Here is a 72,089-nt window from a genome sequence, read left to right on the forward strand (position 1 = left end):
GACTGCCGCAAGACAGGCGCCGACTGGCAGGACAACAACGCGATCGGGTCGTCGGAGACCCGTTTCTTTGAAACGGTGGCGTACCCGATGCCACCGCAGAACCGTGGAGGTAGAATGCCGATCCGCGTCCGTGGGGGAGACTCGAGCGGGGAGGACCTCGCTGACCCACCTCGTAGGAGGCGGCAGGGGCTCTCTCAGCCACCGAACCCGCCGGGCTGGGCCGTCTCCAGGCCGCCGTATTCCAGGGCAGGGTCGGAGCGGGGGTGTCCCGGCGCGTGCATCGTGGGAAACCCTTCCCGATGCATCGGGTCGGGACGGCCCTCGGGCCGCTCGGACTTTTCCGAGGCAGGGCCGAGGGCGCGTGCGGACAGCAGCGAGGGGTTTCTGTGAAGGGATTCGTCCCGCAACGGAGCTCCTCGCCGCCTCCAATCGGACGAGACGGGCCGCTGGGACCCCGGTTTACCGGACCCAGCGGGCTCGACCGTCTCCGGGCCGCCCGGACTTATTCCGGGGCAGGGTCGGAGCGGTGGAAGACGGTCCAGCGCGTTCCTCGTGGAAAACCCTCCCCGAGGTCACGGGCTGGACTGGCCCTGGGGCCGCTCGGAAATATTCCGAGGCGGGGCCCGGGGCGGTGCTGGCTGGCCTGGCATTCCGCGACGGCGTCCCTTCCGAAGCGGGTGCTGGGCCGGAGTCCTGTCCCCCCAGGGGATTGTTTTACCCTGGGCGGACGTGCTGGTCGCCACAGCGGTTAGGGTACGGAAGGGGCGTCGCTTCCGTTACCCGACCCGTCCGTGGGGCCCCCCGAGTGGCGCCACCCGTGACGGTGCCCCCGCTGTCGGAGGCGGGGGACCCCTGAAAGCCCATACGGGGCGAGCCCTTGTTGGCTCCTCCGTATGGATGTATAAGGGGCTGGAGACCAGTGCACCGGATGTCACATTCCCGGTGCCCGCGCCATAAGCTGACCCCCCGGGAGTACCCGGGGCACTCTTCCTCAATACTCGTATTGGGGCGGAGTGGGAGATACGCCGGTCGGTGCAGCCGTCACGGGGAGTGGGATGTTTTATAATTATGAACAATTCTTCTCTACAACAACCTAAAGTGCTGACAGTCACCTTTTCCAGGGGTGACGTAGAGGCGAGCGTTCGCTCGCGGGGTGGCCTGGGAGGGATGAAAACTTCTTCATCCATCCCAGATCTCAAGGGTGATATCTCACCCGCCGAAGGGAGAGACCCATCGAAGTACAATCGTGGACCCAGCACCGGTGCCGGAGGGCTGGAATTATTCAGCCCGACCAATGAACAGGGTGCTGGATACAGGAAGCAGGTACCCCCCTCCCGTACAACAAACGGGAGTTCCCACCCCTTGGAAAAAAGGAGCGAGAGATGGCCACCACCGGCACTAAACCGGGCCCGGCCTGCAGCAAGGGCAAGAAGCCCGATAGCTGCAGCGCCGACTCGGTAAACACCGGACCAGGGGCTGAACTGGGACCATCCGGAATGAGGAGGGGTGACGCCTCACTGTCGGCCGACTCTGTGACCCCGCTGCCCTCGGATGAGGACGTCTTTATGGACGTCGAGGCCGAGGGAGCCGGGCCATGGGAGCACAACAGGAAACGTTCGAGGCGGAGGACGGCGAAAAGCACCATTCTGTCTAGGCGGCAGGGACGATGTTAAGGTGGCTCGACCATCGAAGACGGTCGAGCTTAGAATCACGGGTCTGGACGACTCGGTCACCTCAAACGAGCACAATGCCGGCCCCACCTCAAGCCGTGGCCCCCGGGACAGAGTCTACTCTCCCGCAAAGGGAGAGAAGAGTAAGAGAGGAAGAAACAGTGGAAAACTGTGTTGAGATGACGGAGGTGGAGGAGCCTCGGGAACAAGCTAACAATGCCCCGTAGGCTCCTCCAGACCAACCTGAACCACGCCAGGGCTGCACAAGACATGCTTGTGCAGTGCCTGGCGGAGGCAGGTGGCGGGCTGGCCATCGTCGCCGATCCTTATAGGATACCCGAGGGCAACCCCAACTGGGTTGGAGATCTATCGGGGAGGGTGGCGATGGTCAGCCATCATGTGCCGGGCGCTCCGCCGATGATCCCGATATCGGCTGGCGAGGGCTTCGTCATGGTCGAGTACGGACCCATCGATGTTCTGGGTTGTTATATCACCCCACCCCTTTTTTTTTTTATAGTTGGGAAACGCCTTTATGGGTCCCCGGTCCTGTGGGGACAGGAACGCGGGGTATGTGAGACTCGTCGACCTGACTAGCCAACATACTCACTAAAACCCAACTTTTTCCGGCATCTGGGCTTTGGACGGATCGCGAGATCGAACTAAGCATGCACCGCGGTCCGTCCAGCCCAAACGGGTCCCCGCCCGTGAGAGCGGAAACCCCCCTCCGGAGTTAGAGGCCAGAACTCGACCGAAGTCGAGCCCCAGCCGCCCGAACCGGGACGCCGGGAGTGCGTCGGACCCCCTTGGGAGAGGGCCCTAGGTACGCACTCCCGCGTCCCAAGCCCCGAGACGGGTCAGCCGGGCAACTACCCCGCCGCTGATTCCGCCCGAGGCGTACCTCCTCAACGGTGGGGAGGGTAGGACCCTCTGTCCGGTCTAGCCGGTGCTGTGAGGGTCCCCCCTTCCCACCGTTCCTTCTCGGCTCGGCTCAAAAACCCCTCCCCCCGAAGGGGGGGGGAGCAAAATGATGTTATATCCCCCCTAGCTTAACCAGGGGGGAGAACGAGGCAGCCTTAGATGGCATGGAGAGTGACATACTCAGTCGCCCTCCAAGGCCTGTCGTCGTGGGGGGAGACCTCAATGCCCACGCTGTGGCTTGGGGCTCCCCCCGCACAGACGTCAGGGGCCGCCTCGCTATGGAGTTTGCGGCGGGGCTCGGCCTGGTTCTTTTGAACTGGGGCCGGGTCAGTACCTACGTGGGAGCCAGGGGAGAGTCCATTGTCGATGTGACATGGGTCTCCCACGGGGCCCTTAACAGGGTCCAAGGATGGACGGTGGAGACCGGCTCCCTCGGAGAGACGTCGGATCATAGACTTATCTCCATGGAGCTGGTCTCCTCCCCCACGGAGGTGCGAGAGCAACGCCGCCGCACCCGGGACAGGAATCGATGGGTCCTGAAGAAACTCGACCCCGAAGCCCTCGAGGTTAGCCTCCTTGCCTCCACTTGGCCGGAGGGAGGGGCTGACCTCGGAGCCGAGGAGGAGGCGGAGCGCGTTTGCGAGATTATGTCGCGCGCATGCGACGCCTCTATGCCCCGCAGCAGACCAATGGCGCGCCGTGCCGCCTATTGGTGGTCCGCGGAGCTCGCCGAATTGAGGCGGGCTACCGTGGCCGCCAGGCGGGCATACACGCGCGCCAAGCGGCGGGGCGTGGGGGACGCGCTGGATAACGCCGAGGCGGTCCTCAGGGAAGCTAGGAAGGCCCTGAGGACCGCCATCCTGCGGGCAAAGGCCGCGGTCTGGGAGGAGCTACTCTTCGAGCTGGATCGCGACCCATGGGGGAGGCCGTACAAAATAGTGACGAAGAAGCTCCGCCCGTGGGCGCCTCCAGTCTCGGAGACGTTGGACCCCCAGTTCCTCGGAACGGTGGTGAACACGTTGTTCCCAACCATGGGGAAGGGACATATCGGAGAAGACCGGCCCACCTCCAGGATAGTCCGAGGAGCTGGAGGTGTCCGCACATGAAATGGTCGCGGCCTTTGCCCGCATCAATGAAAGGAAGACGAAGGCGCCCGGGTCGGACGGAATCTACGCCAAGGTCTGGGCCCGGGCGTTTTCGATAATCGGGGAGGCACTACGTGTCACGTACACGAAGTGCCTCCGAGAAGGAACTTTCCCCAGGAGGTGGAAGAGGGCCCGGCTTGTCCTCCTCAAAAAGGAGGGCAAGCCAGCGGAGAGTCCCTCCGCATACAGGCCCCTTTGTATGCTGGATGATGCGGGTAAGATCTTTGAGCGAATCATCGCCAACCGCATCATCCAGCATATGTCCTGGTATGGTCCCGAATTGTCCCCCGCACAATACGGTTCCGAGAGGCGAGATCGACTGTCGACGCTGTCAGACAAGTCCGATCCCTCTCGGAATCCATCACGGGGGACGGGGAGGTGGCGTTTGCGACATCCTTGGATATCGCCAACGCCTTCAATAGTATCCCGTGGGGCGAGGTTGTGGCGGCGCTTAGCGAACACTTTTGCCTGCCGTCCTACCTCGTCGCCATCGTTTGGGACTACTTCCAAGACAGGGTGCTGGAGTTCCGGGATAAAACCGGACTCCAGCAGCGGAGGGACATGTCGTGCGGCGTCCCGCAGCGGTCCGTGCTGGGTCCCCTGCTTTGGAACGCCGCATATGACAAAGTACTCCGTGTGGCCCTCCCCCCTGGCTGCCACGTCGTTGGATACGCCGACGACACGTTCGTGGTAGCCAGGGGAGCCTCCTGGGTGATGGCGATTGCCATGGGCAATTGGGCGGTGAACTGCGTCGTTGGCTCCATCAAGAGCCTGGGCTTGAGGGTGGCCCCGGAGAAGACGGAAGCCATCTTTTTCCATAATGGCTCTTCCCGGGTACCGCCCCGGGCCTTCGTCCGGGTGGACAACACCCGGGTCCAAGTGGGGGCAACCCTCAATTACCAGGGGTTGCAATTGGACGGTCGCTGGGCCTTTGTCGAGCACTTCGACAAATTGGCCCAGCGATTGGGCAAAATGACGGGTGCCCTTCTGGGGTTAATGCCCAACCTCCGAGGTGCGGGAGTAGGTGCGAGGCGCGCATACGCCTACGCGGTCATGGTCGGGGCCCTGTACGGAGCTTCAGTCTGGTTCCGCGAGGCTTTGGCCAGCCGCCGCATAATGGACGTGCTGCACGCAGCGCAGTGGTGGCTGGCGCGGCGGATAGTGCGCGCCTATCGCACCGCCCCTAGCGCGGCGACCTTAGTACTGGCGGGGCTCCCCCCGGCGGAATTCACGGCCGACGCCCTGGCATGGTCATACGCCAGGGCGAAGGCCGTCCGCCTGCAGGGGGGAGTGGTTACCCCCAGGGTCGCCGCGCTATTGCGAGAGAGGGCTCGCTGGCGGGCCATGAGTACTTGGCGAGAGAGTCTCGCCAATGACCCGCCGGCGGCAGGATTCCGGATGTTGGAGGCCGTCCTACCCCACTTGGACGAATGGATGGCCCCCCTTGGGGCGGCTTGTCCTACCGGACGACACAGGTGCTCACCAGGCATGGCTGCTTCGGTGAGTATCTGTGCAGAATAAGGAAGGAGCCGACGACGCAGTGCCACCACTGCGATGCCGAAAGGGACTCCGCGCAGCACACGCTGGAACACTGTCCAGCGTGGGAGGAGCTGGGCGGAATCCTAAGAAGAGAAATCGGCGACAATCTCTCCCTGCGGGCCATCATTAGCCAGATGGTCCGCAGGGAGAGCGCCTGGGTTGCGTTCTCCTCCTTCTGCGAGCAAGTAATGCGGCAGAAGAAAGAGGTCGAGACCATCAGAGAGAGGAGGCCGGGGGGACGTATGCCCCCCGGCGAAAACAACGGCGACGGGGGCGGCGGGGACGGGGGCCATGATCCACTTTGACTCCCCCCTCGGCCGTCCCGAAGAAGAAGCAGGCTTGCCCCCCGCCCACCGGGCCGTAACGGCCCGTCAGCCAAAAGGCGGCGGGGGTGTGGGCGATCGGTTGCCGTCGCCCCCTCTCTCCCCACAGTTAGGGAGGAGGAGGAGGGCGACGGCGCTAACACAAAGAGGGGGCGACCCTCCGCCCCTGCGGATGCCGGCCCCGCCTTCGGGACGCGCAGCCGTGGGAGGAGTGGCCCCCTCGCAACAGTGGTGAACCCGGCGAGGCAGACCCGACCTGACGGTCCGGGGGGACGACTCTGCGATGTAACGCGGAGCCGTACCCCCCCTCTGCCTCGCCGGGTAGGGGAGGGGGAAGTTTCTCCCTCTCCGTCCCCAGGGTAGTTAGGAGGACCGCGCCGCCGTCAGCGCGGCGCGCGAAGAGGCCCGGGGCTACGGCGGGGGCCGGATACCCCTGGATCTACCCCCAAAAACCATCAGGGATAGAGGCAGGAGGCTGGTGTCCCCCTCCCCCGACCTGGGGCAGATCAGGCCCACAAGCCCTGCCGGGTGCGCCCACGTTAGGGTGCACCCGGCGTGTCGAATCGGCCTAGGTCGACTGGGTCCGGAGGGCTCCGGAAGTATGCTGCACGCGTTCCCGGAGCCCCCCAGTCACGAACCAGGGCAGGACACCCGGAGAGGTTTTAGTGGGTATGTCCCCGCCGACACGTCGTCGGCGGGGAAGAGCCCCACATAACCACCAGGCTTTCCCCGGGGCCTGGGGTATGCGGCAACGCATTTCCTCTCCGTTATCAAAAAAAAAAAGGGGGCTCTCTCAGCCTCGGGCCGAGCCCATGGAGGTTAATCGGCGCGAGGAGGAGGAGATGACCGGGAATCCCCTGGAGTCGGTCATCGATTTGGATGAGGCGGAGGGTCGGGTCCGGATCCCGGATGTCTCGGGGACGGATCCGACCTTCCGGCTCACGTCAGAAGCAGGCGCGCCCGTGGCCGACCCCGCTTGGACGGGAGTGGACCCTTCAGGCCACCCTCCTCACTGTCCGACGGGGCGGACACAGAAGACCGGCTCCATGGGGTTCCCCTAGAGCAATTTCGGGCCCGCCGACTCCGAGCTAACGTTATACGTAGGAGGAGGAGGGAACGGGGGTGAGCGATGCGAGGCCTCGGTAGCGCATCATGATCCCCCCGACCCTGTTCACGCCGGACCAGCGGCGATATATTGACCGCCATCTGGGTGTATATCTCGGAGTACGACCACCGATCTGGCCGGATTGGCTGATGGGTGGCTCCGGGAGGTCGAGGGCGCGCGGAATAAGGCGTCCACGGGTTGCCCACTCTCAGGCAACCTGTCTGGGCGCATTAAATTGAACACCCATCTCGCCCGGGAGGCGCTCATGACGCTGGCGTACCGCGCCATGGGCCGTCTCGGGCGAGAGAATGGGCAGGAGGAGGTGACAACCGCGGCTCGGGAGGAGGAGGTTCGCTCCCTCCGGGCCGAGGTCACCGTACTGAGGGGCCAGCTGTGGGTAACAAAACGCGCCCTCATGCTACAGAGCGGTCCCTCCTCGTCAGCGGCTGCCTCACAGCCGGCGAGAAGGTCTCCTTCCCTCCTGTTGCCTCCGTCGGTCGCTTCTGCCCCTGGCTCTTCTCCTTTCGAGGAGCGAGTGCTGGGGACGTTAGAGCGGCTGACGGCGACGGTGGAGGGCCTGGAGAGGCGCCTGGCGCGGGTGGAGACGAGGGCTATCTCGGCCGCTGTTCCCACCAACGCTGGGAGCAAGAAGAAGAAGAAAGGGAAGGTGGGAAAGGGGAGTGCGGGAGCTCCGCGGGAGGAGCCTCCTGCGCCCCCCGCCGTGCCGGCGGCAGCGCCCGGCCCCGATACGCCTACGAGCGATCGGAGCTGGGTCGAGGTCGTCGGCACCCGGAAAAGGAGGAGGTTGAACAAGGAGGGCCGAAGAGCGCCCCCCATTCGTCCCACGGGGGATAGCGGATGGGGGGTGTTCCCGCCGTCGTTCGGAGGAGATGCGACCCGGCCATCGGGGATGGCGGCGTCTGTCGCCCCCCCCCCGGTGACCATGCCAAAGAAAGGAAAAGAGAAGAAGAAGCAGGGAGGCTTTCCGCCGCGAAGCAACGTCCTTGCGGCGAGAAAGATAGGGAGGCGTGTCCCCAAGTCATCGGCGAACTTAGTGACGGTGACGGGGAATGACGCTTCCTATGCGGGAGTAATGCGGCGGGCCAGGGAGGTCATTGTCCTTGGGGACATCCTGCCGCAGGGGGGCAGTGGGCTGCGGGTCCGCCGAGCCCAGGCCGGGGGTCTCCTCCTGGAGATCCCCGGTGAAGATAGTAGGTCAGCAGCGGAGCGACTGGCCTCCGAGATGCGTCGCGTCGCGGGGGGCCCGGACGTGCGGATCTCTTGCCCTCTGCGGAGGGTAGGGATCCGCATCTCCGGGTTCGATGACTCGGTGACCCCGGAGGAGGTGGCCACGGCGGTCGCCGACTCCGGGTCATGCTTCGTGGCGGACCTCAAGCTGGGTCGGGTGACGCGCAGTCGGCGGGGACTGGGCTCTGTAATAGTGCAGTGCCCGGTCGCCGCCGCTGCGAAGATCGCCCGAGCGGGCAGTTTGGCCCTGGGTTGGGTGGCGGCTTGCGTGGAGGTGCTCAAGGCACCTCCGCAGAGATGTTTCCGGTGCCTAGCCTAGGGACATACGCAGCATCGGTGTCCTGGCAACATCGACAGTGCCCGGTGCTGTTTCAATTGCGGGGGGGGAGGGGCACACCCAGGCAGAATGCGCGAATAGGCCGTTCTGCCCGGAGTGTTCCTCCAAGGGTAAGGCGCATAATCACCGCCCCGGTAAGAAATGCGCGCGGGTTCCCCCGGCTGCTCGACCGGGGAAGAGGGCTCCCCCTCCTCCGCAGCGGGAGAAGGGTGGAAACTCAGAAAACGGTCGGCCGCTGACCCCTCCGCCTCCCACCCCGCCCGGCGCTCAGGCCGTGGATGGTGGTGTGTCGGGGGCGCTAGTGGCCGATATAGACATGGAGGAGACCCCTCCCGTAGCTGAGGCCTCTGTCGGTGAAGCCTTCATCACGGGGGTGATAGAGATATCGTCAGAGTTGTCCGGAGCCTCTGAGCTCCGGACGAGTCCGCCGACCAAAAAGAGGTGCGAGGCACTCGACAGTCCAAGTACCGCGCACCTCCCCCAGGCGAAGGTGGTGCTCTAGCCCCTCCCTCTCCCGCAACGGGAGAAGCGAGTGGGACGCAACTCGAGCACCCCCCTCAAGAAAGTATTGAGACCCCGGGCGGAGAAGGCGTTGACGCCTTTTCCCCCGGGGTCTCCTATCCTCAGAGGAAATGGGGCCGCGGAGTGACTCCCCTGGAGGGAGGGGCCATTCCGTGATTCTGGGCCTCGTTTCCGGCTGCCCCTGCGCTCGCGGTTGCCCAGGAGACGAGGATCCTGGCTGTTGGGCCGCCCGATGGGTCTCCGCTCATCCGGTGAGCCGGCCACGAGGATAGGAGGTAGGCTCAATTGGTTGGTTCCTCGGGACCACTGGACCTTGGGTAGGGGGTTGGCGCGGAACGGGTAAGTTCGGCGCTCGCCTCCTGGCCTAAAGGAACGCGGGGGTGGGGGGGGCGTGCGGTGTTTTACACGGCGCTACCCCGGGGTGGACAAGGCGGCAGCTAACATATCTCGGCTGCCGCCCTGGCACGTCCTCTCCCAACCTGACGAACTGGCGCGTCGGGGGGTTCACGCTCCGACCCCCGGGGAAGGCTACCGATGGAATGGCGTATTGTCGGCCGGGGCCTTCCTTATCTGGTGCTCGGTGGCTCGGTGAGGTTTTTAGTTGGTAGGCGGTTTAGGGCGAGCCTGGTCGCTGAAACTACGTGGCCGGGTTAGCACCGTCCTGACTCGAGTCCAACACTACCAGGTCTAACCAACCTGGCGTGCCATGAGCATTTCCCTCATCGTACAAAAAAAAATGTGGATTGAGGATAAATTGTGGATATGGTGTGAGATCAAAGATGAATTGAGGGAATGGAGAGGAAGAGATGTAAGGATGGAGGAGAAGGGGGAAAGGAGAAGAAAGGGAAAAAGTTTTTTAGTAGAAAGGTGGGGTAGGAGAGAGAAAGAAGTATGGGAATAAGGAAAATGGAAAATATGATAGCAAGAGGAATAGGAAAAGGAGGGACGGTAAAGAATACAAAATAGGTTTTTGGAATGTAGCAGGCATGGAAAATAAAGAGGAGAATTTTAGGGAGAAATTGAAGGAATGGGATGTGATGTTTTTGAGTGAGACATGGTTACAGAAGAAAGGATGAGAGAGGATGCAAAGATGGTTACCAAAGAGATACATTTGGGAGGTGCAAGAAGAGCAGGAAAGAGTGGGAAAGAAGAGCAAAAAAAGGAGGGCAATGGGGGGGTGATCATGGGGATAAGGGAGAGGATAGAAAGAGAAAAAGAGAATAAGGAAAGGAGAGAGGTGGGATTACGGGTGAGTAAAGTCAACTTAGGGGGGGGAATGGTGGAAACTAGTGGGTATATATGTGAATGGGGATTTAGAGGAAAAAACGAGGTAATTAAGAGAGCGGATGGAGGAAAGAGAGGAGGGGGTAAGTATATTAATAGGGGAGGATTTTAATGCAAGAACGAATAAAGAAGAAGGAGGTATGGGAGAGAAGAAAGAGGGAGGGGTAGGAAAAAGAAAGAAAAACTCAAAAGATGAAAAGATGAATGGAGAGGGAAAGAAATTGTGTGGTTTTTTAAAAAAATTAGGATGGTCAATTCTAAACGGATACATAAATTGAGATAAGAAGAGAGAATGAACGTATACCGGAGGGAAGGGGGACTGTAATTGACTACGTAATCGATTATGAAAATACAAGAGAAGAAGTGGTAAAGTTGAAGGTGGAGGACTGGGTGGATTCTGATCATCAGCTATTAACTGTGTACGTAAAGGGGCAAGAAAGGGGGGAAGAAAGGATTAGGAAAAAGAAAGGAAGAGAAAGAAGAGAGGTTTGGACAAAAGAGAGAAGGAAGAAATTTGAGGAATACGTGGGCAAGAGGAATAGTGTTTTGGAGAGGGTTGAGAAAGGTTGGAGGAAATTGAAAAAGAGAGTGGAAGGAGCATTGGAAAGAGTAGGGAAAGAAGAGAAAAAAGGTGCGGAAAAGATGGTGGGATATGGAATGTAGGAGTATGAAAAGAGTAGTAAGGGAGGAGTTTAAAAAGTGGAAGAAAAGAGGAGGGAAAGGGAAGAAATATAAAGAGATGAGGAAGAGATACAGTGAGTATTGTAAGGAAAGAAAAAGAAGGGAAAGAGAAAGATGGGAAAAGAAATTGGAAGGTGTAAGAATGGAAAGGGATGTATGAAGGGTAGTGAACAGGGGGAGGAAAAAGAGAAAGAGAGTCAGGGAAGGGATCAAAATAAGGGAATGGGAGGGACACTTTAGAAAAATGTTGGGGGGGAGTGGAGTGGAGAGTTAGAGGAGTGGTGGGGGGAAGAGAAGGAGTGGAGGAAGATGATATCAGTAGGAAAGAAATAACAAGGGCGGTAAAGAAACTGAAGGAGGAAAAAGCGGCGGGAGGGAATGGTATTGTAAAAGAAATATGGAAATATAGAAGAAAAGAAATAAAGGAATGGCTGTGGGAAATATGTAACGAAGTGTGGAGAAGAGATGGGTGGCCGGAGGAGTGAAGGGAAGGGGTGGTAGTGCCGGTAGTGAAAAAAGGGAGAGAGGGTTAAAGAATATAGAGGAATCACGTTGACGCAGACGGCATATAAAATGTACGCAACGGTACTTGCGGAGAGACTTAGGGAGGAGGTGGAGAGGAAGGGGATACTCCTACCGAGTCAAACGGGGTTTAGGAAAAGGGTAGACACGATTGATCAAATCTACGTATTGAATTATCTAATAAACAAGAGGGTGGCGGTGAAAAAAGGCAAGATGATGATACTATTTGTAGATTTGAAAGCTGCGTTTGACTCGGTGGATAGGGAAATATCTCATACAGATGATGAGGAAGAGGGGAGTTAGAGAAAGCTTGGTCGTGAGGTGCGAGGAAGTACTGGAGGAGACCATAAGTAGAATGAGGGTGGGGGATAAGGTAAGGGAAAACTTCTGGACGGGAAGAGGAGTAAGACAGGGGTGCTCTCTGAGCCCATGCCTATTTACGCTGTTGCTGGCGGATTTAGATGAAGAATTAGAGAGGGAGGGTTGGGGGGGAGTGAGGCTAAAGGGAAGGAAAATATACTCGTTGGCGTATGCAAATGATGTGGCAGTGGTTGCAAAAACGGAGACAGGGATGAAAAGGATGATTAAGGCACTGGAAAGTTATATAGAGCGAAAGGGATTAGAGATAAATGTGGAGACACAAAGGTAATAAGATGTAGAAGGGGGGGCAGGAAACAGAAAAAAATGGTGTGAAAATGAAAAAGAAGAGAGATAGAAGAGGTGAGAAAATACAAATATCTAAGATATGTAATAGGGGTCAGAAAGAACATATAGACAAGAGAGTTAACAAGCAAGCGGTGGTGATAAGAGAAGTGTGGGGGATAAAAAAGAGGAAATTTGAAAAGGATTGGTCGAGAAGGATATGGTTGTTTGATAGATTAGTCTGGACGGTAATGGGATATGGAGTGGAGATATGGGGCTGGAAAGAAAGAAAAAAGGTAGAAAGGATACAGGACAGGTTCTTGAAATTCCCGTAGGGGTCTGGAGTCGTTTCGGGGCCTCCCGAGGCCGTGCGACGACTCTAGATACAGGAATTGGCGTTCCTGCGGTTTCCCGAGCTCGCTAGGGGTCTGCGGTCTTGCATAGACCGCAGATTCAGGGACTTCAGCCACCCTGGCGCCCGAGCTGACACACCGTAATCCATCACGCGCTGAAATTACGTGCGGGATGGACCGGGGACCTTGGCTTCACCGCCCGGGTCGCGAGGAGTCAACCTCTATAAAAAATCAAGGAGGCGGCGTCTGAATGTCGTGTTTTTCGCGCCTCAGACGCCATGGTGGTGTGTGTTATGTTTAATGTACGGTGTTCGTCGCGGCGGGGAGTCGGGTCGCCTTCTCCCTGCGGAATCCTGGGGCGATCTTCCGGTCGATGGTTAAATCCCGCGCGTTGACCCGCTGGTTGTCGATGTCTCCGGCTAGCCCGGGCGCATCGGCACCGGGCCCTCGGGCCTAGGATCAGCCCGTACACCGGTGGGACTGGCGCTTCCTCTCGGGGATGTACCTCGTTAGCGCGGAGGCATCGCCGTGGGGGGTGTTAGCTCTCGCCGAGGCCTCTGGCCGGGGGATCGCTGTGGGTGACTGCCGGGATCGGGGGTCCCGTCTGCCCGCCGCAGTCCATTGTCTGATGCGCGTCGATCGTGGGTTATCCCGGGTGTGCGCTTAACCGCGTGCACTTAGGTTTTGTTTTCTGTTCTTCCCTGGTCGGCGCGTGTGATGTGGGTGCCGTCCAATAGAGTCGCCTTGGGCCGGTGGTCCCCGGACACCGGCCTGTAGTATCCCTTGGGGCGAGGGTGGGGTTCCCCTCGTAAAACAATACCCCATCATGGAAAAATTACGGCTAACGACAGGGATATGTTACCGCGCAGGGGGGGTCGGATACCCCAGGGCCGGCAAGGGGGGACTAGTGTCCCGGGTGTCCCCTTGTCGTTATCTCACAACGGGCGGCCGCGCGGAGTGACCACACGCTCCGCCGGCTATCGGGCTAGTGTGGTAGTCAATGTGCGTGTTCGTCCCCGCGCTAGGCGGATAGGCCAAAGGTCTTGTCCAGTTCACTGGAGGGACTCGAGGTCTGAAGCCTATCAGCGCTTCTTGTGGTACCGACGCCTCGGTAGGGCTTTGACGCCCTATTGTAGCTTCACGAGCTTATCCTCGTGGAGCCTCGTCGGTGTGGAGTCCGTAGATGAGGCTTCCTCCTCCTCGAGCGACGGGAGATGTGCCTCCCTTGATGTGAGGGATGGAGTCGAGCCGTCCCCGGTGGACGAGGCCTCCGCCCTTGCCGTCGAGGGGGACACGATCCTGCTGGCCGGTGACTGCTGCAAGGTATGCTCCGACCGGCAGGATGATAGCGCGACCGGGTTATCAGCAACCCGATTTTTTGACATGGTGGCGCGACCTGTGCCACCACAGGGTGTAGGTAGAACGCCGATCCGCGTCCGTGGGGGGGCTTCGGACGAGGAAGACCTCGCTGACCCGCCTCGAAGGAGGCGGCAGGGGCTTTCTCGGCACGATGCCGAGCCCATGGACGTAGATCGGCGAGAGGAGGAGGAGGAGCCGATGGCCGGGAACCCCCTGGAGCCGGTCATCGATTTGGAGGAGTCGGAGGGCCGTGTCCGTGTTCCGGATGTCCCGGGAGACGGGACCGACCTTCCGACTCACGTTAGAAGTAGGCGCGCCCGCGGCCGACCCCGTTTGGACGGGAGTGGACCCTTCAGGTCCCCCTCCCCATTGTCCGACGGGGCGGACGCAGAGGACCGGCTCCATGGGGTTCCCTTGGAGCGATTTAGGGCCCGCCGACTCAGAGCTAACGTCATCCGGAGCTCTGAGTCGGAGGGAGAGGGAACGGGGGAGAACGATGCGCGGCCTCGGCAGCGCATCAGGATCCCCCCGACCCTGTTCACGCCGGATCAGCGCCGGTACGTCGACCGGCAACTGGGGGTGATCTCGCGGAGCACAACCACGGACCTGGCCGGTCTGGCCGATGGTTGGCTCCGTGAAGTCGAGGGAGCGCGCAACAAGGCCTCGACGGGTTGCCCACTGTCGGGCAACCTGTCGGGGCGTATAAAATTAAACACCCATCTCGCCCGGGAGGCGCTCATGACGCTGGCGTACCGCGCCATGGGCCGTCTCGGGCGGGATGATGGTCAGGAAGAGGCGACGACCGCGGCCCGGGAGGAGGAGGTTCGCTCCCTCCGGGCCGAGGTCGCCGAGCTGAGGGGCCAGCTGGGGGTCGCTAAGAGGGCCCTCATGCTCCAGAGCGGCCCCTCCTCGTCTGCGGCCGCCCCGCAGACGTTGAGGAGAAGATCTCCTTCCCCTCCGCCGCCTCCGGTGGTCGCTTCTGCCCCCGGCTCTTCTCCTTTCGAGGAGCGAGTGCTGGGGACGTTGGAGCGGCTGACGGCGACGGTGGAGGGCCTGGAGAGGCGCCTGGCGCGGGTGGAGACGGGGGCTGTCCCGGCCGCCGTCCCCACCGACGCCAGGAGCGGAAAAAAGAAGAAGAAGGGGAAGGGGGAAAGGGGGTACGGGAGCTCCGCCGGAGGAGCCTCCCGCGCCCCCCGCAGTGCCGGCGGCAGCGCCCGGCCCCGATACGCCTACGAGCGATCGGAGCTGGGTCGAGGTCGTCGGCACCCGGAAGAGGAGAAGGGTGGACAAAGGGGGCCGTAAAGCCCCCCCCACTCGGCCTGTGGAGAGTGGTTGGGGGGTGTTCCCCCCGGGATTCGGCACGGCCTCGGGCCGGCTGTCGGGGGTAGTGGCATCTGCCGCCCCCCCGGCGACCGGGCCGAGCAGGAAGAAAAAGGAGGGAGGAAAACAGGGAGGAGGTCCGCCGCGAAGCCAAGCGCTCGCGGCGAAGAGGATTGGGAGGCGCGTCCCCAAGTCGACGGCGATTCTGGTGACGGTGACGGGGGACGACGCCTCCTACGCCGGAGTGATGCGGCGGGCCCGCGAAGCGATTGTCCTCGGGGACGTGCTGCCGCAAGGAGGGAAAGGGCTACGGGTCCGTCGAGCCCAGACCGGGGGTCTCCTCCTGGAGATCCCCGGCGAAGACAGCAGGCCAACCGCGGAAAGGCTGGCCTCAGAGATGAGGCGCGTCGCGGGGGGCCCGGACGTGCGGATCTCGTGCCCTCTACGGAGAGTGGGGATCCGCATTTCCGGGTTCGACGACTCGGTGACCCCGGAGGAGGTGGCCACAGCGGTCGCGGACTCCGGGGAATGCTTCGTGGCGGACCTCAAGGTGGGTCGAGTGGTGCGCAGTCGGCGGGGGCTGGGCTCTGTCATAGTGCAGTGCCCGGTCGCCGCCGCTGCGAGGCTCGCTCGAGCGGGGAGTGTGACCCTGGGCTGGGTGGCGGCTCGCGTGGAGGTGCTAAAGGCACCGCCGCAGCGATGCTTCCGCTGCCTAGCCCAGGGGCACACGCAGCACCGGTGTCCTGGCGGTGTCGACAGGGCCCGGTGCTGCTTCAATTGTGGGGGGGAGGGGCACACCCAGGCAGAATGCGCGAGTAGGCCGTTCTGCCCGGAGTGTGCCTCCAAAGGCAAGGCGCCGAATCACCGCCCAGGCGGTGAAAAGTGCGCCAGGGTTCCCCCGGCTCCACGATCGGGGAAGAGGGCTCCCCCTCCTCCGCAGCGGGAGAAGGGTGGAGACGCCGTGGAGGATCGGCGACTGACCCCTCTGCCTCCCACCCCGCCCGGCGCTCAGGCCGTGGATGGTGGCGTGGCGGAGGGGCCGGTGGCCGATGTCGAAATGGAGGAGACCCCTCCCGTGGCGGAGGCCTCAGCCGACGAGGCCTTCACCACGGGAGTGATAGTGATATCGTCGGAGTCGTCCGGAGCATCGGAGCTCCGGACGAGTCCGCCGACTAAAAAGAGGTGCGATGCGCTCGACAGTCCGAGCGCCGCGCACCTCCCTCAGGCGAAGGTGGTGCTCGAGCCCCTCCCTCTCCCGCAACGGGAGAAGCGAGTGGGACGAGACTCGAGCACGCCTCTCAGAAGGGTGTTGAGACCCCGGGAGGAGAGGTCGTTGACGCCCTCTCCCCCGGGGTCGCCTATCCTCGGAGATAGGGCCGCGAGGTGACTCCCCAGGGGGGGGGTCATCACGCGATCCTGGGCCTCGTTTCCGGCTGCCCCTGCGCTCGGGGATGCTCAGGAGGCGAGGACCCTGGCTGTTGGGCCGCCCGATGAGTAGGGGTCTCCGCTCATCCGGCGTGCCGGCCACGCGAGGATAGGAGGTAGGCCCGGTCGGTCCCCTCGGGGCCACTGGACCTTGGGTAGGGGGTTGGCGCGGAACGGGTAAGTTCGGCGCTCGCCTCCTGCCCTAAAGGAGCGCTGGGGGGCGTGCGGTGTTTTTCACGGCGCCACCCCGGGGTGGACAAGGCGGCGGCTGACGTATCTCGGCCGCAGCCCTGGCACGTCCTCTCCCAACCTGACGAACTGGCGCGTCGGGGGGCTCACGCTCCGACCCCCGGGGGAAGGCTACTGATGAAATAGCGTATTGCTGGCCGGGGCCTTCCTTCGATCTGGGGCGAGGTGGCTCGGTGAGGTTTTTAGTTGGTAGGCGGGTCAGGGCGAGCCCGGCCGCTGAAATTACGTGGCCGAGTTAGCACCGTCCTGACTCGAGTCCAACACTGTCAGGTCTAGCCAGCCTGTCGTGCCATGAGCATTTCCCTCATCGTACCAAAAAAAAAAAAAAAAAAGGTTCTTGAAATAGATTTTGGGGATTGGGAGGTACACACCAGGATACATTGTAAAGGAGGAAATGCAGAGGGAAAAGTTGAGGGGGAGGGCAGGGTTGAGGGCATGGAGTTATGAAAAAAAACTGGGAGAGGGAGGGGAAAGAGAGCTGGCGAGGTTGTGTTTGGAAGAAATGAGAGACAAGGCAAAGGTAGAAAAAGTGATGGGTAAATGGGAAGAGGAAAGGAGAGATTTTTATGAGGAAAAGAGCTGGAGCTTAATAGAGATAGAAAAGATGAGAGAGGGGGGAGAGTTGATGGGGAAAGAGGTACTGGCAAGAGAGAGTAGGTGGCAGGAGGAGGAAAGAAGGGAAAAAATTAGGGGCTCTAAATTTAACATATGGTATGGTAGGATGAAAGGTAAGGGATTGCCAAAGTACCTAAAGAAGGGATGAAAGGAGCAAAGATGGCAGAGAGTGGCGAAGTATAGGCTGGGAGACGAGATGATGGAAAGGAAGGGGATGAGGAAAGGAAGTGTAGGATATGTGGAGAAGAAATGGAACCTTGGGAGGAATGTATGGGAGGAATGCACGTATTGGGGAGTTGAAAAGGGATGGCAAGAGATGGTGGAGGAGGTCTTGGGAGAGGACGAGGAGGGAGAGATTTGGATGAGGAGATTAGAGGAGATGAGGGAAGGAGGAGGGTGATTGGGTATGAATGAGAGTGTGGAAGGAAGAGAGGAAAATGCGGCGGAAACGGAGGTCCAGTGAATGAGTGTAGAGGTATGGATGGATGAGTGATATTTCTCTCTCTCTCTTTCTTTCTCTCTCTCGTGCGTTGTAAAGGATGCGAGGAATAAAATGTTAAAACTTTGTAAGCGGAGCGGAGGTCCGCAGTGTACTCCGCAAGGAATAAAGTACCTTACATACAGGATGTCAGGTAACCACCGCCCCTGGTTTTGTGGATTGATAGATCAAGTAAAATTGAGCAGAAAAGTCCTTTACCATTTTTTAATATTTGCCATAGTTAACAAAATAAAAAATAATAAAGTCTGCGAATCAGCACGTATTACCGCGCGCAAGAACCGCCCGCCCGTCGCCGAAACGTAGGCAGCCGCGGCTCTAGGCGCGGCGCGGTGCAGTGGAGAGGGAAAAGCAAATGTAACTTTGGCCTACGAGCGGCGCGGCAAGGAGGGAGAAGGCTGCCCCGTCTGCCTACGTCTCAGCGACCGGTGGGCGGTCTTTGCGCGGTGATACGCGGTTATTCGCAGATTTTATTAATTTTTATTTTGTTAACTATGGCAAATATTAAAAAATGGTAAAGAACTTTTTTGCTCAGTTTTACTTGATCTATTAATCCACGAAACCAGGGGCGGTAGTTACCTGACACCCTCTATACTGATCTACATGATTCGACTAGAACATTTGTTCTCTTCAGTATTTTACAGACAAAGAAACTTGGTTTACATACAATTATTACTCACACATTTTATACCTTTACTATCTAATGCCAGCTCATCAACTAATAACAGAACTAACATAAAACTAATTTAAAAATTAATTAGGAATTTCACCTTATACTGCATTTATATAATTCAATTTATGTGTTTACTATATACAAAATTTGATTAGTGTAGAAATGTGCATAGCGACGCCACTTGGCGCATGCATTTTTTCATCATCTCTTACCTTGAAATTTAATTTTTACGTCTTGGCAGTGTTAACCTAAATATGTATACTTTTAAGTGTTATGTAAATGTCTCAACATAACTTTGTCATGTACTGTTGAATTTGTAATAAAATAAGCTGCATTTTGCATATAAAAAAAAATAAAAATTAAAAAAAAATATAGATAAGTAGTGGGGAAAAATATTTAAAAAAATTTGTTTTAATTTTTTATTACTGTTATAAAGTACTTTTCGAGCCATTTAACTTTTAATTAGAATATTTTTCTTTATCTCTTATAGTTTCGACGATACACGCTCTAAAAGGAAAAAAAAACAGATTTTCTTCAAAAGGGTGTTTCACCCTTAAAAGTGCATTAGAGCACGTATAAAAAAATATGTGTCCTTTATTTTTATTTGTACAACATATTAAAGGGGGGTGCGCACGATTGGACACCGCACGATTGGACACCACCACTCACAGCGGCCGATACCTAGAGTTTTTCCGTTGGTTTGGTTAGATAAGTCAAGATGATTGGTTGGTGTCCAATCGTGCTGTGTCCAAAAGAGTGTCACCCTATTAAAGGCACATTGAAATCAAAGGTAGACACTTCCGCAGCGCAAGACGGGTACGCGTACCATGCGAATAGAGAGGTTTTTAATTATTTTTGGAAAATGGGAATGTCGCATCGTGACTTTATTACATACCGTTTAATTTATAATAAAATAAACTTTATTTTATTCATAAAAAATAAATATTTCGAAAAAAATAGATAAGTGGTAGAAAAAAGTATGAAAAAATTTAAAAAAAAATTTCCACTGTTATAAAGTACTCTTCGAGTCATTTCACTTTTATTTAAAACATTTTTCTCTATCTCTTATAATTTTGACGATATACGCTTTAAAAGTAAAAAATCGATTTTCTTCAAAGGGATGTTTCACCTTTTAAAATTGCAAAGAGGCACGTATAAAAACTACATGTCCCTTATTTTTATCTGTACTACATTATATTAAAGCTCGTTTAAATCTGAGGCGGACACTTCCGAACGTTTTCTTGTGAGTGCCAACCTGTCCTTATCTTATTCCATGTTTGCGGGTGCTGAGTGCTATAAAAAAATCCAGAGAGGTTAGAAATTGCATGTAATTCATCATAAAAATTTAATAAATTTATTGTGAAAAACCTACAGATTTAGATAAAATTATATAAAATAATTCTATTCCATATATATATATATATATATATACAGGCTTGGGAAAGTTACTTTGTAAAAATAACTAGTTACAGTTACAGTTTCTGTCTTCCAAAAAATAACTAGTTACCGTTACAAGTTACTGACTTTAAAAAATAACTCGTTACAGTTACAGTTATTAAAAAAGTAACTTAAAGTTACTTTTCAGTTACTTTTCTGTTTTTTTTTTTAGTAATATTATAAAACATTGATAATTTAAATACGAGACTTTTACTGAAGAGCATCCACATAAAGTCTTTTCTATCTTTAATTGTGTAAAGCGTTGTCTACAATAGAGACTTAAGCCTTTAACATTAAGAAATTGACCAATAATAATTGATTTATAGAAGAATAATCGATTGTGTTTGGCCAATTTTTTAAGGCTAAAAGCTTAAGTCTTTATTGACGACGCATAAGATGCATGTGACATGTTTACATATAATATATTAAATATTAATTACTTATGTACACCCAAGGACTTTGATTCTGTCCATGGGAAAATTTTCCCAACTGAGAAGTCACCACTTTCTACATGCTTGCAGTTCATGATTAATGAAACGACTAGAGCTTATTGGTAGTTACATTAATCATGAACTGTAAGTATATAGAAAGATAGCGACTTCTCAGTTTGGAAAATATTCCCATGGACAGAATCAAAGTCCTTGGGTGTACAGATGAAATCTATGTGAATTATGTTCTAAATTTATTGAGGATAAAGGTTGGTTATAATAGCCGTAATCGTAAGAAATTGGTCAATCATTGTTGATTTATAAAAGAATAATTGACTATGATTGGTCAATTTCTTATGGTAACGGCTATTATAAACTAACTTTAAGACTAAGTATAGAATTTAGACTCAAAGACATTCTTAGTAACCAATTCTCTGCTAGCTGATTATCACACATATGTATGTACACGATAGACCAGCCAGATGATCACACAACACGCAGTGATTCTCCGCGAGCATCCCGGAATCTTACTTGAATATCCGGGCCCTACAAGTACAGTCGTGAGCTAAAAGGTTGCAACAAGTTTTCTTGGGCCCGTATTCATAGTCGTAACTTATTTTCAAGATCGTCTTAAGTACGCTCTTAAGTTACCCTCTAGATTCATAGTCATATATCAAGCAAATGCTTGAGTAAAATCTCAAATCAAGACTTGTCCAAGACGATCTTGTTTGGAAACGTCTTGTTCGGTCTCGACATGATTCATAGACAGATCTTATTCAAAATAAGACCAAGAAGTCGATTCTGTATCACATAAGTTGAGTAAAAATTACAAAAGTGAGCAAATTCACTAGCTTTTGACCAATGAAATTACAAATATTTTAGTGAATTACTCACTTTTGTAATTTTCACCAAGGTAAATAATATAGAATTGACCCCCAGACTTAAGACTATCTTATTAGTCATGAATTCATAGTCATAATAAGACGTCTTGTATGACGTATATATAGCCAAATAAGACAATCTTCGCCAAGTCGTGGTCGAAGTAGACTTAAGCAAAGCTGTAGAGTACTATTCTAACCTCAAATTAATGTTTGCTGGAGTTGAAATACTTAAATTTAAAAAAATGACAGCAAAGACAAGACTAGTTAATCGTAGATTTTTAATTCCTTTATTCTTGTAAAAACATGACTAGTATTAAAAAAAAATATATATATACAAAATATTTTTAGTTTTTTTTTAAACTTATATATACATTAACATGCTCTTTATGCAGTTCTTTGATCTGTGAAAAAATTGCATAAAATAATTGTTAAAATTTATAATTATAATTTTTACTATGGTATTTAAAATATAAGAATGATTTACAATTATATAAATATAATAATATAATCAATAATGTTTGATAGAAAAAAATATATTAAAAATGTTAAATATATTAAAAATCTCCGCGGAAACGCAATTTTGGCAGCGGATAACCATATGTTATTGATTTACCGAGACGATAAATACTATATCTATCACTATTAAATAATATTTAAATTAAACATTAATGAATATTAAGTAAATATTAATAAATATAAAATAAATATGCAATTAATGTTAAATTAATGTTTATGAAATTATTGTTTCAAATAAAATTTAATGTAAAATAAATATTAAATTAATGTTAAATGAACATTAAATTATTGTTTTTAAAATTATTGGTTTAAATAAAAAATTAATGTAAAGTATAAATTAAATTAAAGTTAAATAAATGTTAAATTAACGTTTTTAAATTTATAGTTTGAAATAAAAAATTAAAGTAAAATAAATATTTAATTAATTTTGAAAAAAATGTTTAGGTAATGTTTTTTTAAATCATTAATGGAAATAAATTATTAATATAATATAAATATTAAATAAATGTTAAATGAACATTAAATAAACATTTTTCCAAATCATTATTTTAAATGAGTAATTAATGAAATGTAAATGTTAAATAAACGTTAAATAAATATTAAGTTAATATTTTTTTAAATCATTATTTTAAATATTTAATTAATGTTAAATAAATATTTATAAAGTTTTTAATAAATATTATTGTTATAATGAATTGTACAATAAATAATTAATAGTAAATAAATATTAAAAAAGCATTTAAAAAATATTGTATACTGATTGGGATATATTATTTGATATAATCACAAAACACAACTTTAATAACTAATCTTATATTTTATAACATTCTCCCTACTTTTAATCATATTTTTTAAAAATTTTATGCTTCATTACTTTTAATTTATATGATCCCGCATTGTAGAATTTTTTGAGATATTTTGCTGTATTTTTTTTCTTCATTAAATAAATAAAATTTTTCGATTATCGATTACTTTAATTGTTTACAATTAAGTAAAGTTTAAATTAATCATATTACACTAATTGACTCGAAATTCTCGAGTCTACTGTTGAGGTTATAAGATTTATATAGGTATAATACTTGAGTTCGCTGATTTTATAGTTTAACAGATTCAATGGAATATTTGGTCTGATCCGTTTAGCTCAATGTATGCAATGTTCTTATTGGAGAATTCATAGGAAATATCACGGAAACAATCGATTCATAAATAAGCGTTAGTTTGAGCATTGCTTCGCGAAGACGATCTTATATCAAATAAGCACAACTTGAGCAAGAACTTCTTCGCCAAGGTCGCTTCAAGTCATGACTATGAAATATACTACTATTGAGACGATCTTATTCGAATAAGACGATCTTCGTCAAGACAATCTTAAGTGCTGACTTGAGACTCGACTATGAATACCGGCCATAGAACGTAGAATTGTCACTGCATCGAGCAACAGTAGCTGCGTTCAGCAAACTCAGTAGTTGAGTGAGCGCTCACTGCTAGAGTCCTATATAAAGAGAGAAGCGACATTGATGTCCGAAGCTCTGATTGGTAATCTGATTGATACTTGATTGGCTAAGCGAGCAGCCATATTGTGACCACAGCTGTTTGTAGAATGATACGAATGGTGTTTGTTGACATTAGAGCGGTCCCAAAATGGTGGTGGAGGACTCAATTGGATACTGAAAGTTGTGGTGGGGGGTTCGATGTCGCTTCTCTCTTTATATAGGACTCTACTCACTGCTATTAGTATTCTTTTAGGTCTAACTAATTACCAATCACATTAAAGCTGCGTTCAAAAACATCAGTTGAGTACCATCATATATATCATTTTATCCTTGTTGTTTACCGATTGTTAAATAAAGATAAAATGATACACGACGCCATTCGGGTGATGTTTGCAAATGCTATCTAAATTGGCAAATGAGTTTGAAAAATATAAAGTAACTATAAAAATAACTTATTAATTTAGTTACTAGTTACACAAATAATGTAACCAAGTTAAGTTTATAGTTACAGTTGAAAAAAAGTAACGAAGTTAAGTTACAGTTACCAAAAAAAGGTAACTCTAACTGTAACTTCGTTACAAGTAACGAGTTACTTCCCATCCCTGTATATATATATATATATATATGTATAAAATATAAAGTTAAGTTAGCCCTACTGAAATATGAATCGTCTTTACTTCTACTCCACTTCGAATTAAAATAGAACACTAAACTTGATCTGTACCAAAGTGAAACCGAATTGAGCGTATCGGTGGAAACTAGACCATAGATATACGAAAAGTGCGCGAATTTAAAACACACATACATAGGAATATTTGTTATTTCAGTGATAAATGGATATATTTATTAAATTATTGTGCGGAAAGTAAATGCTTGAAAGGGGAAAGGGCTCTGCCTCTCCCCCCGCCCTCATCTTTTTCCTAACCCAAACCAACCTAAATCTAAGTTTTAAATAAAAAATTGTTTTGCGTGAAAGTTAAAAACCCATGTGAACAGTACCGTGTAGAAACATCCCACATAACAAAAATCGATTCCAGGGATATCCTGCAAATGTATGTCAAGGGATTTCTAATATCCTAAGGATGTGTTCAGATAAACTTAAGAAATCCTAAGGATATTCTATAGATGTCTGAATGTCCCCTATGTAAAGCCCTAGAATATCGTAATTCAAATGTTCTCAGGATATCTTTGGATAATCAAATTTGATCTTGAGGATGTCCAATAAATGTTTTAAAATAACTTTTAAGACTCTCTAATTCTATGAATTTTTCCAAAATATTCCCATTAATATTATTACACCACATAATTCCAATGAACAAAATTTTTTGCAGAAAAAAATCTTGGGAATTTTCTCTCGGAAATTCCCAAGCGGCCACCCATCCAAGTTGTGATCGCAATGCTTGACTTCTACGATTGCTGCGAACTGGATCCCTCGTAATAATCTGAAATGAACGTTTTATGTTAATAAGTTTATATAACTAAGATAGAAATTTGGAACTTTAAAATCAAAAGAGCAAAAGCACAAGTTTTAAATAGTTAATGTATGGTATTCATAAACTTATGTATTTACATATAGCTAAATGGAATAATCCCTCAGATGAAAAAATCATAGGGGTTATCAAAATCATATACGTTTGACGTGTTTATAATCCAGACGGCAAACTTTCTAAGGACGTCCTAAGGACGTACATAAAATGTTGTATTGCTCTAAACATATCCCATTCACGTCCCTGGACATTCAGAACGGATTCAGGATCGTCCTGAGAACCTTTTGTGCTGTTAGGGTTTGTATATTATTATTAATAACAAAAAATTTTTTTCTTAGATCAGAATAGAACATATTAAAAACATTAATGGCAATTACAAATATCCTAAGGACATTCTATGGATGATTTTACATTTTATATTGAGAATAGGATCAATCCAATCAAAATAAGATATCCTAAAGAGATTCAATGCTATGTAAGATCTTTCTGTGTCTAACTGAGCGGTGTGTAAGTAAGCGGTGCGTAACTAAATAGTGTGCAAGTGAGCGGTGCACATCTTTCTGTGTCTAATTGAGCGGTGTGCAAGTGAGCGGTACGTAACTGAACGTTGTGCAAGTATACGGTACGCAACTGAACGGTGTCTAATGAAACCGTGTCCAAAATATCATGTCTATTTGCACCGTGTCTATTTGCACGCTGTCTAATTGTAGTGTCCAAGTGCATCGTCCTGGGACAAATCAGGTTTGGAAGGAGGGGGAGGGGGTTGCTTGGCTCTCCCCGGAGTCCTGCATCATCTCTGAGAATTATGACAGGTACCTAGGGCTGTCTAGGAATTATATTTTCCTTTTATTAAAAAAATTTAAAGTAGACGGCGCGATAAGAAGGGAGGCAACAATACCTACCGGTCAGTGGCGTAAGATTCCCACTTTGAGCTTCTTGTTCCCTCGTTCTCTCGCCGCGCAGCCTTTTTTTTTTTTTTTTGATAACGGAGAGGAAATGCGTTACCGCATATCCCAGGTCCCGGGGGAGGCCTGGCGGTTATGTGGGGTTCTTCCCCGCCGACGACGTGTCGGCGGGGACATACCCACTAAAACCTCTCCGGGTGTCCTGCCCTGGTCCGTGACTGGGGGGCTCCGGGAACGCGTGCAGCATACTTCCAGAGCCCCCCGGACCTCGTCGGCCTAGGCCGATTCGACACGCCGGGTGCACCCTAACGTGGGCGCACCCGGCAGGGCTTGTGGGCCTGATCTGCCCCAGGTCGGGGGAGGGGGACACCAGCCTCCTGCCTCTACCCTGATGGTTTTGGGGGTAAAGCCCGGGGTATCCAACCCCGCCGTAGCCCCGGGCCTCTTCGCGCGCCGCGCTGGCGGCGGCGCGGTCCACCTAACTACATTGGGGGCGGAGAGGGAGAAACTTCCCACTCCCCCCTCCCGGCGAGGCAGAGGGAGGGGGGGTACGGCTCCGCGTTACATCGCAGAGTCGTCCCCCCCGGACCGTCAGGTCGGATCTGCCTCGCCGGGTTCACCATTATTATTGCGAGGGGCCCCTCTCCACCCTCGACTGCGCGTCCCGAAGGCGGGGCCGGCATCCACTGGGGAGGAGGGTCGCCCCTCTCTGTGTTAGCGCCGTCGCTCCCTTCCTCCTACCTAATTGTGGGAAGGGAGGGGGCGACGGCAGCTGATCGCCCGCACCCCCGCCGCCTTTTGGCAGACGGGCCACTACGGCCCCAAAGGCGGGGGGCGGGCCTTCTTCTTCTTCGAGGCGGCCGGTGGGAGAGCCAAGGTGGGTCATGGCCCCCGTCTCGGCCGTCCCTGTCGTTGTTGTTGTCGCCGGGGGGCATGCGTCCCCCGGCCTCCTCTCCCTAATGGTTTCGGCCGGATTACTTGCTCGCAGAAGGAGGAGACCGCGACCCAAGCGCTCTCCCTGCGGACCATCTGGCTGATGATGGCCCGCAGGGAGAGGTCGTCCCCAATTTCTCTTCTCAGGACTCCGCGCAGCTCCTCCCACGCTGGACAGTGTTCCAGCGTGTGCTGCGCGGAGTCCTGGTCGGCCTCACAGTGGTGGCACTGCGGCGTCGGCTTCTTCCTTATCCTGCACAGGTACTCACCGAAGCAGCCATGCCCGGTGAGCACCTATGTCGTCCGGTAGCACAAGCCGCCTCAAGGACGGCCCACCCATTCGTCCAAGTGGGGTAGGACGGCTTCCAAGGTCCGGCATCCTGCAACCGGAGGGTCATTGGCGAGACTCTCTTGCCAAGAACTCATGGCCCGCCGGCGAGACCTCTCTCGCAATAGCGCGACAACCCTGGGGGTAACCACTCCTCCCTGCAGGTGGACGGCCTTCGCCCTGGCATATGACCATGCCAGGGCGTCGGCCGTGAATTCCGCCGGGGGGAGCCCCGCCAGTACTAAGGTCGCCTCGCTAGGGGCGGTGCGATAGACGCGCACGATCCTCCGCGTCAGCCGCCGCTGCACGGCGTGCAGCACGTCTCTTATGCGGCGGCTGGCCAGCGCCTCGCGAAACCAGACCGGAGCACCGTACAGGGCCCCGGCCATGGCCGCGTAGGCGTATGCGCGCCTCGCACCTACTCCCGGACCTCGGAGGTTGGGCATCAACCCCAGGAGGGCATTCGTCATTTTGCCCAATCGCTGGGCCAATTTGTCGAAGTGCTCGACAAAGGCCCAGCGACCGTCTAATTGCAACCCCAGGTATTTGAGGGTTGCCCCCACTCGGATTTGGGTGTCGTCCACCCGGACGAAGGCCTCGGGCGGTACCCCGGAGAAGCCATCGTGCAAGAAGATGGCTTCCGTCTTCTCCGGGGCTACCCGCAGGCCCAGACTCTTTATGGAGCCGACGACGCAGGCCACGGCCCAGTTGCCCATTGCAACTGCTATTCCCCAGGAGGCTCCCCTGGCTACCACAAACGTGTCGTCCGCGTGACCAACGACATGGCAGCCAGGGAGGAGGGCCACACGGAGCACTTTGTCGTACTCGGCGTTCCATATCAGGGGGCCCAGCACGGATCCCTGCGGAACACCGCACGACATGTCCCTCCGCTGCTGGAGTCCAGTTTTATCCCGGAAATCCAGCACCCTATCCCGGAAGTAGTCCCAAACAATGGCGACAAGGTAGGGCGGCAAGCGAAAGTGTTCACTAAGCGCCGCCACAACCTCGCCCCATGGGATGCTATTGAAGGCGTTGGCGATATACAAGGATATCGCCACCTCCCCGTTCCCGTGATGGATTCCGAGAGGGATCGGACTTGTCTGATTGCATCGACAGTCGATCTCGCCTCTCGGATCCCGTATTGAGCGGGGGACAATTCGGGACCGTACCGGGACATATGCCGGATGATGCGGTTGGCAATGATTCGCTCAAAGATCTTGCCCGCATCATCCAGCATACAAAGGGGCCTGTATGCGGAGAGACTCTCCGCTGGTTGGCCCTCCTTTTTGAGGAGGACAAGCCGGGCCCTCTTCCACCTCCTGAGGAAAGTTCCTTCGCGGAGGCACTTTGTGTAAGTGACACGAAGTGCCTCCCTTATTATTGGAGACGCCCGGGTACAGATCTTGGCGTATATTCCGTCTGGCCCGGGCGCCTTCGCCTGTCTTCCGTTGATGCGGGCGAAGGCCGCGACCATCTCGTGTCTGGACACCTCCAGCTCCTCGGTACATCCTGGGGCAGGGACGGTCTTCTCCGGAATGTCCCTTCCCCTGGTGGGGAACAGTATGTCCACCACCGTTCCGAGGAACTGGGGGTCCAGCGTCTCCGAGACTGGAGGCGCACACGGGCGGAGCCTTTTTCTCACAATTTTTGTAAGGTCTCCCCCATGGTTTGCGATCCAGCTCGGAGAGGAGTTCCTCCCATGCCGCGGCTTTCGCCCGCTCGATGGCGGTCCTGAGGGCCTTCCTGGCTTCCCTGAGGACCGCCTCGGCGTTGTTCAGCTCTTCCTCCATGCCCCGCCGCTTGGTGCGCGTGTGAGCTCGCCTGGCGGCCACTGTAGTCCGCCTCAGTTCGGCGAGCTCAGCGAACCACCAGTAGGCGGCACGACGCGCCATTAGTCTGCTACGGGGCATGGAGGCGTCGCAGGCTCGCGACATCGTCGCTCATAGGCGCTCCGCCTCCTCTTCGGCTCCGAGATCAGCCCCTCCCTCCGGCCAAGTGGAGGCAAGGAGGCTGACCTCGAGAGCTTCGGGGTCGAGTTTCTTCAGGACCCATCGATTCCTGTCCCGGGTGCGGCGGCGTTGCTCTCGCACCTCCGGGGGGGGGAGACCAGCTCCGTGGAGATGAGTCTATGATCCGACGTCTCTCCGAGGGAGCCGGTCTCCACTGACCATCCTTGGACCTTGTTAAGGGCCCCGGGGGAGGCCCACGTCACATTGACAATGAACTCTCCCCCGGTCCCCACGTAGGTGCTGACCCGGCCCCGGTTCAAAAGGACCAGGCCGAGCCCCGCCGCAAAGTCCAGAGCAAGGCGGCCCCTGACGTCTGTGCGGGGAGAGCCCCAAGCCACAGCGTGGACATTGAGGTCTCCCCCCACAACGACAGGCCTTGGAGAGCGACTGAGTATGTTGCTCTCCATGCCATCTAAGGCCGCCTCGTACTTCCCCCTGGTTAAGCTAGGGGGGAGATAACAACCCAGGAAATCGATGGGTCCATACTCGACCATAACGCAGCCCTCGCCAGCCGATAAATAAATCATCGGCGGAGCGCCCGGCACATAATGGCTGACCATCGCCACCTTCCTCGAGGGATCCCCAACCCAGTTGGGATTGCCCTCTGGTATCCTATACGGATCGGCGACGATGGCCAGCCCGCCACTTGCCTCCGCCAGGCACTGCACATGCATGTCTTGTGCTGACCTGGCGTGGTTCAGGTTGGTCTGGAGGAGCCTACGGGGCATTGTTTTCTTGCTTCCGAGGCTCCTCCACCTCCCTCATCTCTACGCACCTGGGCGCGTCCTCTTGGTTATTTGTTCTCCTCTCCCTTTGCGGGAGAGGAGCCTCTGCCTCAGGGGGGGCCGCAGCCTGGGTCAAGGTCGGCGTTGCTGTCGACCCCGCCTCTTGGCGGCCCCCGGCGCTCGGAGGTGCTTTTTGGGCCTTATTGGCTAGGCACCCTTTTGCGCCGATCCGATGGTCGGCGGACTTGCCCGCGTCTTTGCAGACCGGGCAGCCATCCTTTTCCTTACACGCATTGGCCAAGTGGCCAATGCCTCCACATCTGTAGCAGCAGCCGGATCTGTCGATCCGGCTGCTGCATTTGGCCTGGACGTGGCCCGTAGCCAGGCACCTGTGGCACTGTAGTCCCCGCGAGGGGAGCAGTGCCACGCGGCAGCTCGACCAGCCCACCCTTACTCGGGGGGCGGCCAAGACTGCCTTGCCCGCCTTCGCGGGGCAGCGCACCCAGCAGGTGCCCAGCCCGTTGGGAGCCATGCGGATCTCTCCCACTTTGATGTCGTGGGGAGAGCAAGCTCCGATGGCTTTCAGGACCTTGGCCACCTCACTAGGGGTGACCGAGTCGTCCAGGCCAGTCAAGCGTAGCTCAACCGTCTTGCACGGTCGAGCTACCTTGACATCATCACTTGATGACAGGGCCGCCCTGATACCCTCGGCCAAGGCATCGGCCTTAGTGCCGTTAACAACGCCCCTGACCTCGAGTATCAGGGCACCCGTAACAGCTCTGCGGGGGCGCAGGTCCTCAATCCTGAGGGTGGAGCGGTCAACCTTCTCCCTTGCGGTCTTGAGGACCTGCGCGTACGCTCCCGGGTCGGCCCAGGTGACCACGGCGGCGGTCGGCGGCTTGATTTTGGCCACTCTGGCCAACCCTTGGAAGCTAGCTCCGCCCCGTAGCTGTTCCGCGAGTCCCCCCTGACCTCCACCACGCCCTCCCTTCCTCTTCTTCTTCCTCGAAGACGTCGAGGATGTCTGGGTAGTGGCATTCTTTGGGGGGGGGGGAACTGGGAGAACCCTTATCGGCCTACCCATAGCGGGGATCGCCTTGGTCGCCTCGTTGGAGGCTTTGGCGGTCCTCTTCTTGGCCTTCCAGGAGACCACCTCCGTCCATAACTCTAGTATGGAGGGGGAGGTGGTCTCCCTACCCGGGGCGGGCCAGGCAGTCGTGGCGGTTGCGCCGCCCGCGGTCTTCTTTTTGGGGGCTGTCTCGGTCTGGGGGGGGTAGTCACCCTGCCTCCAGCAGAGACCGTCCCGGGCCTCTCAGCCGTCGCCGCCCTGGCCGGGGGAAACCCCATCTCACGGAGGACGGCTGGGAGGACCCTATTGAGTACCTCCCGAAGGCCGTCCTCCGGGATCGGTCTCTTTTTCTTCTCCTTTTCCCTCCCCTTCTCCCCCTCCGTCCGGCCCGTCCTCACCAATGAATGTGAGAGAGGGGAAAGAGGGGGGAAGGAGGAGCGAGAAGCGGGGGCCACTCTCACGTCCACCGCGTTTGACAGGGGGTTCATCTGCTTTCGAACCCCCTTGAGCGGCGGAAATATGGCTCCTTCAGAGTCTCCATAGAGACCACTACCGGCCTTCCTCTGCGCCGGGCGGTCTCGGCGTGGCCGAGGGGCTCCTCGACAGGAGGCCCTTCCACCACCATGTCCGATTTCAATGGCCCCAGTTGATGGCCCCCCCCCCGTCAGAGCGTCCAGTACGGTATCGTCGAGGTCCAGGTCTGTTTGGACCTTGGCATCCGTACCGCACTCATTGGGGGCTTGCGTCGAGGAGGCCTTCTTGAGTAGGGCAATGCGGACTCGCATTTGCCCCATCTCGGCCTCAAGTCTCCTTTTTTCGGCGGCCCATTTGGCCTTAGCCTTAGCCAAGGCCGCACTTTTTTCCCTGTGCGCGTGTGCCTCAGGGCTCTCTTCCTGCCTGGTTAGGATGGCGGTCAAGCCAGCCGTGAGGTCCGTATATGCATTCCAAAAGTCCTTCCTGATAGGACCCTGGATATTACGGGACCTCTTGACCAACTTGGCCAGCATCCCGAGACTTTCCGTCATGACTGCAGCAACAGCCGCCATTGGCTGTTGCTCCAGTTCTTCAGCTCGTTCCAAAGCCCTCTCCTGGGCTTAGGCAGCTCGAACAGAGGAGGGTTGGACATCAGGGTCGATAATGGCCCTGTGGTCCTTGACTACCTTCCTCGCCTTCTCAATTTCGGCCTTCCTAGCGAGGGCCTCTGCCGTAAATTGCCCCTCGTGGGAGGGGTCTTTTGCCGGTCTGCCTCGTCCCCTCTTGGTCGGTCCTTCATCCGACTCAGAGGAGGACGAGATGTAATGTGTGGGCTTCTTTTTGTTATGCGCCCTCTCCGTCCCTCGTCCCACGGATTCCCTGTCCTTGTTCACATCCATATCCGTGGACATCACGGCGAGGGACGGGGAGGGCGGCAGAAAAGTCCTCTTCTTATTTTCCAGGCCGGATGGCCCGGGAGTACTGTTCGGCTCGAAGCGGGTAGCATCCATCCCGCAGCTATCGGGTCTTACCCGCTTGCTGCAGGCCGGGCCCGGTCTCGAGCCAGTGGAACGTACTTTCCCAACTTTAGGCAGGAAATCTTCTAGAGTAATCTGGAGCTTCCTTGTCTTCTTTTTTGGGGAGTTCCCCTGAGAGCTGGACGGGCTGAAGAGCTCCAGCCCGCTAGCCCCAGTAGAGGGTCCCCTCACGTGTTTTGAGGCATCCCTCCCTTCTGCGGAAGAGATGTCCCCTTTCATAAGATCGGGAGAGGACGAAGACCTCGTCCCTCCCAATCCGTCACCCGAGCGGGCGTCCTTAGGCGTGCCGCTTTTTCCTGCCTTTTGGTTGTTTATACTATTCATTGTTGTTTAGATCCCACTCCCCGTGACGGCTGCACCGACCGGCGTATCTCCCACTCCGCCCCAATACATGTATTGAGGAGGAGTGCCCCGGGTACTCCCGGAGAGTCAACTTATGGCGCGGGCACCAGGAATGATCATCTGGTGCGCAGGCCTCCAGCCCCCTACACACCCATACGGAGGAGCCATCAAGGGCTCGCCCCGCATGGGCTTTCAGGGGTCCCTCGCCTCCGACAGCGGGGACACCGTCACGGGTGGCGCCACCCGGGGGGCCCCACGGACAGGTGGGGTAACGGAAGCAACGCCCCTTCCGCACCCTAACCGCCGTGGCGATCAGCACGTCCGCCCAGGGTAAAACAATCCCCTGGGGGGACAGAACTCCGGCCCGGCACCCGCTTCGGAAGGGACGCCGTCGCGGAATGCCGGGCCAGCCAACACCGCCCCGGGCCCCGCCTCGGAATATTTCCGAGCGGCCCTAGGGACAGTCCAGCCCGTGACCTCGGGGAGGTTCCGACGAGGAACGCGCTGGACCGTCCTCCACCGCTCCGACCCTGCCCCGGAATAATTCCGGGCGGCCCGGAGACGGCCCAGCCCGCTGGGTCCAGTAAACCGGGGTCCCAGCGGCCCGTCTCGTCCGATTGGGGGCGGCGAGGAGCTCCGTTCCAGGACGAATCCCTTCACAGAAACCCCTCGCGCTGTCCGCAAGCGCCCTCGGCCCTGCCTCGGATAGGTCCGAGCGGCCCGAGGGCCGTCCCGACCCGATGCATCGGGGAGGGTTTCCCACGATGCACGCGCCGGGACACCCCCTTCGCTCCGACCCTGCCCTGGAATACGTCCAGGCGGCCCGGAATCGACCCAGCCCGGCGAGTTCGGTAGCACCGAGGTCCCGCCGATCCGTCCTACTTGAGGAGCCAGCTCTCCCCGTGCCAGGACGCGAGTCGTGAAAACGACACCGTCCCCAGACACAGGGATCACCAGCCCCTCCTTCTTTCGTGCCCGCCGCGCCAAGACGCCTTGGGCACCGCAACTGCCTTCTGGAGGAAGGTAGATGCCTTTCCGGTGACCTCTTAGACCCTCCATCTCTCCTTGCCCGAAGGCGACTCGAGAAAGAGGGCAGCCCCCTCATCACGTCAAGGTGAGTCACCATCGAGGGGGCTCGCCGCGCAGCCTGTACCTTGATAGACAACCGCAAAGGTCTCGATCTCCACGCGCGGTAGATAAGGAAAGTATGCGCTCATTTGCCGACTTCACTAATTTTTATTTTGGTAACTGTTGTGAATTTTGTAAAATGATACACTTTTCTGCTCAGTTTGATTTGCTCTATCAAGCCATGAGACTACGGGCAAACTTTTTCCGACATCCTGTATAAAATAAGAAAAAGTCAGTAGTATAGCATACTGCGTTAAGACATTGACTGCTACGCTTAGATTCGATCCCTGAGGATAGGACTTTTGTCAACGCTCGTTAAATTAAACGAAAAAGAGAATGTCCATCACACGGACGTTATTGCTGCGCAATAAGTATTTGTATAATTAAACAATTACCAAAAATTGGACTAAATACTAGGCTAATGAGAGTTCAGCGCGATTAATGTTGCGCAAAATAGATTTATTTAAAAGATTTTATTATCTGATCCTAAATTCCATAAAAAGAACATTGTGCTTATCATTAATATTTTGTTACATAATGACTATCTTGTTAAATTTATTTTTGAGATTATTAATAACCGTCTAAAATCGTTGATTTACAAATACACACTTAAACAAGCAAACATCAACATGAATAATTCCAATAATGTTGACACTATTAGTGAAAAAATTATGTGGTTTGTGTTATTTTAAATTCTCAACATTTCTGAGAAATTTGTATCCATTACAAAGAATTTAAATATAAAACTGCCTTTTTTTAGTCTCAATAAATTGAGCAAGATTATTAAAATACAGAAGGATGTTCTCTTAATGAACTTTAAAAAAATACGTGGTATACAAAATTTCATGTAAAGAATGTGACGCCTCCTACGTAAACCAGATAGGCAATAAGCTAAGAGTTTTGTGTCCAAAATGATTTACATTTAGATGCAAAAAAGCGGCCTGAATTTACAATCGGATACTGAATGTCTGCCATACGTATTTCTCATTATTAAAGAAATTGTAAACTTGGAGCAAAAATTTGTAATGTGCTCGTAAGTTCTTGAATTTATTTATTACTCGGTTTATTTTTTCATTTTGCATGTTATTTATTTAATTTTATCGTTTAACTCAGCTTATAAAATTTATCTTTATTTTAATTTATGTATACTTATATTACTTATTTAATTGAAAAATACTGTCAAGGCTAATGAGAGTCAGCGCTTTTATCAGTGCGCACAAAAAAAAGTTTATTCTGTCAATTTACAAACAAAATGGACGTTTTGACTCTCTTTGGAGTCATTCTTAATATAATACAAATTTCGACTAATATAATATAATTGTAACAATTAATTGTTCAGTCATTGTCATTCAGTCGTTGATCCGATATTCAGCCGAGTTACTTACGATTTGCACAAGCCGTGGTATAGCTTTTCGACCGTGTAGAGGATTTTTTTTATTGAATTGTATGTTTTTTTTATCTGTGTTACTCAATACTCAACGGCGGAGATCACTTTTGTTAATTTTCTTTTCTCATTTGGGAATTTACGATGTATATTTGTTATTTTGACTTGTTTGTTTGTGTATTTGTAATAATATAACCGGACGGGTCTTATACTTAACTCTATCAAGTTACTTCTCACATAGAAATTGACCTCCAGTGGATGTCCATCGCCCTTCCATAGCTCCATGGGACGTCTATCTCCATGGTGGAAGTTAGATGGACGTCCATTAGAAGTCCCTAAAACATCCATAGCTCCATGGGAGGTCTATCTCCGAGATAGAAGTCAGATGGACAAACATTAGAAATCCATGAAACCTCCATAGCTCTATGGGATTTTACTTTCATCATGGAAGTTAGATAGATCTCCATTAGACATCCATGAAATCTCCATAGCTTCATGGGATCTTACTTCCATCATAGAAGTCAGATGGACGTCCATTAAAAATCCATGGAATTTCCATAGCTCCATAGAATTTTACTTTCGTCATGGAAGTCAGATAGATCTCTGTTAGAACTTTATCCCAACTCTATGACAAATATATTCTATCAATACATTATAAACGTCTATTGAACATTTGTTATAAGTTAATGTACGTATAATAGTAGAAAATTATATGTTGAGATATTTACATGTAGTTCGGTTTTACATTTATGTCTCCTTCACACTGGACGCGGAAACGCTTGCCGCGCGGCAGTGTGCAGGAGCCATTAGATCATCTTATAAGTACATATATGATTTTTATCCATTGTCAAATGGCCGTATTATAGCTTCTTAAGATTGTGCTTAAAACGATTTTAAATTAAGAACAGACTCACATAGAAATTGACCTTCAGTGGATGTCCATCTCCATTCCATATTAGGAGTATAAATAAGTTTCCGCCATTTTTTATCAAAAATTGGGCATTTAATGTGAAAGAACGGTACCTAATGTTTTATTTGAAGTATTGTCCATCGCTAGCCACTACTTTTTCCCATCTTTCTGGCAGCATACGGATACCGCGTCGGAAGAATGCTTTATCTTTTGAAGCTATCCACAAATCGACCCAATTTTTTGTATCTTCATATGATGTGAAGTGTTGCTCAGACAGGCCATCGATTGAAACAGGTGGTCAATCAAAAGGAGCAATGTCTGGTGAATACGGCGGGGTAAAACTTCCCAATTGAGTGTTTCCAGGTAGGTTTTGACTGGCGCCGCAACATGTGGACAAGCATTATCATGCAGAAGAATAACTTTGTCGTGTCTGGAGTAGTAGTGGGCACGTTTTTCCTTCAGTACTCGGCTTAATCTCATCAATTGTGTTTGGTAGAGAGCCCCAGTAATGGTTTCATTTGGTTTGAGCAACTTATAATACACGACACCAAGCTGATCCCACCAAACACACAACATGAGCTTTTTTCCATGAATGTTCGGCTTGGCTGTCGATGTTGAAGCATGGCCAGGTGGTTCCCATGATTTCTTCTTCTTTGGGTTATTGTAGTGGATCCATTTTTCATCACCAGTGACTATATGATGCAAAAAACCCTTTCGTTTATGCCTGGCAAGCAGCATTTCACATGTGAAAAATCGGTGTTCAACGTTTCTCGACTTTAGTTCATATGAAACCCAGTTTCCTTGTTTTTGAATCATTCTCAAAGATTTTAAGCGATGTGAAATTGCTGGTTGAGTCACTCTTAATGTAAGTGCAAGTGCTTCTTGCGTTTGGCACGAATCTTCATCTAATAATGTTTCCAATTCCGCGTCTTCGTACACTTTCGGCCTTCCGCTACGTTCTTTGTCTTCGACGTCAAATTCATCGTTCTTAAACTTGTGAAACCACTCACGGCAACTTCTCTCACTTAAGGCAGCAATACAAGCAATCGATGCGCCTCGGCTGCAGATTTCTTCAAATTAAAAAAGTTAATCAAAAGCTCCCACAAATGACGCTTATTCGACTCAAAATTCGACATTTTCGCACGAAAAAAGATATATGATGCTGATACAAAATCGCTAATATTTTAAGGTTATGTTGTTGCCAGATGTCCAACCTTACGATATAAAGTTTTACAACAGACAATTTCAACCATAACATACTAGTGGCACCATTTTTTTGTAAAACGGCGGCAACTTATTTATACTCCTAATAGTTCCATGGAAGGTCTATCTTTATGGTAGAAGTCAGATGGGCATCCATTGGAAGTCCATGAAATATCCATAGCTTCATGGGATTTTATTTCCACTAGGGAAATCAGATGAACGTCCATTAGAAGTCCATAAAATCTCCATAGCTTCATGAGATTTTACTTCCATCATAGAAGTCAGATAAATTCCGTAAAGCGTATAATGATGACGTAATCCTTGTTGATTACCGAAAGTTAAACAAGGATAAAATGTTACATTACGTACATCATGCGCTTTCTTTATGGAATTTGGTCATTATCTCTTTATCAAAACAATTATGCAACTAATTTGTTTATAACAATTATAACAACTATGATAATTGAAAAAGCGTCATATATGTTTCTTTAGTAATTTGTCCCGGTGAATCGATTGACGCAATCAGTTTTCCTCTACAGTCATTTTTGACAATTTATTTATGACAATTAATTGCAAAATTAAGTTTAGCAACGGGCTCTTTACATCATTAATGTTTTTCCATTACTGTTTCGATACTATTTGTAATTGTTGTTTTTTGACTGATTTGGCCATAGGCAGAAACAAATATTAATTATTTATATAAATTATATTAAAAATACCTAAGGCTAAATAAACAAAGAGTTAGTAAAAGTGTTCGCGCGATACTCAAGACGCCAGTTTCTTTTTGTTCAAATCAGTTTTACTTCAAATATAACTTTTTATTAACAATCTCACAAGTGTACGTTTAGCTCAGTGTTAAGATATTTATTGTTCCAAAAATCTTAGGTTTGAATCCCGCCGGCGCTGATGCGTTTCAAAAATTTATAAAATAATGCGTAATTGTAATTACTGAATTAAAATATTATATGTGAAACAGTAAATACAGATTAAGCTATAAAAATAATAAAATCTATTTAAAAAAATTTTTTTTATTGTCCATTGGACGTCCACTAGAGGTTCAAATCTCCACGGCAGACGTCCCTTAATAATCTATGTAACGTCTGCTGAGACTCCATAAAGCCTCTACTAATCCACGTGACGTCGGTTTGTCATTCACTAAGGCTCTATGAACCATTTATTAATGATCCATGTAACGTCTAATGAACATCCGTTGTTAACGTCTAATGGACGTCCAATGGATGTGCGCAATGCGGAACTGTGAACGCCTAGTGGCCGTTCATTGGATGTCTACTGGAAAGTCTGAACCTCCACGGCAGATGTCCATTAGACATCCATTGGAGGTTTTTGTTCTATGTGGGTTAAAAGCTGTGAGAACATCACGTTACAGCAAAACGGATTCTCAATTTATTTATATACAATAATTAAAAGTATGTTAAACACTGATGTTATCTATTGCTTTACTGATCTTTGTTGTCTATTTAAGGTGAGTCATTGGATAGTTTTTCAATATAGTAGATTATTTTATGTAGAATATCACATTTATATGCAATCAAACCATCTTCTCCGACGATATACATAGTGGAAAAAGTTGCACTTTGGGTCCGTAAACCATTAGTGATTATATTAATCTCAATGACTTAAATTTGTTACGCTGAAGATAATTCTAAAATTGAGTCAAAACGTACAAAAATCTTTGGAAACGAAAATCTTTTGAATAAATCTATCTGTTTTGCGCAACACTAACCATACTGGACTCTCATCGCGCAAAAACTATTAGTTATAATCACTACTCATGTAGGCTTGTTCAAATACACGCGTTTATCGTACGGAGTAACTAGGGGTTCAAGCTCTTTCCAAAGAAAATTATTAAATCTATTAGCCAGAATTGAAGAAGTGGAAATTTTTGTTGACAACATAGGGACAAGAGCATCATTGTTCAAAATAGTGATAATACGTCTGGAGACAGTATTATAACATTTACAAGACACGGGATTAGAAGTTAAATGAAATAAATGTTTGCTTTTTCAAGAAAGCATAACATTTTTAGATTTTCAAATAAAAACAGTGTTTGTGAAATAGCGGACAAAATAGATACAATAAAACAAACGCTTGAACCAACAGATATAACACAGCTCTGATTGTTCTTAAGCGCAATAAATTATTTTTCAAAATTTAAAATTGTGTAAAAAAATTAAAACTATTATACACTTGTTTACAAAAAAGAAAATTTTCAAAGAATCAAGACTGTAGCAAAGCCTTCATTAAAATAAAAAATAACTTAGAATCAGATTTATTAGTACGTTACAACTCAAACAGTGTTTTTACTTTGAGGGAAAATTTCCTTTTTTGGGGAATTTTTGAACTTTAAAAAGAAGAGGAGGGAAAAGTAAAAAATGAGGGAAAATTCAACAAAATCGGGAAAATAACTTATACCTGTAATCATCCTTATTAATAAATCCCCTTTTGAGTGTAACTAATGTAGAAACTAGGAACAATCAATTAGGAGACCTTACTAGTCGGTAGCACTGTCCAATTGACTGAGGTTATTATGCTCTGTGGTTTTGTCCGTATGGACAATTATACTGTAATAGTGTTCCTGCTATACTTTGTCACCAACAGTTTAGAATTAACGCTGAAAAACGAAAAGGTGGCGCCCTTGATCGGAAACTCGCGCCTCCAGTCTCCTATGGTTCTATTCCGTTCCGCCATATCATTGTTTTTCTGTTGCACGTAACCAACAGTTAGTTCGTTTTTCTATTCGATTATTTTGCAGTGAATTACCGTTCTCGATATGCCTAAACATAAGCATAGGCACCGTTATCGTTCTGTGAAAAGATCACGGGGACGAGATTCATGAAATTCATCGAGAGATACCGTCTATCAGGCAGATCTCGACGCATCCTCAATAGAGGTTAGCTCACGCGCCTCGCGCGGAGACTCCTCTGCCCCTCATCTCAACGTGATGAGTTGACTTTGGCGCTCAGGGAGATCCTCGCTTTTATGAGAGAGTACACCACTCCAAGGATTCCTGAAATAGACGCTTCGAGTCATATCCAGAACGTCGTACAAAGAAACATTGTTGCGGAGGACATGGTAACAGGACACGTCATGGCTGAGAACACTGCTCCTTCCCTGTTGGGAGAGCTACAAATCTCTCATACAGAGGTTAACGGGCAGGCAGATAGGCAGACGGTTCTTTAGAACCGGGGCGGCGAACTAGATATGTTCCTTCGTTACGGCAAAGAAGGAACATAACCGATTGCCTTATCTGACCATGCTTCTTTCTTTTTTCAGACCAACAGTGTCCACCGACGGTTCGCTTCGACCCCGAGGTAATTATTGCGAGCTTGCCAGATATAGATGAAAAAAATGACGCCTCTCTGATAAACGAATTGTTCGGAACATCCGGTTTCAAATGAGTCTCCCTGGGACCCTACGGTTTTTGAATCTACTAAAGATGAAGTTCGCTCGGGTCTGAAAGAGGAGCTGCGTATGAATCTGCTCTCAAAATTCGAAATTAAAGGAAGTTTAGCAGATATCGGACCCCCTAAGTTAAACAACGAAATAAGGCGTTGTCAAAACATCGTAGCGTCTTAAAGCGGGACGAATATCAATGTAAAGCTCAGCTACAGGTAGGCGCTTGCCTCAACGCTTTTGGCTCAGGAATTTCAGATCTCTTAAAAGCCTATTAAGGCCGACTTTTGCAGCCAAATGTAAAATCTGCTATTGCAAAATTGGCGGATGGCATCCACCTACTGGCGGACCATCAGTAGACTGTCCCTAGCTAGACAATCAGTCATCAAGCCATGTCTGACATTTGTGGGAAAGTCAGCAGCCGATCAATCCGCAGTCGACGAATGGCTCTTTGGCTCGACTTTTGCAGAAGGTTTGAAGTCAGCCCAAGCTTGTGAAAAAGTAGGCAAGGACCTATCGAGGTTTTCTTCAGGATCTAGTGCATTGACTAAAGGCTATCAATTTAGTCAACAACAGCCAACGAAGCAGCTGCTAACCTATAAGGGAAACCGCAAAGCCTGTGTCGAAACAAGCACCCACAGTTCGCAGCACAGGGGTCAGAACGAAGTCGGACCGATCCCCCAGCACTCGCCCCCGATCTCGCTCCAGGACACGATCTCACCGTAGAAGAAGTAAGAACGGCTGGTAGACTCTCAAAATATATATTGCAGTGGAAAAAGGTAACGCGGGATCCAGAGGTATTAAAAGCGATTCGAGGCTATGAAATACCCTTCTCCTCACCCCCGCCTATTCGTAGTCATTTACAAGAACCGAATTTCTCTACAGCCATGGCAGAGGCTTGCGATAAACAAATTCTGCGCCTACTTTCTAAGGGTGCTGTAACAGCCACTTCACCCTCTGCGGATAAATTTTTATCACAATTCTTTCTTATAGAAAAGACATCGGGTGAAATGCGTTTTATCTTGAATTTAAAAGATTTAAATTATTTTTTTATCTCCCTCTCATTTTCAGTTAGAGGATTGGCGCATGGTGATTCAATTGAGGGTCCAGGATTCATGGATGGCGACTATAGATTTGGAAGATGCTTACTTACTTGTCCCAATCTCTCCCAGAAGTCACTGCTTTCTCCGTTTTCAGTGGCGTAGCGTCGCGTATGAGTTTGTAGTCTTGCCTTTTGGATTCTCCACAGCACCATATATATTCACTAAAATTTTGAAACCAGTATTAGCCCGATTGCGGAATGAAGGATTTTGCTCGGTTGTCTATCTGGATGATTTTCTGCTTTTTGGATCCTCGCGGGAGAACTGCTTGAAAAATCTAAACGCTTCCATGAACTTGCTTTCGTCTTTCGGTTTCCTTATTAATTTTTCGAAATCGCAACTTATCCCTGCACAATCCTGCAAATACTTGGGGTTTATTTTTAATTCCGTGGCGCAGTCGATTGCGATTTCCCCTAAAAGGCGCTTAGCTCTTCTTAAAATGATCTCCGATTTCTCAAGAAAATCTAAATGCCGAATTAAAGATTTTGCAAGCATGATCGGCTCGCTAATTTCAATATGTCCGGCGGTGCAGTACGGACTCCTGTATACTAAAGAATTCGAGAGAGAAAAATCTCTAGCACTAAGAGATGCAAACGGTAATTATATGGCCAAAATGAAAATTTCTCCCCACTTGGCTAAAGAGTTCCAATGGTGGATTAAGATCTTATCTGATCATAATCAAGTTTATTTTATCCGTTCGAATGCAGCAGTTCGAGAGATATTTTCAGATGCATCTCTAACGAGGTGGGGCGCTTCTTGCGGTGAGTTGCATACTCGAGGATGGTGGTCGGAGAGTGAAAAATCCGCTCATATAAATTTCTTTGAACTAAAAGCTGCTTTTTATGGTTTGAAATGTTTTGCAGAGGATCTTTCTAATTGCAACATCCTTCTCCGCATAGACAACACGACAGCGATATCATATATCAATCGTTTTGGTTCTGTTCAGTACCCGCTGAACAGAACCAATCTATCAGCCTTAGCAAAACAAATCTGGTCATGGTGCGAAAAGCGTAATATTTTGTTATTTGCATCTTATGTTGCCTCGATCGATAACTATATCGCTGATCGAGAATCTAGAATAGTGAGTCTAGATACTGAGTGGTCCTTATCACAAGCCGCCTTTTCGATGATTCGGTCACAATTTGGCCCTTTTGACATAGATCTATTTGCTTCAATCATTAATGCAAAATGTGCAATTTACGTATCTTGGTTCCCAAATCCGGGCTCTATAGGAATGGATGCATTCACATTTTCTTGGTCAGGTGTAAAATTTTTTGCATTTCCTCCCTTCATTTTAATACCTCGAGTCCTTCGGAAAATTATAAACGATAAGGCGAAGGGTGTTGTGGTAGTGCCCTGGTGGCCTTCACAAGCCTGGTTTCCCTTGTTTTGCCGTCTCCTAACCAGAGAGCCCATAATATTCTCGCCATCTTACGATTTGCTCTCTTCTCCTTTCAGAGACCACCACTCTGCATGGAGAACTCTTTTCCTGGCGGCAGGGAGCTTACCCAGTTAGCCTTTCAAAATCGAGAAGTTCCGCAGAGGGCTCTGGAGGCTATGTTAGCCTCATTATCTAATTCAACAGTTAGGCAATACTCTAAGCCTTTGAAAGACTGGTGGTTTTATTGTCAATCCATATCGATTTCTCCTTTTGCACCAAGCCCTGCGCAATTTTTAGAGTTTTTAGCTCAAAAGCTGCAACAAGCAAACTCATACTCAACAATTAACATGCATAGCGCTATCTCTCTTATCACGCATAACGAGATAGGAAATCACGCGTTAGTAAAACGCTTTTGTAAAGGAGTAGGAGTCCTGAAACCTTCTCGCTCTCGTTACAACCTTATTTAGGATCCGGCTACAGTACTGGCTAAACTCGCCACCTGGTTCCCTTATGATTCGTTTTCGCTTGATGTTATTACAAAGAAATTGGTCCTACTCCTTGCCTTGGGCACCGGTCAACGTGTACAGACGCTTGCGTCTTTTAAACTATCTCAAATTTTTATGGGGGATAAATTTGTTATCAAAGTACCAGGGCGCATTAAGACATCCGCCCCAGGTCGTTCACAACCGTCCTTCTCGTTCTCTCCATTTGAAGGTAACGAAAGTCTTTGCATTTACAAATTAGCTAAACATTATTTAGAGATAACTCAGAATTTACGAACTTCCTCGGACGATTCTTTTTTCATTTCCTTCGCTCGCCCTCACAGGACCGTTGGTGAACAGACGATTAGTCGCTGGTTACGTTCGAGTCTAGAAGACTGTGGAGTTAGGCCCGATTTCTTTGCATCACACAATACGCGCCACGCTTCAACTTCTCGGGCAGCCCAAAAAGGAGTAACTTTAGATTTAATAAAACGGGCTGCAGGTTGGTCAGGGTCATCCCAAATTTTCGCGCGTTTTTACAACCGTCCAATTATAAATCTGGAAGAATTCAGCAATTCCGTCTTACAGCTTTAAATATTCATAGGTCTTATTGAAAGATTTATAGGTAAAATTTTTACACATTATAGATAAGATTTTATAGATAAGAGCAGGAGTACTTAAAGTTATTTTAGAACCTGCGAAAAGCGTTTGTCCTTTCTTTCTATTCCGTTACTTGTTAATCTATGTTTTAATAGCGCATAAACGTGTAATATCATTAAGTTACTGACAAAAAATATCCACAAGATATAATCTTTTGTATTAAGATGGTTAATAAACAGAAAAACGAACGAGAAAAATCTAGTTTTTTTCTCTTTCTTTAGAACGCAAATGGCCTTCTAAACATCTACAGTATAATTGTCCATACGGACAAAACCACAGAGCATAATTATAAAATCAAAGGAACTCACCGAGTAAAGTTCGATTTGAATTATGCTTGTGGTTTTGTCCGTATGGACCTTTTTTCCCTCCCATAATAGAACTTTTTCCCACCCAATCTTGAAATTTACTTAGGCGATTTGCTTTATTCTCTAAACAAATGATATGGTGGAACGGAATAGAACCGTAGGAAACTGGAGGCGCGAGTATCCGATCAAGGGCGCCACTTTTTCGTTTTTCGGCCTATTCTAAACTGTTGGTGACAAAGTGTAGCAGGAACACTACTACAGTATAATTGTTCATACGGACAAAACCACAAGCATAATTCAAATCGAACTTCACTTGGTGAGTTCGTTTGATTTTATAATTATAATTCTTATACTTCTACACTCTTCATTTGAAGAGCTCGATTGATTGAACTTAAAAGAATGCTAGTTCCGCAAATTACCAACATTTACAGCATTTAAATATCTTTGAATGGTGTTACAGAATCACAAAAAACTGTTTATAGAATTTAAATATGCGTAAAAAAGAGGTGCTTAAATCGATTTTACAAGAAAATTGGACAAAAAATTAATAAATTATTAAAAATGCACGTATAGCTGTCACCTAAAATTAACTTTACTTTAATACAAAAGTTGTGTAGTTTGTACAGTTAGAAGCACTGAGGTTGCGACACTTTTTTTTGATGGATTTTGGAATATAGCCTTGCTTATTCAGCGGCAAACGAAATTAGTTCTTATTTGTGGATTCTAAGCAATAACATTCGCCGCTCGATGAGCAAGGCTACATTCGAAAAACCATAAAAAAAAAAATGTCGCAACCTCAGTGCTCCCAACTGTACGTATAAAATGAGAGTAGGGCGCCCTTCAGAAAACATGCACAAATAAAATGACCGTGTAAAATTACGACTAAACACTTAACAAAAAAGATTAAATAAAGTGCTTTTATGAATATTTTGCTTAGCAAAACTGAACTATCATAAACAAAGCAGTATGGTGTCCAAAAGTAGGTGATACGTTTTCTCGTAGATGGCGATATAATCGAAAAATAAAGACAGATCTGTGCGTTGGACAAAGAGCGGTAGCCTAATCTCGCTCAAAAAATAATCTGCAATATCGATATCGAGGAAGTTTTCTTGTTACTTTAGCATCCTCTTAACACGATACAATTCTAACCAACACCAGTTTATTAGCAATAGAGTTCTATCAATCACCCTATAGACGTACATGAAAAACACATATGTAGAACAAACGTAGTTTACAATTTATTAAAGATGGAAAAAAAGAATATGTTTATGAAATAATAACAGCAAAGTCATGGAATATTAACAATTAATGTTATAAAAGGTACAATTATTTATAAAAGAAACTTATATTAATGTTCTTTCGTAGATTTTACATACAAATAAGTGCTACAAAGCAAAGTTTTACAAGCATTTCATAATATATATTTTATTGAAAAACTTTCTTTAAATAATCCTTTTGGTTTAATAAATTTTTACAAATAAAACTTAAAACTTTTTAAAGTAATTTCTTTCCTTCTTGTTGCGTGTGGGCGTGGGTCGAACATTGTGTTTTTGAATTTTTATGTTATTTTATTATTTTTATTTTAGGGTTTTATATTTTTAAATGGGCTGCTGTCACCAGGCTTGCATTTTGCCAGGACAAAATTATTAATTGATTTTTTTTATTATTAGTTTAAAATATTTATTTATGGTTAATTAGATTAGATGATTATTTTACATATTATTATTTATATATGATATTATTATCATTTATTTGGGTAGTGTGACTAGGAAACGGTAGCGTAGGATTGGGTTAAATGATTTTATGAACATAGTTAAGTGGAAAATAATTCTATAATTTTATTTAAGTGAAAATGTATAAAGGAAATAATTGGTTACAAAAAGTTTGACAGGAAGGATAAAAATACATGTAAATGTATTGATTTCATTATGATATAGGTATGTGTGTGTGTGTGTGTGTGTGTGTGTGTGTGTGTGTGTGCGTGCGTGCGTGCGTGCGTGCGTGCGTGCGTGCGTGCGTGCGTGCGTGCGTGCGTGCGTGTGTGCGTGCGTGCGTGCGCGCGCGCGCGTGCGTGCGTGCGTGCGTGTGGTAAATTCCCGTATTTGAAATCGACCCCCGAATCACTAAAGTCTGTGCGTTTAACCTCCCCGCGATGAACATAACGCAAATACAAATATTAAAAGAAATAGAATCGATTGCAAAATACGAGATTGCCGTCTCGGTCAGCCCGTGGCTTTACAATGCTTCTCGGAGGAGGTCACGTCCGGGCAAGGCATTCGTCCTCGCCTGCCAATGTCCAAAATGTCGGGAGGTTACGCTCGCTCGCTTACCCATTACGTTTTTTTGGCCGGGAGGATTGTGCTCAATGCGGGATCGATGAGCACGACCCCTCTTAGGGTCTTCACAGGTGTCGCGCGGTCTTTGTTGGCACGAGATATCTTCTTTGACGCTCTTTTCGTATCAGTGAACGTCAGCCATAGATCTCTAATGCAACAATCTTCTGCCGATAGCCTTCAGAATAGTCAGTTGACATCTGACGGCCCTTGTCTTAGCCGTTCATCCACTTTAGCTTGACCATTTTCCTGGCATCTTGCGAGCCTTCCTCGCACGGCGCCTATATTTTGCCACGCTCTCCTTTCCCTCGGCGATCTGAAGCACGCCGGCTCTGGACAATTGCTCCCCTTATTGCGGTCGACATCCCTCGTTGCTGCTGTCCCTTGATGACGCTTGTTGAGGTGCCCAACATTACATAAAAATAAACCGCGAATAAGTAACACAATAATTAACGCTACGATAGTCTCGCCGGAAATATCCGTTTTTGGAGAGTGCCCGGCCTGGTTGTATGCGCTCCCCTGCGCTCCGCTGCGGAGGGACAAAGTGGCGAGGCAGAAAATCTGCCACGTCACAATATATATAAAACTAGCAAAAATTGCATTATCTAGCGGTAGCCGCACAAACTATCCCCACTAATCGAAGAACACATAAACTAATCTAGAACATTCTAGAAAATTCTAGAATATTCTAGAACATATAGATAGATATACAGTTGCATTGCATCAGTCTCTCTTCATTTGTAAAAATCTCAATCGAGCGGGGGAGAAAGCCAGGCTTGTATCAAGCGCGCGATGTATACTTTTTAGTGCATAACACTGAGAAATTGAGAAAATAATTGCAAACCATTGATAGCATATGTTAAAGCTGAAACTTCAAGCTTTAAAATGCTTTTTTAATTTTTTGTTTACAATGATATTTCACAGAGTACGGACATCATTTATAAAAAATGTTTTTTTAATTTCAAAGTTGCGTAATTGTCAAAAAAAAGTGTAGAAAAATTTAAAAAAAGCATTTTGTAGACAAAATGTAGTTTATAAAGGTTTATTTGAATTGTTCGAGAAAAATTCCTTCTGCATAGCTGCTTTTCCCTCCTTACCGCACAGCGTCGCGCCTACAGCTGCTGCTGCCTACGTCTCGGCGACCGGCGGGCGGTCCTTGCGCGCAGTGATACGCGCTTATTCGCAGACTTTATTAATTTTTTTTTCATTAACTATGGCAAATATTAAAAAATGGTAAAGGACTTTTCTGCTTAGTTTTACTTGATCTATCAATCCACGAAACCACGGGCGGTAGTTACCTGACACCCTGTATATAATAGGGTGTCCGGAAAATCGTCCGAAATATTTTGGGACGTGATTCGGGACTTCAAAAAAAGAAAATAAAGCAATACAAACACAAATCCGAAAATAAGTCGTTTTTGAGTTATTGCCACTTTTATATTAAAAAAAGTCGTAATTTATAGTCCGCGTGGCATCCTTTTTTAAATTTGCATTATTTATTTTTTTTATTTTTAAATTGTATTTCAATTTAAATACCTATTATATATATATATATATATATATATACACATATATATATATATATATATATATATATATATATAATGAAGAGAATGAATATAAAAGAATGATTGTGAGACAATTAATTACAATTTGCATAAATATGAATGGAAGATTGAGATAACAAATTTATATAAACAGGAATAATACGTTAATAATATTTACGTGTCTATAAAATATAATTGGTTTAAATATTAACAATAATAATAATAATATCTAATTAGATGTGTTGAGATTTAATAATTTTAAGGCTGCTAGAGGTCTTTCGTACTCGAAAGTTTGGTTTAACGTTTAATATAATTCGAAGTAGTTTTTCCGTCTTTATATGTTTTTTTGGTGTAAATTGACGGAGGCATGGGGCGCGTGATTTTTCTATCTGAAACGTCATCGTACGATGGTTTAGCTGCCCTCCTAAATTCAATGATCTCCCTCCTTACATCACGTTTGGAGAATGGAAAAGAGCTGTAAAAACCGGCAGTTCCAGTACCGGTGATTCTACCGAGGAAGAAAGGACATTAGGTAACTCCGTCCAATATGCCGAGGAATCAAAATCCTTGATTGCATTTAATTCTTTGCAAAGAGCGTGTAAAAATAGTCTGCGGTCTTCGGCTTTGCCGCGATGAGTTTTCTTACCCATGTTGCTTTACGAAAGATTGCCATTATATCGATTAATACAAAATTCTAATAAAGAAAAATAAAATAAAATAATTTCTTACCGATTTTCGAGCGACTAAATTAACTTAGAGGGAGTTGATTGCTTAAATGGAAGCGTATGTGCAGAAATACGGCGTGAGAAACAGCAGGAGTGAACATGAAAATTATATGTTAATTATTAATTATTTAGATTTTAAATTTAAGATTGACGATTAAATTTAATTCTGATTTAAAATTAAACGTTTTAGTTTAATTTTAAATTTGATAGCTGGAACCCCGAAGAATAACTCAGGATGCCGGTGGGGTTTTTAAAGAAGGAAGTAAGATTAGGAAATATGCCATAAAAAGGAAAAAAGATGACGAAGAAGACGTAACGCAAGTGTGAAGTTCGGCCGCGTGCAGCTCGAAAAACCTCTCTTAAGGTAAGAGGAAAAATTGGAAAGGAGAGGAGCAATAGGTGTTGGGAAGTGGTGCAAGTAAGTTACGCCGCGACCAATCTCTGCACTTGGAGAATGGAGAACGAGAAAGGAGGGAAAGAGCATAGGTTAGGCCGAGGTCGCACTCAAGCGTATGCTCGGTATGGTTCAACTGCTATGTCTTACTAGGGAGAGGAAGTGAAGGAAGGAGACATCTCGATGCTATTCCTCGGCTGCTTCGTTCTTGAAAATAACCCTCCCGTCGTGTTGATCCCTCTGGCAGTCTTACCGTTGGCTGTCGCCTGGTAAACGCGCACTCCGACTGTTTAGAGCGATCTGTTCGAAAAATTCTCCGCGCGCGCTCTTTTTATACGCTCCGTGCGCGCGAGGATGGTTATGGGTTTGAAAACGCCGCTGCAACGCCCCCTCGCCGCCAGCGCCGGCTCCCATGCTTGTAGACGCTCGGGCGGTGGCGAGCCGCAGAAGCGCGGAGGGGGGGGGGGAACTGCGTTCCGCCGGGCGGTCGTATTCCGCAGCGCGATCTCCGAACATTCGAGAAACGCTGGACGATCGCGCGTGCTCGCGGGCGTATTCTTTTAAATTCTAATGTTTTTAAAATTCTAATTTCCAACATGTTTAAGCCGAATGAATTTGATATAATAATTCATTATTTAAATACGCGGTTCAACAAATGTCAGTTTAACGTTAAAGTAAATTTTATAAATTCGTAAATAATTTTATTGATTAACGTGGTTATTTTAAAAAATGCTTTAATTTAAAAATATTATCGGCGTAAGAAACGAAAAGAAAAAAATTTTTGAACGCCAAACGTAACACTTCTAATAAACATTATACAATATCTACAATGAGATTATTGTAATGTTGCAAGACAGATGCACATTGCAGACGACCATATATAACGACCACAGTTCATATATAACATGACTTCATTTATCGAATTCATATATACATTAAATTCAATAATGTTATTTGAAATTCATATTTAAGACCTTCAAGTCAGACTAAAGTTAAAAAATTAATGCGTAACATAATTCTCAAAATTATTTAGAGTATAATATACCCGTAAAAATTTCTACTACTAGTAAAATTTTAATTTAGCTTTTATAAACAGACAGCGAATACTAATGACCAGTAATCATCCAACACGTTCACGAAATCAACGTGAATATTATGAGATACCATAATATTTCACCACCCCAGGTATATTCTACAATCGCCATATTTCCTCTATTAATTAATTTATTCTTATAGTCAATTAACTCCTGTCTCCTTTATATTTTTTGCAGGGATAATTTATTAGTACATCTTTTTATTTTGAAACTAACGCAATAATATTTTGCATACTTTTTAAAAACATACAGTGGCTCCTATCCTAATATATCATCTTTATATATCTGTTGGTTAATTAATAGTAACATTTATTATATTAACTTTTTAAATTATTGTTACAATAAAAAATACATACCAAAAATAAATAATTTTTAATACCTTAACTTTTTATAATAGAATATATTTAGTATTAGAAAAATGTATGTTATTTTATATTTATTCACTAAATAAGATACATTAATACTTTTAAAAAAGTTTCAATTTTTGTAATAAATAAAAAATAGAAAATAATTTACAAACATTTTTTTGTGTGAAATGAAAGAAAAGGTTTAGTGTCATATATTTAAAAAAGTAAAATCATTTTCTTTAGTTCTCTTTCTTTCTGCACTCTCTCTTTTTCATTCTTTTGTAAAAATAATTTAACGTAGAATAGAATTACTAATAATATTATATGCATCTCATTGTCAGATATAAGACTCTTGGATGATAGATCTAAGAATAATAATTAAACATTACAGAATTACTGAAAAATGGCGATTATTTATTATGCAACTCAAAAATTTGTGTCATATTTATTCCAGTATTACAATTATTTCAATGATTTTAATATTATGGTATACGTATTATAATTTACTTTTATGTTTTTCTATAAGTAAAGTATGAGAGTCATAGTACGTGAATTTCCACGAGAATCGTGCCGATAGGCGAATGTTGTACGTGATATACGTCGATCTGAGAAGGGCCGATGTAAATTAGCCTTGTTGCGAGAGACGGCCCTTTATGCTGCCGCCTAGCATATACCTTTCTTTTCTTCGCCTTTTAAACTGACCGACCCAGCGACGAAACGACGATACGTGGCTTGACGTGCCTTTCACGCAGAATTTTGCCTTTTCCCTGTTAACATGCGAATATCTTTTCCCCTCTTTATTCTAACCGCGAGAAACAGAAGGAAAATGTATTCTCTTTGGCGAAGGGTAGTTCACGCCGCGCTCCGCATTCTCGCCTGCTTTACGAGCGTTTTCTATTACAGCCCGCCTCTTGAAAAGATGCGAATTCGATTTTTGATAATATGCATATCAATGACTATATTATAACTGTGCATTTATATATATTTCTATAAAATTAATGTAAATTATCTTTACAACAATTGATTCATTGTAATCAAAATAATGAATATAAAAAGTTTATCAAAAATAAAATTATTTTAAAAAATGCATTATTATTTTATTTTATATTATAATGTGAGAAACTTTAGAAATGAATTCAGGAATGAATATAAATAAATACAATAAATACAAAAATAAAATAAAATAAAATAAAAAGTTTAAATACATTATAAGTCATTTTATGTGTGTGTAAATTTGAGACTCGATTATTAAGATATAGCTAATTTTATTACAAAATCAATAAGATGTCAATAATGAAGCACTGGATGTTCACGTGTACAAAAATATATTTTTTACAGAAATATTACATAAACGTTTCAATAATTTGATTTTGATCATCTTCACTACAATACATAATTTGCAAGTAATCTAACATGTCATGTTGCATATCAGGCTATTGCCAACGTCGTACTACTACGTCGTTAAGTGTCGAGTTCATTGTAAAGTTACATCTAATTCGTCGAAGTCCAATGTAAAACAGTCAGTACAAATTTTACAATTTCAATTTTTTGAAACTTACGGCAGCAAAAAAATATACACATCGGATTGTAATTAATAAACCATAATATAATAACATGTTGATTATTAATTTAATTTATGAGATTCACGTGTCTGGCAAACAAACAAGAAAGCAAAGTGTTCTTTAGGAAAGACAGACTTTTAATAAAAGGTGCGCGGCGCGTCAAACAATTCAAATAAAATTTTCACGCTTATAACAATAAAATATAATATTGTTTTATCTAATATTTTTATAAAGAATATAATTTTATACATGACATGTGAAACATCTTATGTATGGTTCATTATTGACATCTTACATTAATTTTGTTTTATTTTAATTGAGCCTAATAATTTTATGATTTATAATTTGTTAATATTGCAACAATCAAAAAATATTAGATATTTATGGCTTTTATTAGTTAATTTTATTATTTTAAAATTTTATTGGTCTTCTAATTATATTATTTGTTCAAAATGTCTAGCATCTGTTTGTAAACATGCTGTTACTCTTTGTATCATAGAACGTCACCAATTTGGCTAAATTTATTGAAATTTTAAATAAATAATATAATGAAGAAAATAAAATTAACCTAAAGAAATAATAAAGTAATAGGATTTATAAATAAAAGTTATAAACCACTGATATTTTTCGCTTGTTGTACAACAATATTAATTAACCCTGTCGAACCCTGGTTAAAGTGTTACTTTTTCCCAATAAAATTCTTTACAGTTTTTTTGTGGAGGGAGAATCTCATAGATGTTTCTAAAGCATTAATGTTACATATCCCGATTTTACGTCTGTGTTCCAAATTCGACGACCCATACAGCACAGAAGGCTGCAGAAATATTGTTGCGAAATTGCTGCAACGTCGCAACAATATTGTTGCAAGTTTTGTGCTGTATGGGGAATATGTGACGCGCAATTTGAATAAGTTGGAGATTGTAAAAATTAGAAATTGTTATTTAACACTAAGAATTGCTGTGACTCACATAGACCTGCTAATCAATTATGTTTGATATTAATAAAACTATTTGTATCTTGATAACTGAGCCGCAAATTGACAATTTACACCTATAGTATGTATGTATTGTTTATGTTCATTATGTGTTTTAAATTTATTTCTGAAATTATGCTCATATATTAAGAAATACTCTATATAATATAATTAAAACTATATTGAAATATGTTCGAAAATAAATGTAAACTACTCGTAAAATATTGATTTTATAATAATTTTACTTTACTACTTTTATCATAGAACTATAAGAATAAAAAAAAGTCATATTATTTATAATTTATATAATATATCAATAATTTAATTTTTGCTATAGAATGTACACTACACAAAAATGGTCATACTTTTTCCCTAAAACTCTTCCCTATAACTGTTATTAACAATTTTAAATTTTAATTAAAATTAAAATTTTTTTAAAATATAGAAGTAATTCTTATTATTTTTTGTTAATTCAAACTTGAAACAAAGAAATTCTTTTTTTCTTTTTTATTGTCTTTTTCTTGCAAGCCAGTTTATTTTTCTGAAATCAATTCTTTTGCCACGCGCAAATCCGTGTCTATTATCTTCTCTTGAAATGAGATTAGTCCTGTTACGGGACGGACAGATATTTCCTTATCCGATCTCCAATTGCAATATTTGAAAAAGACCTGTCCACCACGGTTATGATCAAACGCAGCAAAGCGAGTTTTCAATCGTGTGAGATATATATACATATATATATATATAAATATGTATCAAAATTAATTTCAAATCTATATAGATAGAGCTATATGGGAAGTCGCGGCACGCTTCGTTGATCACGAATACCGCTAAGATTGAGTCGATCGAACGGCGGAATGAGAAGCTCCTTAGACGGTTCTCCCGCTCAAGTCGAGTATATATAAACCAACCCTCGACATGTCCGCGCGTAAGGAATAGAGAGAAGAAGATGAGGAGGGGACGGTCGAGTTCGGTAACGAGATTTGCTCGATGTCCACGATCAGTTTAAGCTGGGATCACGTTCGAACGTTTAACCCTCTTTCTCGTTCTCTCATGCTGCCGGAGCACACGGATTTCCCTTTCTTTTGCCCCCCCCCCCCCACACACACACACACACACACACGCACACGCACACACACCTACACACATTGTCTGTCTCTCTCTGCTGTCTGTTTCTCTTGTTCACTCGCTCACTCACTTTCTCTCCCCGTTCCCTTCCCTCTTATTTTTTTTCTATCCTCGCACTTGCCCTTGTGTTCCACGTATGCGTATCCCGCCACCCTAACCTCTATCCCTCCCGTGTTACGATCGAGATAAAACGGATAGATCGCGTGTGCACCGAGAAAGAAGCTCGGTGTACCGGCAAAACGCTTTCGACCACCCGTACGTATGATTTATTCCGGCGCGAAGCACCCACCAGAAATATCAGATACCCCTAATGAATTTCTGGGCCCACGCGTTTGCGCATGTGTACGTTTATATGCACATGTGTGCATGTGTGTATGCAATTATCGACAAGAAAAAGTATATAGATGCAGTAAAGTATAGCAAAAGGAGCTACTATAATAAATATTATTATTATTATGTTAATAATATACAATGTATCCTAATAAAAAATGTTGTAATTATTAAATCAAACATAAAAATTTTTACAGAGTCTTTTAAACATGCAGAATAGTATCTTAAAAAATTTTTTGTTGCTTGTTTAAATATTGTATGATGCATTAAATAAAAATACAGGGTGTTGAAAGAAAGAGTCACATATTTTGATAGCAGGTAGTATTGATCAAAACAAGAAGAAAAAGTCTAATTAACATGGATTCTAAGACTAATATCTTTAAAGATACAAGCTATTTTGTTATTTGAGCTCTTTGTCATTTTCTTATTAGTGTCGTGTCATCTTTAGAATGTAATGAACAAAGGAGTAGGGAAGAGTGGAGTACAATGGGGATATCTTTTTTCTAGGTGCCTTAAAAAATAAAAAAATAAACAAAGAGACATAAAGAAACAATTTTTATTTTAATATGAAATGTAATCATTTATCTCCCATAAAAAAAAATGAAGTAAAGAAACTGAATGTATGATAACAAAATGAAAACTCCTTTTTTTAAAAAAAAAAAACATTTTAATGCTGATTTGGTATTAGAGGAGTTGCTCTATGTGATTGCAATTCACTTTCACGCATGTTTCAGCCCTACGTCTTAGAGAATCACGCATTCTAACTTCATTTCTTTCTTTGAATATTTACATTTGGTTCGCAATAGATACTACAAGCCTACTCTTTTGTTTATTATATTCTAAAGATAACACGACTAATAAAAAAATGACAGAGAGCTGAAATAATAAAATAATTTGTATTTTTGAAGATATTAGTCTTAGGACCTATGTTAATTAGACCTTCTCTTCTTGTTTAATCAATACTAACTGCTATCAAAATATACGACCCTTTTTTTCAAAACTCTGTAATATTACACACACACACGCGCGCGCGCGCGCGCGCGCGCATGTGTGTGTGTGTGTGTGTGTGTGTGTATTTGGACATTATATACAAAATTATATAGTTACATATGAATATATGTATATAAATCTGTATAATTAAATATGATTATGTATGAAAAAGTTTTTACTCTAGTCATTATTGATTCCAATTATATTTCAATTATGGTAATTACAATTTTTTATCAGTGTAACACTTTTTATTATTATTAGTAACATTATAGTATTATAATAATTATACAATAGAGCCCGAAACCATAATTTTATACAGAATTATTTTATACATAATAGATATGAGATGGTCACAGATCTTACTATTAGTGCTGCATAATAATTTTTACAATCTTCAGCTTATGTGTGCGAATTGCGCATCGCATTTTCGTTAGACTTGAAACATTTATTGCATAATGCCGGAATGAGTAATATTATTAAATTATCAAGCAATTTAATAATTTTAATGCTTAGAAGCATCTATAGAATCCTCCCTGCCCGACGAAAAGCTGTGACCCATGTAGACTATTTTATATTTATGTTTCACATTTTTATCGATCCAAATTTCCAACTTATTGTGTATAATTATTTTAACGTTCAATTATAATCAGAAATGCCAAATATTTTTCTCTCGGTTTTTTTCACAAGGTATTACATTGTCTTTGGCTTTATCTCTTTATAATATAAATGTACCTATATAAATTGTATAGTCGCAGTCGCGCAGAATTAAACCATTTCTCATTTATTATTTATTCATTATTTTTGAATATTTCCTTTATATTATATTTGTACAGCTTTATATTGATTTTGTATAGTAAATAAGTTATCTGTGAATAAAACTTATAATGACTTATAATGATATGAATTAAACATTATATCTGTAAAGCGTAAATACCATTACATTTAGCAGTTATACATACATGAAATAAACATCGACAAAATGCAAGAAAATAAGAACAAATGACAAAATTGATAATAAATATAAAGATAAAAGAACTATTTTTGGTCACAAAAATATTGATGCTTATTAATAATTTTTGTGTAAATTCTTATAATCAACAAAAAATTACGTGTTATATATATATATATATATATATATATATATTTGTGATATTACGTATTCCAGCTTCAGTCTAGGACTTTTCAAAACTGACGTGTATATATATATATGTGTATATATATACACGTCAGTTTTGAAAAATCCTAAACTGAAGCTGGAATACGTAATATCACAAATTAAATAATGGAAAAATAATTTAATAGTACTACTGTTAATGAGCATCTTAAAACACTATGGAGAATTTATTGCAAGAAATAACAGCTAAGATTCGAAACTGGATTTCTTCCATGACAAGCGTCGTACCTATTTGAATTTTGTGTAGTATATGATATTTATTGTAACAACTAATAATTGTTGACAGAATTTGTTTAGGCAATAAGTTGTACAAAATTATTTTTAGAGGATTTCTTCTACTGAATTTTTATTTTGCCAATAAAATACATAGTATAAGATGAATGTCCCAGTTAATGAATGAGTAAGGTCGTGAAAATTATAGATAATATTTAATTAAATAAAACTTGGTTTTTAATTAGAACCCTTTTCATTCTTGGAAAGCTAAATTGATCTGAAAATGAGAAAAATGCAATTCTCGATAAGAAAAAATAATTTTGTAAAAGTATCATTACGAAAGTATAGTGCATCTTAAATGTGTCAATTATTTTTTAATGGAGACTGAAATCATTTATGTGGAATTTTTTAACGTTAAAGAACTGCAAAACAAGCTAATATAAAAATAAAGTAAAATTTAATAATAACATAAAATTATTTACTGAAGCAAATAAAGAAATCACATTAATTCAAGCTATTTTAGTCGGTCACTATTTTGACACGTACGTTTTTCGGTACAAATTAGTAACCACATGTATTTTATTTTTAACTAGCAATGTAATACATTTGTATTTACTGTTAACTTCTTCTACGTCTAAATAATATAAGTGATCACTTTTATCATTATTTCTGATAAAATATATAATTTAAATATATAATTAATCATTAATTGACGCAAGTGCGTCATGAATTTCGCGTATCTTAAAAGCCAACATCACACACATGCCTTGAATGACATGTGCTCGCATTTAATATGCTTAAACTAGTAAAATAAAAGAAAAATTGATAAAAACTCATATAAAGATGTACTACTTTAAAATTAGAACGTTAAAAAGTTAATACTGGTAATATACAATGTAAAATTTCCTTGTAATTCAAATAAAATATGTGCCTGGTCACTAACTAGAACATGATTACTAATTGAGACATTCACCTTATATTGTTTAAAAATGTTAATCTTAAGTCTTGTTTAAAACTGGCCTAAAATTAATATGTTTTCTTTGTGTATCTTGTCATGGCTAATCTAAACGTAATAAAACGTAAATAAATAATAAATAATAAAGCTGCTAAATAAAAATAAAAATAAATGAATAAAATAAATAAACAAATAAATAAAATTGATACTATATTTCTTGAAAAGTACTTGCTTGCTAAAACTGAAAATAAATTTTAAACTTTTATACTCGAATCATAACGCACGTTTTATAACGTTGATGTATTTAAAAAAGTTTAATAAATTTTAATTTTGTAATAAAACATTTAAATTTTAATTTTGTAATAAGACATTTAGTTTCTCGATATATGTACATATAAAAGATAAGTGAACATATACATTCAATTCTTGCATTAGAGAGTAACGTGTTGTCATTTGATCATAGTATTCAATGTGAATAATAATCAAGCAATCAAGAATTAACAACAAAGAACAAACAACGAGTTAAAAAATATTTTTTAAAAAATTTAAAAATAATTTTTAAAAATGTAAAAAATAGTATATTAAATTTTTTTTTTATTAAAGTAACGCTTATTCTAACTTTTGAAAGAACATTTTTAATGGCTAGAAAAGGTTTATTTTAATATAAAAAAAAAATGCTTTTTAATATTATATTAATCTTAAATATTAAATAAATATTTCTAAAGAAGAAATATTTATTTGTAAAGAATAATTATATTGTTAAAATAAATTTTACTGATTAGTATCACATTCCAACATACACATGACCAAATATATTGTGTATAAGAAAAGTACTCCTAAATTTTTTTCGGAATTTTTTACAAGAATTTGTTTGGAAATTTCAAAGCGGTTACTTGTCTCAACTATCAATATTGCTTGATTTCTGCGATTATATGGGAATTAATACTTCATGATGATGTAGGAAAACACCTTGTGTAATATAGCAGTAACAGTTTAATAGATGTTGTAGAAAGACAAAACATGTATAGTTAACACATGCTTTTTATAAATGAATATAAAAATACAGTTTTACTATATTTTTTACATGTGGAATAGTATCTGAAATAACTTTTCTATTATTTATTTGAATAAAAAAAGCATGACTAATAAAAAAGCTAGTATAATAAAATAGTTAAATAATATACAAAAATTTTATTACGAAATTATTTCAAATCATCATCTAAAAAATGTTAATTAAAATGATATTAAATAATAAAATGTTATTATTTTAAAAGTGTTAAATAATGAATATAAAATAAATATTAAAGTTCTTCAAATAAATATTAAAAAAACGTTTTTTAAATTTTTATTGCAAATGAATAATTAATGTAACATAAATAATAAATTATTGTTAATAAATAAATGCTATATAAGTAATTTATTAAATAATTACTTTAATAAAATAATTAATGCAATATAAATATTAAATAAACGTCAAATAAACATTAAATAAATATTTTTTCTACAATATTATTTTACGTAAGTAATTAATATGAGACACTTGAGTTCACCTTTAAATTTACTATTTAAAATGCGTTTTGTCCTTAGAATATATGCTTTAAAGGTGTGTGTCATAAGAAATTGATAAAGAGGAGCTGGGGAACTAAAGTTTCTAAAGTATAACTTGTGACAAAGTGGGTAAATGAGCCGTTTTGAAAATTTGCTGCAAAGTATATGTTACATTTTATGATTTATTACAACATAATATTATTCAACTTTTTAACTAGAACAAAATTAATATATCATATCAATTTTTTGGAATGAGCATACTTTTTTATAAATAATGTCCTTATTGAAGATTTAATTATACGTTTGTTGTTATGGCCATTATCAATTGTTTGTGTGTGTGGCTTTCCACAGAAAATACTGATTTTCAATAATGCTATTTTTTTAAAAGTTAAAATTGCATTTAAATAGCCAAGAATTTTTAAAAAGTTCAAAAAATAATTAAAGATAATTGTTATGTTTAATAATACAGTAGACTCTACTCTATTTCGTTTTTGTAATTAATATTCTTGGCAAGCGTTTACGAGTCGTGAGCGCTTGCCAAGAATACGGACTATGCCTGAATGTCATGAAGATTAAATATATGGTCGTACGTAAAAATCCACCAGCGATTAGAGGAATCATGGTGGAAAGAGAACAGCTATAGAATACGTCTACTGACAAAATAACATATCCCCGATTTACAATAACAGAAGAATGGGACTATACATTAGAAGTCCGGTGTCGTATCGAAAAGGCGCGTTTGTCAGGCTATAGAAACTTATAATTCGAGGTTTCAACTTAGATTGAGACAGTACGAATATTTCGCTGTTATGTCTTATCGGAATTGCTGTACGTTGCAGAAACATGGACACTTAAAGAAGTCGTATTAAAGAAAATTAAGACCTTTGAGATATGGTGCTACCGCCACATGCTAAACATTAACTAGACGGAACATTCGCAAAGTTATGGCAAGAATGAAGCAGGGGAAAGAGATTATGAACATAATCAAGGTTAGGAAGTTGTAATATGTGATGCGACACCCAGAAAAGTACGGTCTTCTTCATCTCATCGTATAAGGCAAGATCTGTGGCAGACATAAGGTAGGCAGGAGAAGGATTACCTGGTTGAAGAATTTGAGGCAGTAGTTCAGCCTCTCCTTCACCGATTTTTTTGGAGTTGCAGTGAACAAAATAATAATAATAGTTAATATAATAGTCCATGCACGATAACGTGTATAGTACAAGGAGAATAAAAAGAATTAATATTACTTTAAAAATTAATTACTTTAAAAATTTGGAAGGTAATATTTAATTCCTTTGTCATTTTTAACTTTTTTGTTTCTTATCAAATTCGAGTCTTATTAAAAACACAAACATTTAATAAGACTCACACACACACAACGGTACAATTAAAAAAAAATTTTTGTTTACTTAAAAATTTTCTACATGGAGAAAAAGGAGATAATTTCACGTTAATGAATGATTGAAATAAACATTTTATTCTCGCTTAGTTTAATTCAATATCCCCATAAGTATCTTAAAATAAATATTAAATAATTATTTAATAAATATTATTCTTTTAAATAAATTGTACAATGTATAATTAATAAAAAAACGTTTAAAGAATATTGTCTGCTGATTAGTGCAGGGTAGAAATGAAAGAATGTCACCCTCAAAACTTTAAACCGACAAAACTGTATGATTTATAAAATAATTTTGTTATATCATTAACTCCTTAGGCAGAACGTTACAATTCTTATTATATCAAAACTTTCACATTACAAGTAAATAAGTTACATATGCCTTTTCTCTTTCTCGTAAAGATAATTTTTTAAGTAATTACAGTGCTCACAATAAAGTTAAAAATTTAAATCAGTACAATAACATAATTATATTTAAAACAGCCTGTGAGTGCTCTTGAGACGAAACTGTTAAAATTACTTAATACAACAAATAAGTTTTGCAGAAATAATCCGGATCATCATTTTTATACGAGCCGATAAAAGCAATGCTAGAGGAGAAGAGGCTACTGTCGACAATATGGCTACCCCTATTATTTCCGTTAATAGGTGACGTATTCTAACAATTGCTTATAGAGTTATTCGTTTAATAGCCCGTCGTTTTTTAGGGATGCTAATATGCCAATACATAATGACTGGCAATTGTTATAAGATTTTTATATATAAGATTGTTTTACATTTTTACTTTTGAGCACTTCTAAACTTTTTCAAGGTACACTTTTAACCTTTAATTACATACATTTCTTCATTATGTTTAAACTTAAGTATATTATCATACAAAGGTATATACACTCGAGTGTCTTTTTGTTATTTAACTTTTTATTCGGCCGTATACATTTTGAGTTATACAAAGTTAAAACGATAATATGAAATTTTCTTAATATGATTTCATAAGCAAAATTTTTATACCGAAATATTTCTTTGATAAATCGATTGTCATTCTAAAGAGCAGTGTTTAGAAACATTAGAGACATCATTTTATGCTTGTTATTTAATGTTAAATAGGGATAAAATATTTTTAATGAAATTTTTAATGGTATTTCTAAAGTTTCTGAACGCAGGAAAATTCTAAATCATAAAAATTCTAAACATTAAAAATTCAAAAATATATAATTTTGTAACAAGGCACTAATTTTTTTAAATTAACTTCACCGATTATACATCATTGCATTAGATTTTTATAAATTACGTCCTAAATAATAAATAATTCATTACTTTGAGTCTAGGATCTGTCAAACAACACTCTGACGAATGTAATTGTTCAAGTTTCAAAAGAAAATATTAATTATAAACAAAGTTATTCAATAAAATGAAAATGGGTGCCACATTACCCTCTTCTCCTCTACTATTGTGATTAATAAAACTAGTTATATTAACAAAATTAAAAACCTTTTAGATAATGCAAATACCTTAGTACTTTGAAAAAATCCAACTATAGCCATCAAAAAACGTCTCAATAATTTTTTGGAAAAATGGGATGATGAAGAATACATCTCCAAACGCGATTTCCAAAAGTTCAAAGTTAGTGACGCTTTATTACCAAAAGTATATGATCTCCCTAAAATGCATAATGAAAACTATAAATTCAGAATTATTGCATCCTCCGTAAATACGGTTTTACACTTTTTTGCATCGATCGTTTTTTTAATAAATCGTCTCAAACAGTAATCCCAAAGCAAAAAGTCATATTAACAATAATTATGAGCTTAACGACATATTGGCAAGTAAAACATTGCCTGACTAAGAAGTTTTAGTCTATTTTGATGTCATAAATCTGTTTACAAGCATCCCAATAGAGTTGGCAATTAAAAAGTTATCAAAAAGATGGTTCAAGATTAAGAAGAGTATTGTTTAGTGATGAAAAAGAATTTAATTTGGATGATCCTGACAGGTGGAATTATTATTATTATGACTTGCAAAAAGAAATAAAAATTTTGAATTGTCATCAGATGGGTGATGGAAGCATAATGATATTGGCTGGTACTGGTTACCATGAAAGAACAGATATAAAGTTTATTGGAGATAAAATAAATAGCAAAATGTATTTGGAGATGAAATAAATAGCAAAATGTAATTAATAAACAAATTAAAAGACATGCTAAAAGAATTTCCGGAGAAAAGTTCACATTTCAGCAAGATAACGCAGCGGTGTACAGTGCAAAAGTAGTGAAGTCCTATTTTAAAGCTAATAATATTCCACTTTTGGAATGGCCAGCACGTTCTCCAAATATAAACATAATAGAAAACTTGTAGGCAGATCTTGATAAAGCTGTTAATGCCAAAGAAGAACAATTTAAAGGAATTAAGCAACGAAGGAATTAAAAAAATATATTTTATTAGATTGAGAAAAAATAAATGAAAAACAAATTAAGAAACTCTTATAAATCACTTCCAAAGCAAATGATTTCAATTATACAAAAGTCTAAATATTCTACGAAATATTAAATATCAATTTTTCTTGGTAAATAGCAACAGATTTTGATTACTTAAAATATTGTGTTATTAACTTGTCGCACCAATTTTTAAGAATTCTTTTGTTTTTACAGATAAAATGAATACTTATGATTTTAGGATATATGTTGTAGAAATTGACGTACAATATCTATGTGAAATTATATTTCTGTAATTTATAAAATAATAATTAAGAAAAACATTGGGTCTGCTACTTTTTGTTGCGGAGTGTATTTAAGATATGTTAATGACATCTTATTAATTTTATCTAAGAAAAAAGTAAAAGATGTATTTCAACATTTTTACAATCAACATGAGCATAATTTACATTACGCTCATGTTAAATAGAGAATGATAGACGTTTACGTTTTTTGAACTTTCTTTTAATTGTTCATAACAACATTATATTGATTGGTACATACACTAAAAAAGTATATTCTCGGGATGCACTCTCTCTTTCTTTTCTAATCACTTGACATGTCAAAAAATTTGAGTCATTTACAATTTGATCGACCGAGTATTACTTCTTTCACATCCAATTTTTCATAATAAAAATATTAAACATTGTATCAACACTTTGTTAAATAATGGATATCTATTAGACATTATTTTTTATCAATTAATAAAAACTCATCAATAACTTTAATCCTAATAAAAACTTAATAAACAGTGCAGATCATGATTTGAATACTTTGGAAAATCTGAAAAAACCTCATTATTATACCATAAATAAAAGATATTACAGACACAATTTTTTTCAAAGTACATAAACAGAATTTCAATATAAGATACCGTTATTTAAATAAGCTCAGTAGAATTGTCACACTACAAAAAGATGAAATCTTGTTGTCTTATAATAATAACGTAGAGTATGAAATAAATTATACAAATTGTGATTCGTCTTATGTTGAATAATTAAAAAGAAAATTATGCACCAGAATAAAAAAAAAAAAAACACATGAATAATGTAAATTTGGATCCATCTAAACACACAGTCGTAACAGAACATAGATTTTCACATAATCATTTTTTTAGTTTGGAAAAAGTAGAGATATTGGACAAAGATGATATTGGATAATTATCACCAAAAGTTAGTAACGGAAATGATCCGTATCACGGAACAAAGAAATGGAATCAATCAGAATAAAGACACAGATCTTTTGAATGATATTTAAACATTCTAGATTCATTAAAATAACAGAATTGCTTATTTTTAAACATAAAAATAAGCATATAATTTCAGATTATGTGTGTTCCTTGCTTGTGTATTTCACATAAATATCAAACCATGTTATACTTGAGACAAATATTCAGTTGAGATCCGACTGCCACTGCGTTAAGATCACACACAAAGATATTGCGTGTCTCGACTCACATCAGCTTTTTTATAATTTCATTGCATTGTAAGTTATGATTTTGATTTTCTTTATAACGTTTTTTGCATTGATAGACATATATAAAAATAATTTTTATTAATTTTTTCATAGAATAATGTAATTCTGACGACATAAACTGACTTCTTGTAAGATTGAGACATCGTTTATCGTGGGCTTTCTTCCACCACTGACAAGTTTTCTCAATTATATACTCGAGTCATCACTCCACATTCAGATTAAGATCATTCTATTATATTTATGTAAGCAATATATTATGCGTTTGTATTATAACATACTGAAGATGGCCAAGTAAGTCTGAAACATGTTTATGTAATTTTATGAAATTTGCTTTTAGATAAACGTTTTATTAAATTTTAATTTACTATTGATAAATCTTTATTTTGCTCAATTCAACCTTGTTTTGTTACTGTTTACATTTTGTTGTTAATTATATTGATTAGATGTATTTTTTTTATTTTACGAGATAAAAAGGGATGATCACTTATAATAGGACATCTGTATATAAAATTAAAAAAGAAGAACGTTTTACATTCATAATTATTAAAATAGATATATTTTCGAAATATTTAAATTTTAAATTATAACTTTTCCTAAATTGTAAAAATATACATGTACACATTGCACACTTAATGTACACATTTTTTATATGTGCATGTGTATACTTTTAATTAAAAAAAAAATTATAATTTTAAATTCATCAAAAATAATATGTCATTATGATCAAAATATGTTCAAGTGTGAAACATAGAGGTCTTTACTTTAATAGAATTAAAATTTTTAATTATGAAAGTTTATAATGTTGCAAATGTGAAAAATGGTAATAAATTACGCAACTTTTATCAATATTTTCCTACAAAAATTTTAATGTATTAAAAAATCCGTCATTACAAACATTGTGAATTATGATAGATTGTATTGTGTATTAAAAAATTTTATTGAAAGCTCTTATTAACAAATTTTATGTGGTAAGTTTTTTTTAAGAGTTAGGATTTATTAAAAACAAAAAGTATAATTAATATCAATACATATTGATATTGAATGAGAACCACCTACAAGTGATGAGAATTCCCAACGCCTGTGAGATAAATGACACGTGGCCCGCATGAGATCGAAAACGAAGAATATTCAGCATGGAATTCATGAGAAATTAGGCGTGAAATGTACCCCTGTGCTTCGAATATTTTTGTCACGAACAGAATGGAACCTCTCGGTTCAATCGGTAAACTTGAATGATTTCAACAATGTGATATTCGCAAAAAGATGTTCTCAATTTATTTACTTTACAATAATATCTATGACTAAAAAATCACTTGCTTAAAGATAAATTAAAGATAATTGGAGATAATAAATTTATTTTAATCAAATTGTATTTTTTATAAAATAAATATCTAATATAATAGAAACAAGATACTTAATAATATTTGAACACAAATATTTTATACAAATAAAACATTTTATGTGCAACATCAGAAATTGTTTCATTATTCTTTTAAGAATGTAAAATAATCGTTAGATCATTTAGTGACATTAATTATTTTCAAACATAATGCTTTGAAGACAACGTTATTTGTTGTGCATTGTTTTGCTCACAAAAGGTACAAACCCTTAAAAAAATAATTCACCGTTTTTAACCCGCGAGAATGGTTAATTTGAGTGGTGAAAACGTGCAATCGGCTCGATAAGTATAACTCCGTTTTTAGGTCGCAAATAGGGACTTTTCCGCAAAAATGAGTACTTAAAGCGGATTGCATACGAATATATCCGAGTAGTAATAATGTATAGTTCTGAATATTTTTGAGTGGTAAAAACATGCTATGCGTAAATTTAAAGTATGAAAATATATATTCACCTACGAGTACAAAATACTTGTGCTACTTTAGCACTCACAAGCACTTACGCCCGTACGGAAATTCTTCCTATAATCGGGGCCAGGTTAATTTCCCTTTTCAAACAAAAAAATTTTTTTTAATGTGACGGATAAAATAAATTCGACTACGCCATGTGATACGTGGAGGAAGTCTCGATGATTCTTTTATTAATATTTATTGAGAATGACCCAAACTCATTTCGGACACATCAAATGTTTTTTTAAATAAACACGGAAAAATTATGGATACGCACTAACAATCGTGTGAACTCTCATTTGCCTTTCTTTCCTTAAGTATTTTTTTTAGTTTTTTAACAGATCTTATTATTCTCATAGCTTAATTTGTATTCACTATTTTGCATATAAGATTCCATTTCATTAATTATAATTACGCATTATTTTACAATTTTTGAAAATGCATAGGCGGGATTCGAACCGAAAATTTCACAATAACCTAATACATTAACAATAAGTTAATCGTACATTTGTAATATCGTTAATAAAACGTTATATTTGAAATAAAATTGATTTGAACAGAAAGAAACGTGTTAAGTACCGCGCAAAATATAAGAAAGCAAAGTACATTTTCCCTAAGAAAAGTAATATAAGTAGTGGAAGAAGGTAGGAAGATAAAAACAGATTTAATAAGGTGTATTTGATCTAATTAGCTTTGTTTCATTACCATAATATTCATGTGCACTTTGTCAATCATGTGTTATAACACTTGGAAAATTGGATGTACAGCACTCGTAAGAGCATAATATAATAAAATACGTGAAGTTAAAAATATACATTTTGCATTAACTAAAGTCAATAGTCCCGTATTACGTTGAAACTTTACCGTGTTCAAAGACTTTTCTATCAACTTCTCGTTAAACTGACTATACTTATCGAATTCTTGTGTAGCTTAAAAAAAAGCATGCATTTTATCAGACACTTTGCGGACACTAATTAATGTAAACTCTCAAGAACGATATTTTTTTCCGAACAGTTAAGGCCTTTGGGAAGTGGACACTAAACTGCTTAGATAATTGTTATTGCTAAAATAATAAGATAAAATATTAGATTTTTTTATTAAGATGCACCGAGAACATATGAAACATAAATTTATTTAATTTTAATGCTTGATGAAATTAATATACGATAAATGTATTGCTGCATCTGCGTCTGAGGCTTATTCACATAATAATACTTATCAACACTAATAATTGCGATATTGTATAACAGATTTAACTCGTAAATAAATTCTTTAAAGTACATATAAAGAGAAGATTGTTGCTTAGAACATTATGACGCTTTATGCATATATATTATAACAATTATATCGCATTTCAGATTGATATGATCTACCTAATAACACATTTGAACTTTGAAATGACAACGCGATTTTTATATTCTACGATTGACAGATTTCCTCCTATATAAAAAAGTCTATGTTAAATCGATAATCGCATCTCTCAAAGTTTATTATTGACGTTTTTCCGTAATGCTGATTGGTTCTCACGCTGTGTTTACTTTGTGAGTTACTGTCATTGTAAAGATCGCATTTTGACAGTTATCGAGAATTATATGTGTATTGAATAAATTTGTAATTTATATCAAAAGGTGTGTATCGCGCGCGTGTTTTGATAGTATGAAAATAAATCTATTGCTCTGATTAATTACAACATGTGTCTTATGTTTTTGATATTATAAATATTCATCAGAATGTCATTCGATATATCTAAAATTACAAATCTTAATTTGTTTTCGAGAAAAATATCTGGTTTAATTTCTCATTTGTTCACTGATGTACCTTTATCGGATTTCTAATCTTTATTCTAGATACATAATCAAATAATTATTAAAAATATTATCCGGGTATGAACTATTGTTTTTATATATTATAATCTGCACTTTAATTCATACGTTATTGCTTTTACTTACAAATATTAACAAATATAAACAAAACATTTAAGTTCACTTTTCTATATTAACCCGCATTGCATTTTAATTGTTGAATTTTATTGATTTAAAGAGCAAAATAAACGAAAAATAAACGAAAATTAAAATTGCATTTTGTCATACTATAATAAAAATAAGTAAAAAGTGATCAATCCTGCGTGGGTAAAACTTCGGAAAAGCTACACCTCCCTTGACAACCTTGGCCTTTATATATGTTATAGAGGCGTGGATACTGAACAACTTTTCCTTATTAATCGGCGGTCTCGTACAGTTTCGAGATATACCTAAAGAAAGAAAAAACAGTTTTTCTTAATTGTTTCAGAAAATAATTATTTTACAAAAATATGTGTCAAACAAAAAATGAAGCTCGTAATAAGCTCTATAAAAAAGGTATATATATATATATATATGTATTACCTAATTTCAATACTGTAGTTGTTAAAGTAGAAGAACTGTTTTAAAATAATTTTTCTTTTATTTTGAGTAGTTTTGCGTGAAATGTAGATGCTTTGGCGGGAGAGGGACTCCGCCCCTCCCCGTATTTTTTCTAACCTAACCTAACCTAATACTATTTTAGTTGTAATTTGGCCAAGGATATCTAATTGATCATGTTGCGATATTAGATTTAAAATTATATCCCTCTTCCACACTCATCACGTCATTAGTAGACCGACTGAGACGGTCCCACGGGGTGAGTTAGGTTAGAAAAAATACGGGTAGGGGTGCAGGAGAAGGGGCTCTGCCCCTCCCCCGCCCACGTGTTCTTTGTATGTAAAAATTTAAATTTGTCAGAGTTTTTTTAAAATGGTTTTTTGATTATAACTCCTAAAGTATTAAAGTTAGGTAAAATATGTATAGAACTTCATTTGTAAAGCTTATCACAAGCTTCATTTTTTGTTTAACATATATTTTTGTAAAATAAATATTTTCTCAAATAATTAAGAAAAATTGTTTTTTCTTTCTCTAAGTATATCTCGAAAACTGTACAAGACCGCCAATTAATTTATAAGGAAAAGTTGTTTAGTTTCCATGCCTCTATAACATATATAAAGGTCAAAGTCGTCAAAGGCTTTTCCGAAGTTTTATCCCTGTGTGTGCTGTTGTAGAAAGAAAAACCTTATTCCTTTGGACGGGATCCGATAGTGCATCGTGCGATAGCCCACCAACTAATCATCTTGACTTATTTAACCAACTCTAGGCATCGGTCGCTGTGAGTGGTGGTGTGCTATCGGTCCCGTGTGCTGTCGGGATCCGCCCTATTCCTTCGGCTTTCTTCGATATTGCTAAAATAGATTTAAATAATATTTAATTAATACTTGTAATATTTATTTTAATTAATTTATTTTAATAAATATTTTACCTTACGTCCCCAATTGTAATGCGCTGATAATAGTCTAAATAAAAACTTCATAAACGTCCTATTGAACGTGAGCTCCCGCTCTCCTACCTCTTGATCTTCTGTAAATGTAATGATTTTACAACCATTGACAAAATTATTAGGCACCCTTGCTTTTTCAAAATTTTTTATAACTAAATGCCGTAAGCTAAAAAGTAAGTTATAAAAAACAATGGTAAATCAAGCAAACATTAGTTTATGTGGTTATTTAAGAAATAAATGGTAACATTTATAAAGATAGTGTTATGTATTTCTTTATAAATTAAAAAAATTGTTAAATAAATAGGGTGCCTAATAATTTTGCCAATTGCTTTGTATAATATTTATAATACAGATTAAAGACGTTGAAATTTTAAAATAATAACAATTAATACCAAGAGTATTATTAAAACTTACATGAAGCAGATGAGGGATCGACATTATAGGGATGATTTTCAAAAGTTGAAACATCATCATTGATATTTGCAACTTTAATTGTAGTAGGAATTATTGCGCGTGCCGGAATGTGTACTTCAGCAGGTAAAGCATCATCGTTGATAGAACCTGACGGGTTAGCAATAGTAGAGATCGTTACGCGTACCGGAATCTGTATAAAGAAATACAATAATAAAAATATATGCCGTTAAAAAGTAAAATGTTAAAGTGTTAGTACGATGTGTGTACATACACGTGCGTGCGTGCGTGCGTGCGTGCGTGTGCGCGCGCGCGCGCGTGTGTGTGTGTGTGTGTGTGTGTGTAAGATTAAATAAATGTAAATGTGTACTTAGCAACTGATGGGCCTATAGAATTCCTAATCATATCGGTTGGACTCGTTTGACGCGCGATCGCCGAGAGGATAGCGCGCTTGGTGACCCTTGGTGGCGCCAATAGGCGGTGTGCGAAACAGAATACATCAGACTCCAGGACCCAGTGTGCGCCTAGAATGGTGATCACCTGCTCCTGGTTCCACAGTTCTATCATCGTCTCCCGATCTTGTTCGTCAATGTCATCCAGCAGCTCCGCTCAGTTAGACGCCGATTCCGCAAATTGAAGCAGCTGTTGTAGCCCAGTTTGTAGCCTCCGCGCCTTGCATAGTGAGTTTGCCCCCGCTAGTACGTTGTCGACGTAGGTGCTGTATTGCAGCAGGTGCGCGGCTCTCGGAAAACGAGCTTGCTCGTCCTCCGCCAGCTGTAACAGGGTACAAATCACCAAGTGGAGCTCAAACCGTACCGTATGTAACGGTATTGAGGCGATAACATCCGATAGGCTTATGCGGACTCTCACGCCAAAGAATCTTCTGCAGAAAGCGATCCTGAGGATGCACATGGATTTGATGGAACATCTGTCCAATGTCCGCCGCATCAAGACGACTTAATGCATCCGTCAGCGCAACAATACTTCTTGCAACTCCCTGGAGTCGTGATCCCACCTGCAACACATCATTGAGCGACACTTCCGTCAACGTGGATTGAGACGCATTGAAGACTACGAGAACCTTAAACCCGTCCGTCGACGGCTTAAGGACAGGATGTAAGTAGCCAGACATGAAGTAGCCAGCACCGAGCGAGTTGTCGTCGACGCCGATCCTGGTCATGTGACCCTGAGACTCGTAGTCGCGGAGAAACCGCGTATAATCCACGTGCAGCGTGAAATTCTTAGAAAGACAGCGTTTGAGCAAGCAAGGACGAGTGCGCTACAGATCTCGACTTGCCGAGTGCAGCAACGCACCTCGTCTCCCGCCACGATAGATGCTCAACGTAGCGGCCCTCTTCCGCGATGCGTGGCCG

General features: G+C 42.8%; 1 protein-coding gene across 1 annotated transcript; it reads right to left on the minus strand.

Moving 5' to 3' along the window:
• Nucleotides 1-29,560: 29,560 nt before the first annotated feature.
• Nucleotides 29,561-31,683, minus strand: LOC120357002. Its single transcript, XM_039446182.1, has 3 exons — nt 31,099-31,683; nt 29,958-30,706; nt 29,561-29,888 (listed from the first exon to the last, which is right to left on the minus strand). The coding sequence occupies exons 1-3, from the start codon at nt 31,681-31,683 to the stop codon at nt 29,561-29,563; spliced, it is 1,662 nt and encodes a 553-aa protein (XP_039302116.1).
• Nucleotides 31,684-72,089: the final 40,406 nt, after the last annotated feature.

This window comes from Solenopsis invicta, chromosome 2, assembly GCF_016802725.1.
Source record: "Solenopsis invicta isolate M01_SB chromosome 2, UNIL_Sinv_3.0, whole genome shotgun sequence".
NCBI lineage: Eukaryota > Metazoa > Arthropoda > Insecta > Hymenoptera > Formicidae > Solenopsis > Solenopsis invicta.

Bases quoted from the DNA above. Each gene is read 5' to 3' on its own strand.
- LOC120357002 (XM_039446182.1), bottom strand. From the start codon at position 31,683: ATGGCGGCTGTTGCTGCAGTCATGACGGAAAGTCTCGGGATGCTGGCC. The intron at 30,707-31,098 runs GTGAGAGTGGCC...GTCTCCTGGAAG, and splicing joins CCCTGTCAAACGCGGTGGAC to GCCAAGAAGAGGACCGCCAA. The intron at 29,889-29,957 runs GTGCCTGGCTAC...CTGCTGCTACAG, and splicing joins CGGGGACTACAGTGCCACAG to ATGTGGAGGCATTGGCCACT.